Source organism: Notamacropus eugenii, chromosome 4 (genome assembly GCF_028372415.1).
Source record: "Notamacropus eugenii isolate mMacEug1 chromosome 4, mMacEug1.pri_v2, whole genome shotgun sequence".
Classification (NCBI taxonomy): Eukaryota; Metazoa; Chordata; class Mammalia; order Diprotodontia; family Macropodidae; genus Notamacropus; species Notamacropus eugenii.
The window spans coordinates 350313904-350385992 of record NC_092875.1 but is presented as its reverse complement, the minus strand read 5'-3'; the positions used below and the strand labels follow the sequence as shown (position 1 = coordinate 350385992).

General features: G+C 35.5%; 1 long non-coding RNA gene across 2 annotated transcripts; it reads right to left on the bottom strand.

The window, feature by feature from the left end:
• Positions 1-24919: 24919 nt before the first annotated feature.
• LOC140501577 (uncharacterized) lies at positions 24920-41362 on the bottom strand. Of its 2 annotated transcripts, none has more exons than XR_011966246.1 (4): positions 41149-41362; positions 34508-34704; positions 32889-32969; positions 24920-30737 (listed from the first exon to the last, which is right to left on the bottom strand). It is a non-coding gene; the product is annotated as an uncharacterized lncRNA (long non-coding RNA). The 2 variants fall into 2 exon arrangements; XR_011966247.1 differs by having other exon boundaries at positions 34607-34704.
• Positions 41363-72089: the final 30727 nt, after the last annotated feature.

Sequence of the window (72089 nt, the reverse complement as noted above, 5' to 3'; positions counted from 1 at the left end):
CTACTCAGGGTTGCCATAAACCTTCAATTTGTGAAAAAAAAATGCAATATCTGAAAAGTGCAATAAAGTAAAAGGCAATAAAATGAGGTATGCAAGTGCATACTTGTTGATTGGAAGGAGGGAAGTGTCAACAGTAAGAACTGCACTTAGCACTTCTGGGTCCAAAACCCATGTTTCTTTCCACTACATGCCTTTTTTTGGTTCCTGATTTCCTCACTTAGAGGTACCCTGAGACTTTTACTTTTGTGAAAGTATTCATCAAAAAATTCATAAAGGATTAAACTCTAGGAGGAGGCAGGAGTATCTGAACATGCTGCCAAGACTGTGTCCTCATTGGACAGTATCTCAACCCTTATATTTTGTAATTATTTTGTGTCTATATTCTATGTATCTATTTACAAGGTGCTTTCCTCAGGAGAATATAAGCACTATGAGATCAGGACTCATTTCATTTTTCTCTTTATGTCTTCAGTGCCTAGAATAGTGAGCAGTAGATAGTAGGTGCCTATTAAGAGTTTATTGAATAGAATTAGTATACCATAGCTAGAATTCCATTTTCATCAGAAAGAAAAAAAAAAAAACAGATCAAGTTGACCCTTGTATGTATATTATATGAAGACAATTCTAGTAAATAGTGGAGTTCAATTTTTATTTCATTCTTCTATAGTGCAATTTCCCCCATAAAATATACTGTTGTTCTGTTAAATGGTTGTTTTACGAATCAGAGGTTCAAAAATTATTCATCCCCCAATTAATACTAAATTATAGTTTGTATTATTTTAAAGAATCATGGATAAATAATATCATCTCATGTAAAAACACATTTTATGCAAATAATGACTATCAGAAATTGCACATATAATGAGAGAAGTAAGTAAATTTTTTCCTAAGGAAGATATGGTTCCTTTTTTGAATTATTTGTGTTAATCTTCTGTTTTTCCCAAAGAATTTGATTTTGTAAGAGCATATGTAACCATTATGTATCATTATGCATCTTATTGCTGTTACTAATATGATAGGACCCTATTATTCTTTTTTCCCTCTATGGATAATGCTAATAGCAATTATTACTATTATTTTCATGTTAAATATAGGGCTTCTTGAGGACAGAGCAATTAAAAGATTTGCTCAAATTTCCAAAATGTGGCAGTGCTTGAGCTGGGAATTGTATCTAGAGGTAATATTTCACTTTCTGTTTCCTTGTGGATACTGGTCTCTGGACAGATCCAAGATGCAAAGTGATTATTAACTGACTATTTTTTTTTCTAATTTATTTATTTAGTTTTAGTTTTCAACATTAATTTCCTCAAGATTTTGAGTTCCAGATTTTCTCCCCATCTCTCCCCTCCATCCCCCCAAGACAGCATGCATTCTGCTTACTCCATCCCCCCAATCTATCCTTCCTTCTATCACATCTCTCCCCTCTTTTATCCCCATCCCCTCTATTTTCTTGGAGGGAAAGATAGGTTTCTATACCCCTTTGCCTGTACATCTTATTTCCCAGTTACATGTAAAAACAATTTTTTAACATTCCTGTTTATAACATTGTGTTCCAACTTCTTTCCCTTCCTTCCTCCTCACCTATCCCCACTGAGAAGGCAAGCAATTTTATATATGTTATACATGTGTAGTTATGCAAAAGACTTCCATAAAAGTCATGTTGTGAAAGACTAACTATATTTCCCTCTGTCCTATCCTGCTCCTCATTTATTCTATTCTCTTTTGACCTTGTCTCTCCCCAAAAGTGCTTGGTTCTAATTATCCCTTACTCCCATTTGCTCTCCCTTCTATCATTCCCCAAACTCCATTTATCCCCTTCTCCCCTACACTTGCCTGTAGTGTAAGATAGATTTTCATGCCAAACTGAGTATGCATGTTATTCTTTCCTTAAGCCAAATGTGATGAGAGTAAACTTCACTTTTTCCCTCTCACCTCCCCCCTTTTCCCCTCCATTGAAAAAGCTTTCTCTTGCCTCTTTTATGAGAGATAATTTGTCCCATTCCATTTCTCCCTTTCTCCTCCCAATATATTTCTCTCTCATCTCTTAATTTTATTTTTTTGATATCATTTCTTCCTATTCAACTCACCCTATGTCTTCTGTCTGTATGTATATAATCCCTCCAACTACCCTAGTACTGAGAAAAGTCTCAAGAATTATAAATATTATCTTTCCATGGAGCAATGTAAACAGTTCAACTTTAGTAAGTCCTTTATGATTTCTCTTTCCTGTTTACCTTTTCAAATTTCTCTTGATTCTTATGTTTGAAAATCAAATTTTCTTTTCAGCTGTGGTCTTTTCATCAAGAATGCTTGAAAGTCCTCTATTTCATTGAATGATCATTTTCCCCTGAAGTATTATATTCAGTTTTTCTGGGGAGGTGATTCTTTGTTTTAATCCTAGTTCATTTGACTTATGGAATATCATATTCCAAGTCCTACGATCCCTTAATGTAGAAACTGCTAGATCTTTTGTTATCCTGATTATATTTCCACAATACTCAAATTACTTCTTCCTGACTGCCTGCAATATTTTCTCCTTGACCTGAGAGCTCTGGAATTTGGCTACAATATTCCCAGGAATTTTCCTTTGGGGATCTCTCTCAGGAGACAATCAGTGGATTCTTTCAATATTTATTTTACCCTCTGGTTGTAGAATATCAGGGCAGTTTTCCTTGATAATTTCATGAAAGATAATGTTGAGACTCTTTTTTTAATCATGGCTTTCAGGTATTCCCATAACTTTAAAATTGTCTCTCCTGGATCTATTTTCAAGGTCAGTTGTTTTTCCAATGAGATATTTCACCTTGTCTGCTATTTTTTCATTCCTTTGGCTTTGTTTTATAGTTTCTAGATTTTTTATAAAGTTATTAACTTCCATCCGCTCCTTTCTAATCTTTAAGGAATTATTGTCTTCAATGAGCTTTTGGACCTCCTTTTCCATGTGGCTAATTCTGCTTTTTAGTGCATTCTTCTCTTCATTGACTTTTTGGATCTCTTTTGTCATTTTGGTTAGTCTATTTTTAACAGTGTTATTTTCATCAGCATTTTTGTGGGTCTCCTTTAGCAAGCAGTTGACTCATTTCTCATAATTTTCTTCATCATTCTCATTCCTCTTCCCAGTTTTTGCTCTATTTCTCTTATTTGATTTTCAAAATCCTTTTTGAGCTCTTTCATGGCCTGAGACTAATTCATATTTTTCTTGGAGGCTTTGGATGGAGGAGCTCTGATTTTGTTGTCTTTTGTTTGTATGTTTTGATCTTCCTTGTCACCAAAGTAAGATTCTATTGTCAGATTCTATTTTTGTTTTTTGGTCATTTTTCCAGCCATTTACTGGACTTCTGTGCTCTGTCAAGGTAGATCTCTGCTTCCAGTGGGGGTGTAGGAAGTGTACTCTAAGCTGCTCAATTCCTCCACAAACTGTGGGCCTAGAACTCTAGAAACTCGTGTTGCCTCTGTCCCTGCTGCTGCTGTGGCTGCTGCAGGTTCCTCTGCTCCCTTCCCCCTTTGCTGCCCTGAGGCTTGGGCTGGACCCCTCCACTCTTCTGCACTGCTCCCATAATGTTTTCCACTGAGCTTCCAATTTGTCCTTGGTGTTTTGGGGTGCTAAAGTCTGGAAACTATCACAGGTGAGAAAGATTCAGTCTCCCCATGGCCTGCTCAGGACCTGTCTGTGCTAGAATGGCCCATGCTGGACTGTGACCTGCCCCCACTGTGTAGATAGACACTTTCAAGCTGTCTTGAGCTGGAGATTTACTTCACTCTGTCATTCTGTGAGTTTTGCAGCTCCAGAATTTTTTAGAGTCATTTTTTTTACAAGTATTTGGCTAGACTTCAGGGCAGTGCTCTAGAAAGTGGATGCTGTTACTCTGTTATCTTGGCTCCACCCCCTATTAATTGATTGATATCAAACAAAATCAAAAACCAAAACTGCATGTACTGCAGAGGAGAAAGAGGGAAAAAAATTAAAATAAAAACCAGCATAGATATGTACATGCATTTATTCTAATTCAAATATTTAAAATTAGAAAAATTATTTTAAAATCATTAAACATTCTTCATCAGGGAGTGAAAACTTTATTAATACCTTATTTTATAATTAATTAACTTATTTCTACAACTAATTCTGCTCAGTGCTTCAATATTCTAATGAGGATTAGAATTTTTTCAAACAAAAAAATATTCATGATATATTAAATGTTATTACTTTGAACTGGCAGTAATGTGCCTTCAACATTTAATTTACAGATAGTAAATAAAGGGATGAGATTTAAGTGCTACTAGAATATCTTTGCCCCCCTTTAACCTACTTAACCTTTGGTACTGTTTACTTCTTAATATGGCCTCTGATCTGAATGTTAAAGGTTGTGGAAGAGCAACCAGATCATCATAAGTCTGCATTAATAAAGATGGGAGATGTGATCCTTCTCTTATGAAACATTTGCATTCATCATCAGCCCTGTTGTGTGTGGGTATGTGTATGCATGCATGTGCACATGTGTATTTCTATGTGTGTATGTGTATGTCCTCTGCAGGCCAAAGTACTCCATTAACTTCTTACTTCATTACAAGGTAGGTTAAAACGTATGATGAAGGTGATGTCTGCTTTCCAATGTTGTGACCTTCATGCTTTATGATTTATTAGAGTAATATATGCATTAGTATATATAATAGGGAAATATCATACAAACATAACATCTTTAATCAAAATCATCTTCAGAGCTTAATCTACGAGTCCAAAGAAATAGACTTTATATAGTCACATTAGACTATTGATGCTCATGTAGGTACATGTCACTTGGGATAAGGTGTTGTTGAGATTTTGTTATGATAAGGGCTGATGGGGAATGAGTGCCTTTGTTCCTGGAGATTGGGGCAAGATTTTCTTTTTTTTTTTCTCTTCTCTTGAAATTAGTGTTTTCTTTCCTTCCTTCTTGCCCTCTCTTCCCCAGACCTTTCACAACATTCCATCAATGCCTCCTGCTGATGTAATTCAATGCAAGTAACTTTACATATTGTTCACAGATATATGGAGAGGGGGAAGGAAGGGGAGAGAACAACTGGGAAAATGGCCCTGGTCCAATTTTTAATTGGTTGAATATGCATTTTTAAGTATTTGTTTATGCTATTTTAATAGATTACAAAAGTCTTGTAAACCTTTGGTGAGAAAGACTGCTGATAAATTTCATACGTGGCCTGGATCTGAAACTTGGCACACAGATACAGTGGCCCACAGAGATTATTAGGATCTTAAAAAAAGTTTTGCTCTTAAGAACAGAGTTTTCTCTTTCCAGGGTACAACACAATTGCTAATTACTTGTGAGGCCTTTGCACTGTAACCTCAAGGCTTAAATTAAGCCTTAGTTTGAGATGTTTGTATATTTATAAATAGTATTTGGCATATTTCTGACATCAGTTTCTCATTTGTCTTATAAAATAATGATGTTATATGTAATGAGAGAGACTCAAAGATAATCCTGAATGGCCCTTGGAGTCATATGCTTCTTTGATATAAAGAAAAAAAAGGAATTTTAATTAGGACCTTTAAATAAACATATTAAGATAACCAATCCTTATACTTCATCACTTGATTAACCCTGATTGCACCTTGCTTTAATTTCTTATGGGAGAAAAAACTAACAAAGTTGATTTGAGTAAAGAGACTTAGCTCTTTCCATTTGCAAGCAATGGGCAATAAATGTGTGAAATTCCTGGGTCTCTTTTATTGCTGCAATTTTTGTCATTTTGCAATGGATGCCCATTTTGTTATACACATTATCACTGGCCCACTTCTAGTATAACTAGAAAGCCCATTCCCTTCTCCTAAGACTGATACTCTTCCATTTACCGTCATGACTAAGCTATTAGCAAATCTATCCAAGTAACTTGTGGCTTTGTTGAAAGATGACTTTTAACATTTCTCAAGTCCTCTCTTACTTGACACAGTTTTAACATTTCATTTCTCAATAAAAGTTGTCATGACCTCCTTCCTCAATTATTTCCTTTCTTCTGTTCCCTTGTTTCTTAGAAAGACTACAGCTCTGGGCTGGGTACATGACAGCCATTACTACTCAGCATTAGATTATAATGCCACTAGTTTGGGACTGCTTTTGACTTCATTATAAAACCTGACAGGAAAATAAGATGGATTACAAGACAACCAGCTGAGCTAAAGTTGAGATACCTCCTGAGCATCCAAGGAAATAGTGATCCCTCTACTCTCCCCCCAACAATTAAAAAACAAAGAAAAAGGTAATAACCTATGCATTATCATTTAATTTTGAATTTCTCAGTGGTGGTTAGAAAATTAGTTCCTTGACAAAATCAGTATTTTTTTTTTAAGCCAGCAGAAAATGTCGCAATGGTGTGGGTTTTCAGGCATTAAAATAGGCAGGTTTGAATATTGATCCTTTCAAGCTCCATTAGCTATATGCTGAGCATGGCTGACATCACAGATTGATGTCTCTTTAAACTGGATCTCAGACTGAATCACTTGGGAAATCCAGTTATTGACTTTGGATGTTTGTACCATGTTTCCATAGAACGCTTTCTTCTATGGCTTCCTGGGCTTTCTTGTGATCAGCCTCTCTGTCTCTCTCTGTCTGTCAGTTTCTATCTCTTTCTGTCTGTCTCTGTGTCTTTCTGTATTTGTCTCTGTCTCTCTCTGTCTCTCTTTGTGTTTCTCTCTCTCTGTCTCTCTCTCTCTTTCTCTGTCTCTCTGTCTCTCTGTCCTTCTCTCTCTCTCTGTCCTCTCTCTCTCTCTCTCTCTTTCTCTCTCTCCTCTTTCTCCCCATCCCATACTTATTATTCTATCATATGTTAGCAGCAATTTCATAAAATGAGTTTTTTTTTTTACTTGGTTAAAACTGTTATTCTCAGGTAAGGTATAGGCTTGCATATTTTTCATTGTCCTGCTAGTTCTACCTATAGAAACAATAGCAATCACTTCCTTAACTATTTATCAGTAACAACACCTCACATTTTGTGTAGACTTTTGGAATTTACAAAGCACTTTCCTTATAAAAAATGGCCCAGTGCCATTGCTGTTATCTTGACTAAAAAAATTCCCCAGGTAGTGTTAAGATGTAGAAATTATATCATTTCCTTATCAAAGCTGTAGGAACTTTCAATTTACGTTGGGACTGTTTTAAACTGATTCTTAAAGAACATTGGGGAAAATGCTCCCCATAAAATGATTGACTTTGTTGCAGGGTTGAATGTGAAGAAGTGTTCGCACAATTGTTTGAAAAAATGTGAATTTGTGTATGTGTGCATATACAAGCTAGTGAGGGGCATTGCCTGCTCTTGATGAGAAAGAATGCAAATGTTGGCAGCATTGATCAGGGCTCATCTCTGCCTCAACCTCATGCCCTCTGCTCTGTCAATACATTGGAAACATAATTTGTATCAGCAGTTGTTTCTTTAATTAAGATCTCTCCCAAATCTTTCTCATTGATTCGTGCCATTAACTTATTGACTGCATTTGCTTTGTCTGAGAAGGTACTTTTTGTTAAGGCCACATCACAGGACATGATGCTGGAGTACAGGAAAACCTCTGGAGCCATGTGGTTTAGCAATAACATGGTAAGGCAGGTTTCTGAAGTATGACAAACATATCCTGTGTGCAAATGGGCAAACAGTGTCCATTAAAAATATTTAAGTAGTGTCTAGAGTTCAAATTGGAACTGATGATCACTAAGTATACAGCCCAATATAAAATTGTCATATCAGTTAAATGAATGAGGGTGAGGGAAAAAGATTCCATTTTTTTGAGTTGAATAAAATCAACTGGGAAATAGAGAATTTGGCTTTTGAAAACACTGTGTTTTTCGGATAAATGTTCAATTGTAGAATTTGAGATAGAGTTAGTATGTTTCATTTAAAAAAACTTTGAACTAATTTTTAAGTGTTAAACATCTGAGAAAACTGCTGCAGGAATTGGTGGAGATAAGAAATTTAGTTAAACTCTATTCTTTGTCTCCATGAAACTTACAGTTAATGTAACATAAAACCTACACTTTGATAATCTAATTTTTTCATTAATATGGATATATGATGTCATTACTGTAGGTACTCACTCCAAAGATGCATAATTCAAATTATCCACTCTTCATTGTGTGTAGTTCTCTGTATCTTGAATTTTGAGTGCTCTGGAAAAGTTCATTATCTTGGCAGTTTACTTTTTAGAGATATACACATACATGGTGAGGTTGATGTTTGGGAGGCTCTGAAAGACAGTGTGGGAAATAAGAGTTATTAGACCGCCTACCAAACTGACAGTCTATAGAGCCACTGTGCTGACTTCATTGCTGTATGCCTTTCAAAGTGCCATGCCAAGAAACTGCATTGCTTCCACTTAAATTGTCTTAAGAAGATTCTGAAGATCACCTGGCAAGAAGAGGTACCAGACACTAAGGTCTCTATCAAGCAAAACTGCCAAGCATTCAAATCCTACTGCAGAGAATGCAACTCTAATGGACTGGCCATATTGTTTGAATGCCAGATGTTTGCCTAAAAATATTTTATAGAGAATGCAGGTAAGACAAACACTCACATGGAAGTCAGAATAATCAATACAAGGACACTCTCAACATCTCTCAGAAGAACTTTGGAATCAATTATGAAACACTGACAAACACCAGGAGACACTGGCACAGGACCATGTAGCATGCCATGCCTGCTTCAAAAAGATTCTGTGCTCTGTAAGCAAGGTAGAATTGTAGTAGCTCAAAAGAAATGGGAGACGCACAAATTTAGAGACAAGTCCATTCTAAATGTTCATATAGATAAGCTGTGCCTGACCTGTGGTAGAGCCTTCTGAGCTTGCATTGGTCTGATCAGCCATAGATGGACACACTGTACATTGACACTAACATAGTAATGTCATTTTGATCCTCTTTGATCACAAAGGAGGACAACCAATATCCATATTTTCCCACACGTTCTCCATGAAAGATCCCTTCAATAAGTTAATATTACCTGGTACATCTATCACTCATATTCCCTATATGGTTGGCCCATTTCATTTTCCTAAGCATATACCTTCTGGATTTTACCTTCTTTTTTTTTTTTTTTTGCAAGTCATCACTTGCAAAATGCACTGCACAATATGTTATGTTTCCATGCACTTTATAATAAACCACAACTTATTTGCAGTTACCAGATGTCTCACATACCTTGAGGCAACTTTGTATAATGAAAGGAAAATTATCTGAATTTAAGAAAACCTAAGTTCAAATCCTGCCTCAGACACTTATTAACTATGGGACTCTGAAAAAGTCATTAACCCTGTGTGCCACAATTTTCTCATCCAGAAAAAATGAGGATAATGTGTATCTACCCAGTAGAGTTCTCAAGAGGACACAAAAAGATAATATATATGAAGTAGTTTCTAAACCTTAAAGCATCACAAAATGTTAACTATTAACTCTGTCCATTAACCTTTGAATCACATATAATTCTGATTGTTTGATGAATGTGTAGTTTCATGAATGAATCATCTTGTACTGTTGCCCAAATAGTATCAGTGCTAAAGAGTTGTGCAGTATTCTGGCCACCAGGAACTGTGTTTCCATTGGCCCCATGTGTTCCTAAACTTGAGCTTCTTTTCTGTGGACTCGATATTTTCTTGTGGGAGAAAATGTCCCCAGTTTTTTGGGAGATTTCTGTTTTGCACTAATTATTTATGCTATACCCTTATTAAATATCCAATTTTCTGAAAGCTAATTGTGGGTAGCTGACTGATATTAAATAACAATCAATGTAAGGTAGCAAAAGGATGATTAATTTTATTAGAAAAACCACCTAATCTCTCAAGGTTACCCCCTAAAACCCTGAAGAAAGAAATTAACTGAGCTCCGAAGGCCTAGCATGCCAGTGAAAGGTGGTTGGGGCCATATAGCCTCTGCTTAAAGATCTCTGAAGTGAGGAAATCTTCTACCTCTCAAGGCAGTCAACTCCCCTAATTGCTAGAAATGTCTTTTTTCTCTGACATCACAACTAAATTTTCTCAATGTAGTTTCAACCTATTTCTCTTGGTTCTGCCCTTTGGTGCCAAACAGAACAAGGTTAATCCCTCCTCTTTAATCCCCCTAGCCCAGGGGCAGGGAACCTGCATCCTGGAGGCCACATGGCCTTCTAGGTCCTCCAGTGCAGCCCTTTGGGTTCAGTCAAAGGACCTCACTTGAGGACCTAGAGAGCTACATGTAACCTTGAGGCTGCAGGTTCTCCACTCTTACTCTACTCATTCAAATACTTGAATACACTTGGTATGTCTCCCCAGTGAGACTTCTTTTCTTGATAGTAAATATCCCCATTTTCTTTAACCAAAACTCATGTGACTTAGACTCAAAGCAGTTAGATGGTGCAATGGATAGAGTGTGGGGCTTTGAGTCAGGAAGACAAATTCAAATCCTGCTTCAAGTTACTTAGCCTCTGTTTGCCTCAGTTTCCTCACCTATAAAATGGGATTAATGACACCTCATACCTTGCAAGATTACTGTGAGGCTCATATATTTATAAAGCTGAGCAGGATGCCCCAAGAGATCTGACAGGAATGAAGAGACTGCCATTTCCTCCTTCCTGTAAAATCTCTCTCTTTTAATTCAGCCCAGTTCACATTAACTTTTTGGTGGCCACATTTCTGTGACATATTCAGCTCAAATTCATTAAAATCCTTAGATTTTCTTCAGACTAAACTGCTGCCTAATCAGGTTTCCTCATCCTATAGTTGTGAAGGTTATTTTTTGAACCCAAGTGTAAGACTTTATATTCATTCTTAATGAATTTCATTCTATCAGTTACCACAAAATGCTTGGCCTGTCAAGATCTTTTTGGGTCCTGACTGTAATCCAGGATAATATCTATCTGTACTAGATTTCTATCATCTGAAAATTAGATAAACATAGCATTTATATATTTAATTTATTGATAAAAACAATTTGAACAGTGAAGAGCCAAGAACAGTTTCCTGGACCCTCTACTGAGTACTTGCAGCTACTCTGAGGGTAAACCTCTAATAATACTAAATGATGCAAAACATATAATGCTGGAAGAAAATTCAGGAACAAAATCTGCCCTTGAGAAATAGCAAATACTAGCTATGTGACCCTGAGAAATCACTGAACCTCTGTTTGCCTTAGTTTTCTCATTCGTAAAATGAGGATGATAATAACATTTGCTTCCTAAAATTTTTGTGAGGATAAAATGTGATAACATTAGCAAAGTGCTTAGTATAGTGTTTGACATGTACTAGGCAACAGACTTTTTTAGACTTAGCTGTTTACTATTATTAATGTTCTTTATTATTTTCATTACTACAAATATGATTGCTACAACGACTACTACTACAGCTCTTCAAGTTCATGCATTTAAATGCCCCTGAATTCTTTGAATTTTATCTTTCTAGTCTGTCTTTTTCCAAAAGAGTGTGTTCAAAGATTCTATTCATTGTTTTGTTGAAAATCTGACTATTACAAACCATATCTGCAAAAAGACTGTTAGACTAGGCTTTTTTTATGAGATCATCTGTATCTCATTCATTTACACCTCAAATCCTGGTACAGAGGGAAGGTTGTTTACTTGCAGAGAAGGGGAGCAAGTATTATAAAAGCACTTGAGATCATGTCACCCAAGGAATTGTTAAAGGAACTGAAAATATGTAGCATGTGAAATGAGAAAACATATAGGTATGTGCTGTGGGAACCTCTTGACAAAATTGAGGTCAATTAAACAATCATTCATTGAGCACCTACTATGTGAGAGGCATGTTAGAGATGAGAATGAGCATACACAGTCTTGCAATATTTGAGGAACTATCAAAAGAAAAATAATTTAAACTTTTTCTTTGTTGTTCCTGAGAACATAAAAAGGAACAAAAGGTATAATTGTATAAGGAAGATTTTGAACTGCTCCTTGATCCTCCTTGAGTTGGAGATGGAATTAGATGACTTCTTGGCACCCTTCTAACCTTAAGATTCTATGATTCTGTAACTAAAATCAGCATTTTGGGCTCCTTTAGTGAATATTATGAATTGGCACAAGGAATGAATCACTATTATTATCACCAAAAGCATTTGTAAGAATTTCCTTCTTCTTAGTTAGTGATTCACAACCCTGGTATGTTTTGATGATATCATGGAACTGTGGAATGCTGGCAAAATACGATAATAGACAAATTTGCCATGCAATTATTACAGGAATTTTAGTTTGGTGAAAAGGGTTTCACAATGAAGAATAAAAACAGTGATGAAACATACTTTAGAGCAATGAGATTTTTGGCACTGAGTCTGTGATCTTATTTTTAAAATATACTTCAACAAATATATTTCCATGTACTTAATTTCCTATGCCTTTTATTTTATTCATTTTAAGACATTTTCCCCTGAGAAATGGTCCACAGGCTATGCGACGTTGCCAAAGGGTTCTGGGATACAAGACAGGTTAAGAATCACTACTATATCCTAAATCACTACTGATTAGAGAAAGGCAAATTAAAAAACTTTGAAGTATCACCTCACACCTATCATAAAAGATAATGCTGGAAAAATATGTACACTAATGAATTATTGGTAGAGTAGTGAACTAACCCAACCATTCTGGAGACCCAAATGACTATAAAACCTTGCATAATCATTGAGGCAGAAATATCTCTAGTAGGTCTGTTTCTCAAAGAAACCAAAGAAAAAAGGAAATGGAAGTAAAAGTACAAAAATATTAATAGCAGCTTTTTTTTGTGGTGGCAAAGAACTGGAAATTGAGGGGATGCTCATAAATTGGGGAATAGTTGAGTAAGTTGCAGTATATGATTTTGATGCAGTACTTTGTGCTAAGGGAAGAGAAGAAGGTGATTTCAGAAAAAAAAAAATAACATGGCAAGACCTATAGGAACTGAAGCAAAGTGAAGTGAGAAGAACAAGATCATTACGCACAGTAGCAACATCATAATGACGATCAACTGTGAAAGACTTTGCTGCTCTGATCAATACCATGATCCAAGACAATTAGAAAGGATTCATTGTGAAAAAAATGTAATCCATATTCAGAGAAAGAACTGATTAACTCTGAGTGCAAAGTGAAGCGTAGTTTTCTTAATTTATTTATTTTTTTGGCTTTTGAAATATATGGCTAATACAGAAATATGTTTTGCATGATTTCACTTGTATAATTGGTATCATATTGTTTGCCTTCTCCGTGGATAGGGAAGGAAGTGGAAAGCAGGGATAAAATTTGGAATTCAAAATTTAAAAAAGAAAAAAATATCAAACATTAAATACACACACATATACATATAGATATATATATAATGAAAATCAGATTAAAAAATTAAAGAATCATAACCTTAGAGTATTACAATTCCAAAAGTATTGGGAATATGGCCATCTTGGTTAAAAGTATATCTTAGAGGAGGGGGGAGGAAGATTAGTACTTCCCTTCTAGTACATTTTATTATAACCTATTTATAAAAGTATAACAATAAGAGTTACTCTTAATATTCATGATTTTCTAAATTACAAATCAGTCTGTGCCTTCTCCTGAATTCCTAAGTATATGTGTTGATATCCTTATAAAAAGCTAAATTAGATGCAAGTGGTGATCATTTGGTGGTTCTATTTTGGGGTTTTTCCATTAGAAAATATGAGAAATACATGTCCTTCTACCATCTCTATTTGATTTCCTTATTCACAAGGGCTTCTAAAAAGGTCCACAGCATGCTGGAAGAACAAATCTTTCCATGCTCCATAACCATGAAGCTCCTCTTCAAGCATGACTCTTCCTCTTCCTCAGGGAGCTGTCACTATTTGTAATTTTCCCTCTTCACTGTGAAGTCTTTTCTCAATTTGATATAAATGTTTTGTAATGACTACTTTGTGATGGTTTGTGTTTTCTAAGAATTCTACAGTTCCATGCTATTATGAAAACTATTAAATATTTGTATAATAATTCTATCCATGTATAAAATAGTGAACAGTGAATCTATCTTTCTATGGTGCACACAATATCAACGGTGTCTTTTGATTACATTATGATGGTATTCTAGGATTCTTCAAACCTAAATTTTGACCTCCTTTCAATTCATTTCACTTAAATCACAGACTTAAAGAATTCAAATTCTGAGTATATACAGGACATTAAAAATGAATTAGGCAACTTATAGACTTGAGAGATTCATTAAACTATTATAACTTGATCAGAACTCATTTGTGAGAAAAAAACATCTCTCTTGCAAATTTTCTCTTCATTTTTATATTTCTTAGTCTCTAGTTTTTCTTTTGATGAGTTTCCACAATTTCCTTAAACACTTTGTGGGGTTAATATGTTTCTGTTACTCTTTGCCATTCCTCTTATTTTTGTGTGTGTCTCTATCTCTGCCTTTCTTTCTGTTTTTTTCTTTCTTTCTGCCTATCTACCTGACTGACACTCTGTCTTTGCCTTTTCTTCCCCTTCCCTGACTTTTGAGCATGGACACGTCCTCACACACATGCACACACACAATACATACACATGCACACATGCACAAAAGATCATAAATTACAACTGTTGCATACTCTAGTTATATGGTAAAGCATATGCTGACAGTTTGAGTTATCTCCGGTATTCCTTCTTTGTCTACTTTGCATCATAAATTACAATAATTTTTAAAAGAATTTATTTCTTTCAAATATAGCAGTAATGACACATCTCATTTTCATTTGCTGCACATATGGCATTAATGTTTCTGTGCATCAAGAGCTCATATAAAGGGTCTGTTTTTGTGTCTTAGGCACCACAAAACACAAATCTGTACTTATTTTAGATGTTAGGCCATGTAGCTTTTTCATGTAATTACCTGAAATAAATAAGAAGGCATCTCAGAGCATATAGACCAAATAAGGAAGCTATCCAGTTTAATCCATTTTCCACATTATCCCCCTACCCTCTGGTAAGGAAAAGGTAAGGAAAGGAAAGGAAAGGAAAGGAAAGGAAAGGAAAGGGAAGGGAAGGGAAGGAAAGGGAAGGGAAGGGAAGGGAAGGGAAGGGAAGGGAAGGGAAGGGAAGGGAAGGAAAGGAAAGGAAAGGAAAGGAGGAAAATATTTGTGAAATTAAAAAATAAAAGACTAGAAGTGACTTTTTTTAAGTATGTGAACAATTTTGAAAACCTGACATCTCCATGTATATTAAAGCTGACCCTGTATAAATTTAAATAACTTGATGATCACTTTTGTAGCTTTTTTCCTAACAATATAGTATACCCAAGAGGCTTACTTCGTCATACATTCCAATGAAATTACAGTTAAGAACGGAAGAGCATATTTCACCAAGGTTAAAGTCCAGCAAACTTTTAGTTCTGATTTGCAAAATCAGTTCCAATCTCATTGAGTTTACAACTTGTTTTTGAAAGATGAATTTCTCTTTTTTGAGAATAGTGGCTCACAAGAAAACTCAAGGGATTTAGGGGATGTCATACAGCAGTTTCCTAGGATTATTTTAGAATGCACAAACGTATCAATAAAATATGAGTTTTAAAATAAAATGAAAAAGTTTTTGGCAAATAATTTCAAACTTGAATTTCACAAAACTCACTCCCTGTGCATGCGTGCACACACACACACATATTATTTATCCATTTATCAATTTATGTCTGTCAGGGAAAGATTTATTCTTTGAATAAATTTATATTTAATTCATCTTAAATTTGTCACAACTGCTAAAAACAGAAAAAGTAAAACTCTACTGGTTGTATCAGTAAGTACCCTGAAATACATGGGTGTGGGCCTGCTATCACATGTTGTTTGATCTGCTTCTCTAAAAGAAAAGGAAACTTTTGAGGGATTAACAATCTCGTTTAATCAAGCACATATGTCATTCACCTAGTTCAGGGGAAAAAAGTCAGCACTCTGAACTTCAGAGAAAATACAGAGAAATCAAAGATCAATAGATATGGCTTCCAACTATCTGACTATAATCAATACATGTGTCACAAATCAACAGACAAGTCCAACTGTCTGTCCATAGTTACCAGAGAGGTATGTACCAACATCTGGGCTTTCAAAGCCAGGGGACTCCTTAGTAGCTTCCCAGAGTCTCATCTGGCCAAACGAACACTTTTTAGTCAGTAAGCCCCAAAGCAAAACCTCACCCTCAGAGTATTTATACCTTCTTAAAAATTTTTCAGTGAAGAGATGCATTGTTTAGTAACATCAAATTCCTGCATCAACTGTCTCTGAACATGTTCATCTCTTATTACTTTTTAAACTCATTGCCTCTCTGATTGGAGGCGAGAGACATAGTTCATCTTTTTTCTCTTAGTTTATCAGTGTATTGATCAGAATTCCAAAGTCTTTGAAAGTCATTTTTCTCTAGAATGTTATTGTGTAAATTGTCATCCTAATCACATTGCTAGGAGTACAGACTTCACCATGGTCACAAAAGGAGGAGCAGCTTCCTTCCCCTGGGCACAAGCTTGACACAGTGGCCAAGAAATTATCTGCCAGTGAAGCACAGGGTTTAGATCCTTAACCTTGCCCTCTTCAGTAAGACCCTCTCCAGGATCCCAGTGTCAATTCTGGTCAGTGACTTTTGAACCTAAGGTACAGAAAAATATTTTCCTTTGCCTGAGTCACAAGATTGATATTCTCAGCCCTGGCTCAGAAGAGTGCTAGAGGTCCTGCCTTGGAAGATGTTAAGTCAGTGACTCGAGCTAAAGAAAAGTACCAATTAGTAAGTAAAAGTAATTGTTTTCTCTTTTACCCAGGAACCCTGAGTGTCTTCCCTGCTCAGTTTGATTTTTTTTTTATTAAAGGGATCATCCCTTGAGAAACTACTAAAAGAAGCCTATTCACTGAATGGGTGTATCCCACTCAAAGTGAGAATGCTATAATGCTATAAGACCTAAGCCTGAAAGAGTTTGGGTCTCACATTGCATCTTGGGCCATCTCCAGGCTGCCTGGTGAATATCAGACCATTGGACCCAAATGGCTCAGGAGAAGAAAGTGAGGTTGGTTACCTTGCACAACCCTACCTCATTAAAATCGAAGTTAACTGCAAGTCATGTCATCATCTTGATGTCATGGTCTTCTTGGAGATGGAAGGACAAACACAACAACAAGAACCAGAGGGCATACCAACCCTTGAGAACCAGTGCCTCTTTAGAAAATTAACAAAAAGTGTGGGCCTTCCTACAAATATTCCCAGGCCCATTAATGGGTGGGGAAGATCTTCCCTAATCACATTTAAATAATTAACAATACAAATAACTGTACAATTTCTAGTTAAAGAAACTCTTGTTTCCATACTTTACCCCTAGTAAAGACTCTTGGTTGATAAAGGCAAGATTCAATCAGAGGCACTTGATTCTACTAAAAGAAAAATAGCAAAAGATTCTACTTTGCTTGCCATTACACTACTCAATCAATTGAACAGCAGTCATTTATTAAGTACTTATTCTGTGCTGGGCATTGTTCTAAAGACTAGGAATACAAAAAAAAAAAAAGCAAAACAAACAAATTGAGAGGAACAAGTTTTGTCCTCAAATGAGCTGATTTTCCAGTCAGGGAGATAACATGGAAGTAAACAGTTATATAAACCATGCATACAAAATAGATTCAAGGTTATCTTAGAAGGGAAGTCATTTGCAGCTGGGAGAACTACAAAAGGTTTCTCAGAGAAGCTGATGTTTGCATAGGCTTGAAGAAAGTCAGGGATTCAAAGAGCTGTTTTGAGGATGAAACATTCTTCATATGGGAGACAGACAGCATAAAACTTGGGTACACAAGATGAAAAGATTGACTTTCGTAAGGAACAGAAAACATTAAAGTATGGGATAGTAGAATGAGAGGAGTAGAGTAGAATAATGTGCAAGAAAACTGGACAAGTAAGTAGAGATCAGGTTATGAAGACCTTTAAATGCCAAATAGAAAGTTAATATTTGATCTCAAAATTAATATGGGACCATTGGAATTTATTGAGTAGGAGATGGCATGATCTGACACATAGTATTCTTTAAAAAAAAATATTAGGGAATTTATGTGGAAGATGGATTAAAGTGGAGAATGATTTGACTCAGAAAAATCAGTTCTAACATCATTTCAGTAATTCAGTTAAGGAAAGATGGGACCCTGAATGAAGTTGTTGTCTGTGTAAGTGGAGAGTATGGGACATCTATGAGATATTTTGGGTGTCAAAATGTGATTTGGAAAGTGATTGGATGCATGGATTAAGAGTAAGGAATCAAGTATAACATCAAATTCACAAACCTGGAAAGCTGGGAGGATGCTTGTGCCATCAGATCATGTGGAATCTTTGTTGGAAAGTCTATATGTCATTGCAAATTCTCTATGTGAGTCTTGAACCTCCCTGAAGTCAATAATCATTTCCATACCAAAGGCACTCAGATCCACTCAAGCAGACCTAGCCTTTCTCCTGACCTTCAATTTGGCATCACCTAATGCCTATTATGTATATTGAACTAGATGTCCTAAAGACATCTCAAATTCAGACTATCGAACATTGAACATATTTCTCCCCCAAACCCTTTTCTCTTTATTGTCTTATTACTGTCAAGGGGAACACCACCGTCCCAGTCACTTAGGCTCACAATCTCAGTTTCATGACCTACTACTCACTTACATTTACCCCTGATATTCAATCCCTTGTTAAATCTTGTCATTTCTGCTTTTACAACTTTCATATACTCTCCCTTCTCTGACCTCACACAAGCACCATCCTGATGTAGCACCCATCTTCTCACACCTAGACTACTGCTCTACCTTTCTTGTCTCTCCTATCCATCCTCTACTCAATTGACAAAACTGCAACTCTGAACATGACACGTCCCTTTTGGTAAAATAAAGTATCTCCCTGTTACATCCAGGATCAATTATAAAAGCCTGTTTGACTGTTAATGTCCCTCATGACCTGGCCCTTTATTTCTTCTCTAGTCTTCTGACAATTTACTACCTTGCTCATGGGTCCAGTATCATTGACCTTCTTACTGTTCCCTCTTCCTACTCTTTACCTTTTTATTGCATTTTCCCCATACAGGGATATTCTTCATCATTATTTGCACCCCTGAATTCCTTCAATATTCCCTTAAAATACCAATTTCTGAAAGAGGTCTTTCCCACTTCCCCCCTGAATATTAGCTCCCTCCTCTGAGATTGCTTCTCATTTATACTTGTATATACTTAGCATGTACATCAATTATTCATGTTGTCTCCACCATTAGAATGCTAGTGCTTTGAGGGCAGGAATAAAGTTTTACTTTTTTTCCCTTTCTTTGTATCTCCAATGCCTACTTAGCATTATGTTTAGCATGTATTAATCACTTAAGAATTATTGATTGGTTAATTCTTGCCCAAATACATACACAATCCAGGGGAGCATGCTGAAGCTTAGATCTGATGGAGTAAAGGAATAATTCAGAATTCTTTCTTTCACAGGTTACTCATTAAATTCCCCTCAGACTTGGTTTTGCTTTCCTGCTGGCCTCCTCAGAGAGTTTACAAAGCAGCTGTTCCTCAATGTGTCTAGTTTTACCTCAGCTAACAATGTAGATCCTTCTTTACCTATTTCAGGATTATTGCTAGGACTAAGATTCTAAACAGGAAATCCAAAATCCTCTCATGCTCTGAAATTCGCAAAATCTTTCTTCAGTTAAGAAGGTGAGAAGGAGATATAGGTTGAAACTGATGTTAGGGTTTTTCTCCTCTCCACCCTGTCCCAGGCCCCAGACTATTCCTTTTTAGGGCTTGGCTAAAATGACTCTCCATTCTGTTGCCAGACATTCAAGTCTCCAGGTTACATGAAAAACTCATAAGGAATAGTTGGATCTCAACCAATCAAGCAATCTTACTCTATTTCAGCCAGTGACTTACAAGGATCTATAAATTGATCAAGAATTTTTCCCACTTGCTCTAAAGTCTTTGACTTATTGAATCAACAAAAATGTTCTCATTTGCTTAAGGTATAAATTAAGAAGCATCTGCTTATTTACTTGAAGTGGGGTGAGAAGATTGACTCATTAGTTCTATGTAAGTATATAGTGTCCATATATATATATACATACACTCTTATGTTCATACACACATATCAACATGGTATAGTGCAAAGAACATTAACTCTGGATTCAGAGTCCATGAGTTTAAATGTCACCTCTGCTTTTTATTTTCTATGTGACTCTGGACAAATTTCTTAATTTTTCTAAGTCCCAATTTTCTCTTCTCTTAAATGAGAAAATTGAACTACATGGCTTTGAAAAATATTTTCCAGTTTTAAATCTATCTTTACACATATAGATAGAGAAATAGATAGATAAGAGGGGATAGATCCATTGCTTTTGCCTAATCATTGAAAATAGGTTCCATATTATAAAGCTCTGCAAAGAATTTGGTAACTATGCCTTCATGGGGAAACATAAAAAGTCTTTTAGAATTCTCGTTTCATTCATAGCTCTATAATTCTTTGGTATCTTAAGAGGAAAATGATTTATTAAAACTAAGTTCATGATCTAATGAAACCTTGACATTCTTTATAAGGCTAACATTTCTAGGTGTAATGAAGGTTTTTTGTAATTTGCTCTCATCTCTTTCTTTTTCATTTTTATTTTGTCCAAAAGAAGCCAAAAGTAGTAGAGAGCTAACTATTTTTGTCTATACATGCTAGAGCAATCAGGCCATTTTTGTCACCAAAGCATTTAAATTACTTGATATTTTCTGGACAATCTGGCTGATTAAACTTTTTCTCTGTAGAATCATATGTGGAGTTCTACAAACATGATCTTAATCCATAAATGCCAAATTTAAATAAAATTAGTATAGTATATTTTAAATCCTGGATTGTCTGTAAATTTATATACTTTAGGAATAGGAATAGAAGTACTGTACTATTATGGTAAAATATTGTATTTTTAAAGGTGAAAATAAGAAATCTTGAGTAATGTAGGATAAGAAAGACCCATATTCATCAATCTGTATCCCTGTATGCCCCAGCCCTTCTATTCCCTTCTTGAGTGTGAACATTTTTATCTCTACCCCTCCCACTTCCCAACATTTCCTTCCTACTAGAGCTAGTAATCATATTTAATCATGACTAGTCACGCAACTAAGAAGTTGCATTAATGAATCCCTAATTGTAGTAGTGGCCCTCCATTCAAATATTACTATGATGCCTTCTTACAATGTACAGTCAACTTGAGATTCTCAAAGGCTATGCCAACCCAGCACAAAGTCTGACAGGTCCTACTAACCTATGATGTTTTTAACCTAGTTAAACTCAGAGAGGTTCATCACCATAAGCTTATATGATAACCATCCAGTTTTCATTTATTCTTTTTTGGTGGGGGAAACACTCAGAACGTCTTCCAGTTATGTTCTGGGGAATATCACTCTGCCCCAGTGGAGGGACTATCCATGCAGAATAATGTATGAATTCTTGGGGCAGTTAGGTGGCACAGTGAATAGAGCACCAGCCCTGAAGTCAGGAGGACCTGAGTTCAAATGTGACCTCAGACACCTGACACTTACTAGCTGTATGAACTTGGGTGAGTCACTTACCCAGAATCGCCTTGCCTTCCTCCCTCAAAAAAAAGAATTCTTGAAGTCTTGAAATGTAGTGATGGCAACATCACTTATATAAATGCAGTAGGGACTGCAATCCTATGAGAAGTTTCATACCTTCCACTTCAAATTCCTTTAGCTAGAATGATATATTCTGCTGTCTACAAAACAGTTCAACCAAACTGTGTGTAATTGTCCCAGCAACAAGTATGATCTGCTATAATGTGATGGTGTTTAATAAGTGCTCATTGATTTATGAATAAGACTTGATCTCTTCCTTCAAGAAGTTTGTAATCTGTCTTCTACATATCAAATGTATGAGTGTATGTATATGCATGTGTGCATATATATAGGTGTGTGTATGTATATGCATATATATATAGATATAGATATAGATATATGTATATATACACACATATGCAGTTGGAGCCACTTACTTTCAGGGGATAACTGTTATGGCTATTTAAAAAGTAAATAATAAAGTATTTATTACATTTATACTATGTATCTATGTTTGAGGAGGATATAAACTCTTTTGGAAAAAAAATCTGAGAAGCCAGTGAAACTCTATATCAAGTCTAACAAGTGGTCTTCCAGTCTTTATTTTAAGGCCTCAGGTAAGGGGATCCACTGCCTCCAAAAGCATCCAATTTCACTTTTAAACAATTCTAATAGTGAAGAAGTTTACCTTACTTTGATGCTAAATATTCCTCCTAAACAAACTCTTAACTGTGCCCTTTAAAATCAGCAGAACAATTTCAATCTCTTGTTCACATGACAGTCTTTCAAATAATGAAAGATAGATATCTTATCTACCCAAAGTGTTCTCGTCCCCATGATAAATATCACATCTTCCTTCCATCAATCTTCATAGTGCATGGTCTCAAAAGCTAAAATACTTCTCACTGTCCTCTAGAACTCTTTGACTCTCAAATAATTTCTCATTAAATGTAACACCCAGAACTAAATGTTACACTTTGAATGTGTTCTGGGCAGGGAACCAAACAGCAGGACTATTACCTCCTTAGTTCTGGACATGCTACATCTCTTAATGCAGTCTAACCTCAGATTTACATTTTTGGCTGCCATATCATACTCTTGACTAATATTCAGTCTTTCCAAATATTTGTCAGGCAAACTACTGCCTAGTCCACCTCCCACTGATTTGTGCTTGAGAAAGACTTTAAATTTAGTCCTGTTAAATTCTATATTATCCAAGTTGGGTCAATGTTATGTCCTCTCAGAATCTTTTTGAATATTAAATGTCTTCCACTCTATTAGCTATCTACTCCATCATTGTGGACAAATTTGATAAGCATTGCATCTATGTTGTTTCAAGTCATTAGGAGAGATATTAAACAGCACAGGGCCAAGCCAGGATCCCTGGGGAACTTCAATGGACACCTATTTTGAAATTAACATCAAACAATTAATGAAAATTCTTTGGGTTCAGGCACATAATTAATGTTGACTTCATAGAACTACAGTCATCTAGACTACATCTCTCCATGCTATCCATAAGAATAGTATAATAAATGTTGCTAAATGCTTTGCTATAAAGTTGATGAAATAAATTTATTGCACCGAAGTCTCTATTAGTTTGGAAGCCCTATCAAAAGAAATAGCTGACACAGGAGGCCCTTTGTGGAGGCCATTTCACACCCAGCATGGAAACCCTTTCTTCACTAGTTACTTATATGTTCTGAGGGTCAAATCACCCTCTGAATGATCCCGCAGTTTTTCAAGTCAATTTTACGTACACTCATCTCAAAGCAGTAGAGTAACAAGAGAAAACTAAAATGTCATTGTTATATTTCAAAAGTTTTGCAATACTTTCTTCTCTCAGATCTGGTGCTTTTTTTTTGGATGAATTTTCCAGCCCAATGAAAATCCAATCTGAAGGATGCAAGAAAGTGGTTGTAAATTATAATTCCATATTGTTCAAATTTTGGCTTTCTTTCTTGTACCATGTGTCATCCTGGACAAATTATTTGCCCTTTCTGGTCTTTTGTTTCTTTATCTTTAAATAAAGAGGATGGAAGAGATGATTTCTCAGGTACCTTGCAGCTCTAATCCTCCAATCCTATGTTTAGGTTAATAGCACTTATTTTTTTTTGCTATTACTGTTCAAATCTTTGTTTTGTTCTACAAAGATTTGTGAATCCAAAGACATATTTGCCTGAATGAAGAGACATTGAACTGTATAATATACCTTGGGGGTCTGCACACAGCTTGATTTTGCCACCAGGCCCTTGAGTTTGAGAGCTCTGATGTGGGAAATCTACAATCATATTCACCATTTGTGGCTTTGCCACCAGAGTAAACAATCGTGTAGAAAGTCAATCACTTGCTGCATGAATGCACCCTTTGATTCAACCTAAGGCAACTGCATACATGGTTGGATCACGTGTGAAGCAGCACTGACAGCTTCGAGGAAATATTCACTGCAATTCCTTGTTCAGGAACACAAAATGGTGCCTGCGGTACAAGTGGTGTTTCTTTCTTTCTTTCTTTTTTTTTTTTTTACTATGCATGGCATGGCTAAAATGTTCACAGGGACAATGTCTCTAATTGCAGAGTGAATTTTCTAAGGATTACAAAACATTTTTGACTAAAATTTTAAGAACTGCATGCGTTTTGAATGGCCCAGACTCTTATCATAACTTTCCATTTAGATTTAATTAGATGCAAGCTAATTTGAATAGATTCATGGCCATTCATTTCATCTCTGCTGCTTTGTGTTCAGGTTATTATAGTTGATAGTACATTATTTTGTTGACTTCAGTGTAGCTTCCATAGCATTTGTTTATCCAATTACACACATAGTTGATTCTCTGGTTGCCTGACTACTTAGACTTCAAAATGGTAATTTTTTAAAACTATATCATTCTCTCCATCAGTTATCTAGATGACATAGATTGATTTTTTGTTTGTTTGTTTGGAAGGCATCATTTCCAAATAATCTCTCTCTCTATGTAATATAGAGGTGATAAATTTATATTTTGACAATAAATTATTTGTTAATTGGAAGCTAAAGGAAGGCTTTTGGTTGTGTCTTCCATGATGTTCATTTTTTGAATTTACTCATTCACCCTTCAGTGTTTCATGAATATATCCCTTGAATTACAAAAGTACAGTTTACATCTAGATTTGTATTCAGGTCATCAATTCCTGAACATGGTCTGATGCCTAAGGAATAGAATTGGAATAAAAATATTTCACATTTAGAGTGCATCAAAAATCTCATGGTTCCATTTTCTTTAAAGCAAAGCTCAGTCTTGGGAAGTTTTAGTTGCTTTTAGCAGAAGGAGACTTCTTTTTTCTGAGATAAAAGGTTAAAAATGGCTTGTAAATCAGACACTAAAGATTTCTTGGACTTCAAAGAGATCTTACAAATAAACATTTTAATAAGTTAATTGTAAATGAATTACAAACATATGGCTGAAATTGTCCTTAAAACACACTTTTTTTTAAACAAGAGAAAATATCCTTGGTAAAATGCATTTTAGATTTTATTGAAACCAAAGTAATTGAATATAGTAGGAGATGTTCAGTGAATTTAAATCATAACCAGTTTCATACAACAAAGGACTAACTAGCCACTATAGCATAATATCATTTAAAATTTATTTTCAGCACTAAGAAAATATGATCCTGGTAAGCAATAGAAGTGTTAGATCAATTTCTGAAAGGATATGACCCATCACCTCTCTTGCTCAGCTATATCAAATGGTTGTTCTTATTATTCTTATTGTTTTATTTTATTTCTTATGTATCAAATGTTTTGCTCTGGAATTTTTTTACTTATATTGTGGTTTTATAAAATAAAAACATCACAGTATATGCCAGTCTCATTAATACATCTTTGTTTAAAATAACTGAAAATAATTAATGATCATGATACTAGTTGTGCAATTAGTCTATCACATAGCCACCATCTTAGTTCAGTCCTTCCTCACTTAGACCACTGTGACAACATCCCAGTTGGTCTCACTGCTTCAAGTTTTGCCCTTCTCTAATCTATCCTCTACATAATTCCCAATGTGATTTTCCTAAAGTGCAAGTCTACATATTACACTCTCATACTCAATGAACTCCAGTGGTTTCCTATCACCATTGAAATCAAATATAAAATACTCCCTTTGACATTTAAAGCCCTTCACAATCTGGCCCCAAACACTTGTTTAGCCCAGATGATCCCTCTGCTCTCCACACAAGACATTCCATCTCTCTAATCTATGATTTTTCTTGGTTCTCTTCTATATCTGGGATTCAATCACTGCTCACCTATGCCTTTTTGAATTCTTATTTTCCTTCAATTTTTATCTCAAATGCTACTTGATCCCCATGGCTATTATAACTCATCAAAAATTATCTTGTATTTATTCCATATATGTATGTGTGTTTTTACCCATACTTATATACATTTTTGTGTGTATATGTGTGTGTATGTGTGTGTATATGTATAAATTATATATACACATATAACATAATTTGAGTATATGACATACAATTAGAAGTGGAATACATAAGAATATAAAATACTTGAAGCTGGAAACTGCTTCATTTTTTATCTTTGTATAGCCAGCACAGAGCCAGGTGCTGGAGGTTGATTAGATTTGTCATGGCAAGGCAACTAACACAGTCCAGAGGACAATTCTAGCCACTATGGAGATACTCAAAAGAAAATAAAGCAATAATTTCTGTTTCACATTAACTTAGAATCTAATCAGAAAGAAAGATGTCATGCATCAGAAAAACATTAAAAATTAAATCTATAGTATAAATTAAAATACTTTAATACAACTTTATAAATAATGTAAATTAATACAAATTCAAGGTGTCTATATTTCCCACAAATTCTGGTGAGAGAAATGGAATAATCAGGTCATTTTCAGAATATCCAGATAAAGAAGGATGGAGGTAAGTTTTAAGTGAGATTTCAAAAAGCAAAAAATAAATCACTTTGGAGACCTGTCAGAAGGGCATTAAAACTGTGTGAGAAATATTATGAGTTAATAATCATAATGATGAAGACTGAACAAATCCTCAAAGGCAGTTTGGCCACTTGCTTCATTTTATAAGATGAAATTCAGACTTAATATGATTTCTTTCAGGACAATCTAAATTTGAATTCATGTCCTCAGATTTCAGATTTCAGATTCACTGATTTTTCCACACTGTTGCAACTGCCTGAGAATTTAAGAGTGAGCAAGTGATGTCCAGGTTACTAAAAGCAAAACTGTAGATAGAAATTCAATTCAATGAGAGAACACATTCCTTATTATCTACAATATTTATCTTTGCATTAGGCACCCACACTAGAATGATGAACAATCATGGCTCATCCAGTTGGTCAGAATACTCCAGGAAGTAGGAATATAACAAATACACAAATAAGTATAAAGTCGAATATGAGAGGCGCAAAGGAGACATCAATAACAAAGTGGTCTAGGAAATTTGAAAAGGAGAACATTGTTAATTGGGAGGAATCAGAGAAGGCTTCTCAGAGGAGGTAGCATTTGATTCAACCTTTTCAGGAATAAAAGGTGGAAAAAAGGTAAAAATCAGGAGTCAGTGAAGCACAGGAAACATCATAGCTGATCTGCATAAAAGAAGTCTGTGGCAACTGATGAAACAAGGTCAGTAAGTCCTAGAGTTTGATTGGAAACCAGAGTATATTAAAAAAAGAAAAAAGTAGCATAACATTTCTGAAAAGATATGTTGAACTCATCACAAGGACCTTAAATTCAAGGTTAAAAAATTTGGATGTTGCTCTATAAGCAGTGAAGAAACACTAAAGGTTTATGAGCGAAAGGCAAGGTTGCATTTGACACCATCCATCCAAATTTTTCTATGCCAAAGAAGAAAGATGCTGGGGAGCAGGCAGAAGTAATTTCTATAACCCTATCAATTATTTTTCCCAAGAAAGTGGAGTCAATGGACCATTGGGTGAAAGATTAATTAAGGAGTTTTGGAAATCATCTAGAGCTATGATGTTGATGCTAGAAGAGGTTTCTGGGAAATAGAGGCCATCAGGCTGCAAAATCACCCTGACTCAAACTTTAAATAGCTATGGAAACCTCCTTGGGAGATGAAAATATTGTTGGATCCCTGAGAAATTGGGTAAGTGGTCAATGATTCCTGGGCAAACTTCCATCAACCAAGAAAATAGAACTTTATGATATTATCGCATTTGAGCCTCAAAACCTTGGGAGACAGGTGCTACTATTACGTCTGTCTTATAGGTGAAGAAACAAATATACAAAGCTTAAATATCTTGACTAAGTGTCTGAGGCTGGATTTGAACTCCAGGTTCAACACTCTATTCACTATGCCACCTTGCTGTTTCATTCATTGCTTGTCTATGTTGGAATGAGTTTTATTCTTTTTTTTTACAACACACTAATATTCCATTACATCCATCTACCATAAAATGTTTATTCCTCATCAATGGGGATCTATTGAGTTTCCAGTTCTTTGCAACCTCAAAAAGTGCTGGTATAAATATTTTGGACTATATCAGGATTTTTTTTTCTTACATTGGCCACTTTAGAGTATAAATCTAGTGCTAAAGTCTCTGGGTCAAAGGTATGAATATTTTAGACATTTTACTTGCTAACTCCAGATTGCATTCCAAATGATTGTATCATTGAACCTTATGTTTTCATACCAAATCTCTAGATACACAGCTTGGGGAATAACATGAGCACAGTCTCAGAAATGTCATTTATAATTGTGTGCTGAGTAGAATACAGTGCCAAAGGGTTAAAGGTAGAAAGGTTCAAGTAATCTTAGAATCTCAGAATAGGAAGATGCTGTAAAAGACATTTAGTCTTACATGATGCCTGAACCTTTTTGCAATATGTGCAAAAAGGAATCTTCAAGTTTAGTCAGATTTCCTGAAATAAATCCACTTCTCAGTTGCTAAGGACAGTTTTTATTTTGGGAACACTTTGGCTTCCCACATACATTGGTCTAAACACTTGACCCTGCTTCTCCCTTAAGGTCACATAGCTTTAAGCCATAATGTATAGGTTACAATGATGTTAGAGCCAATTTCTTCTTTGAGCCTTAAATAGAAAAATTGACGTTTTTCTACTTAAAGCCCATGTATTTTCCCTCCTCTTCTTATCTCTGGGCCACCTCTGACTCGTGACTCATATGTTGACTAATGTTGTAGGGGCATAAGAGAACCCTTAATAAAATCCTCTATCACAGCTTCCAGTGTCATAATGATTGAAGTTGGGGAGGTGGGGAATCACTGGGAGAAGCACTGACATTCAGAATTTCATAGCATCTGTGCAGGAGTACTGGGTGAGGGGGTATCAAAAGGTGCAAATATAGAAGAGAAAGAAAATGGATGAAAACAAACAAACAAAAGTACTTTTAATGAACAACTCTTAACGAAGAGGTGGTGAGGACAACTGAGGGTTGAAGCTGGGGCAGAGAAATAATAGAAGGAAAAATAAGTGGAGCTATTGCTATAGCATCTTCAGACCCAGAGATGTCAGTCAAATTCTGATGCCCTTGGAACCAAGCTGTAAAGCATCAGCAAATTCTAACCTGGTCCCATAAAATTCTATAGAACTCTGAATCCTGTTTTTACCAGGAGTCTGTGAGTTCTGAAAGGCCCATGTTTTCTTACAAGATTGGTAGAAACTGGCATAGTTCAGGACAGAATTTAATTATGATCCTTCCAGACCTTTATGAATATGTTATTCCCAGTCATAGGTGAGGCAGAAAATGGGCTCCTACTTGACTCCCTCTTGTTAATTATAGGGTTTTGTAAAGGTAATTTAAAAGGGGAGAGCTTTCCCATTCATTAATAGGCCTGAAGCCTGAGTCACATGAATCTGAGTCACATGGAGCCTGTGGTGGGAGGAGTTTGTTGAATGGGTGGAACAGGAAGAGGCAGAGCTAGAGCAGAGCTAAGAGGAAGTTAGTTATGAGAGCCATCAGAGCTAGGTAGGTTGCAAGCAGATGGCTGGTGTGAGTGAATTTATGATTATTTGTGATTTGTTTAATGGAGACGGTTTGTGGGAAGCCTGGCAAGGGGAAGACTTGGGATGGTGTTATCCTCTGCATTGTTACTGTGTATAGACTTTTGTTACTATGATGGATTTGGCTTTATGGTGTCTGAATAGATGTTTTGGTTCTGTCTTCCACATGGAGAGTCTTGTATTTTATGATTGATAATTGCATGGGTATATTCATGGTCATTGTAGGCACTGTGAGTATTGCATTGGTGTTATAGGTTTTGATATAGTAATGAGGGACAGGATGCTATAACAGAAAGATTCCTGGGCTGAAAGTCAGAGAGACCTTGATTCAAATTCTACTTCTGAGTTTTTCTAGTGTTTTAACCCAGATTGTTGTTCTTGCTGTTCAGTTGCTTTCAGTTGGATCTAACTCTTTGTGACCCCATTTGGGACACTGAAGTGGTTTGCCATTTCCTTCTGCAGCTTATTTTATAGATGAAGAAACTGAAGCAAGCAAGATTAAGTGGCTTGCCCAGGGTCACATTGCTAGTAAGGGAGGTCAGATATGAACTGAGGATGATAAGTCTTCCAGACTTCAGGCACAGCACTCTGTCCATTGTACCACCTAGCTGCCCCACAACCAACTACTTAATTACTCATATGTCTGAGGTAATTCCCAAGTATTTGGCTATTAACTCCATAAACAGGTTGCCAAGTTCATCATTTGAGGGGATTCCCCCACACTATACTTACAAAATCAGATTCTTTGATAATTATATCAATTGCATTTTGCTACCTGATTTGTGATTTATAATGTCAGGAAACTAGAGTATTGCATTGATGAGTGGGGAGAGGGGCATTGTGGCTTGCAAATAATGATTAACCAAATCAACTCACAATGAATCTGAAGGAAAGAAGCAAATATTTCCTTGAATTGTCATCCTATAAGTATACCTGGTTGCAAGTGAACAACATGATGCAAAATTATGTCCAAAAAGAGGTTGTGCACTCTCAACAACTTGTTTACACAACGAATCAGTTTGTTATTCTTCTCTGTGGCTCATGGGTTGTTTTGATTCATTCTTCTCAATTCCAGATTCTCCTTTTATTTGTCTAGTTTGGCACCCAGGAAGAGTAGGGAGTGTCTATATCCAGTGTGAATTGCTTGATATATCCTGCTATATCTTCAATATATGTCCTGATTCAGGTCATTCAAAGGCCTTAACTGAAAAATCAAAGAGAATTTCCATCAAAATAAGTGTGACCCATGCTTGTACTGAGATCAATTCATTTTCTACAAAGAAGGAAAGAAACAAACTACTATATGTCTTCTATATGTGTCTACTATATGTCAGGCACTGGGCTAAGTGTTTTATACATATTTTCTCGTTTTATTCTCACAATCCTAGGAAGTAGGCATCATTACTATCCCTACTTTATAGAGGAAATTAAGGTTGACAGAGGTTAAGTGATTAAACAGATCTCTGAAGTTCTGGAGTCTCCTGGATAAACTAAGGTTCAGTGGTTTATACTTGTTCACACAGTACATGCCAGACAACTCTTCCTCACTCTGAAACCAGCACTCTTTTCAATAGGGGTAACAAATACAGGGTGCAAAATGAGTCTAGGAATCCCAAGAGGACAGTAAAACTTTTAAATAATTAGAAAAACTAAGAAATTATAAATGTTTAATGAAACAGATGATGAAATTTTTTATCTTGTAAAATTTAGGTATTTTTGAGTTTTTCAAGAGGAGTTATCCTGTAGTCAACTAGTGATCTTGATCTAGAAAGAGATGACTGAAGTAAGTTGGATGTCATCAGAATAAATGGTAGTTGAAACTAGCTGCATGAAAAAGGAACTCAAGGGAATGAGTTCATGATAATGGATCTCATATCTCACCTGTGGATGTGGAGAAGATGGAGAGGTAGGGATTAGTTGATACTACAATCAGATGGAGTCCTAAGAGCTTGGAGGGCAGTATCAAAGAAGATTTGTTAATAACTTAGTGTTAAAATGGCAGATATTTGTGCTTGGGCCTGTATCATTTTAATGACTTGCATAAAGACATAGATTGTGTGTCCAAAAAATTTACAGATGAATCAAAACTAGAACGGGCAGCTAAGACACTAGATGACAAACTTAGAGTCTCAAATGTTCTTCACAGGCTGGATAATTAGGTTTGATCTAATAAGACGAAATGCAATAGGAATAGATATAAAGTCTTTCAATCAGGGACAAAAAAACCCTCAGCACTAATATAAGAAAAAGGAGGTATCAATACACAGAAGTTGTTCTGAATGGAATTTGATAGTTTTAGTAGTCAATGTGAGTCAATAGTGTGATGTGACAGCCAAAAAATCTCATGCAATCTTGGGCTACATCAAGATGCCATAGCCTCCATGAACAGGAGGTAATATTCCTTTATACTCAGCCCTTATCAGAGCCCATCTGTAATTTTATGTTCAATTCTGGGCACTATAGTTTAAGAGTATTGATAAGTTGGAGAATTTCCAGAGGTAAAAAAAAAAATAGGATAGTGAAGGACCTTGTGGTCATGACACATGGAAAGAAATGGGCTTGTTTAACCCATAGAAAAGAAGACTTATTGGTGACATGATAGCTGGGAATAGTGAGTGAATAACCGTCTTATGGAGTGGGAATAAGATTTGAATCATTTCCATTTATCCCCTGAGAGAAGAAGCAGGCACATTTGGTAGAACAGGGAGGTGAATTCAAGTTTGAAGTAAGGGATAAAATAAATTGCCCAGCAATTAGAGCTGTCCAAAAGTGGAATCGGAGGGTTAATGGGTTTTACTGCCTTGAAAGCCTCATTCAGAGGCTAGACAACTACTTGTCAGGTGTGTCATACTGGCAAGTTCTTTGTGTGTGAGTGACAGTACGTGGTCACTGAGGTCCCTTCTAATGTTCACATTCTGTGGTTGTGAGTGCCAAGGGGGAAAATGAGAGGGTCCAACACAAGTTTTTAGGTATCCTAACAGTTAACAGAAAGGAAGAAGTGAGAGACACAACTAGAATAAAGAATTGTGAGAAAGATACAAGAAGAAAATAGAGACTAATAACTAACATTTTAGAGAGTATTAATATTGATATTCCTCCCCATAAACCTGAAGCATAAGTTCAAAGTTTCATTAGTGACATTTTACAGATGAGGATATAAGGGTGAGGGGTGTGGGGGGGTATTAATAAAGAGAATTAGAAAAGGATTTATAGTACGGTGGCATTTGGGTTGAACTTTCAAGGATGACTAGAAATTGAATTCACAGAGTTAGCAACAAGTCTGATCACTATAAGGGAAAGACCATGAGTAAAGCACAGAAGAAAGTGGAAGCTTTTCTGCAAGAGCAGGACATACTTGATTTTGGTATGTAGATCAATTGATTAACCAACCAGCATTTATCAAAGTGTTTACCAGGTGATGAGACTTAAGCAAATCCTGGGGATAAAAAGAAAAAGTTAAATAGTTCCTTTCTTCAAAGCACTTACATTCTAATGTGGGAGACAAATAGATAAATGAGTACATACAAGATAAATATACTAGTCTAAAAGTTGTTGTGTTTGCCCTTCATTTTCGAAGAAGACCGTGATGTCAGGGAAATGATGACATGACTTGCAGTTGACTTTGATTTGAGTGAGGGAGGGTTGAGCAAGGTCACCAATCTCACTTTCTCCTCCAGAGTCTTCTAAATCCAGTGACCAGATGACTGGAGGTGGCCCAGGAGGCAATAGGACCCTGACCCTTTTAGGCTAAGGCCTTTTCAGGTACTCACTTAAAGTGAGGTAAGGCCCACTCAGTGAATAGACCTCACCACTTTCACAATTGAGTCAAGGGATGGCTCCTTTAACTGAAAAAAAATTAAACTTGGAAGGGAAGACCCTCAGGGTTGCTGTTTCAAAGAGAAGCAGTTACCCCTGACATTCACTCTAAATTTACTCAAAGCCAGGAGGGCCCAAAATACAGCCATTAAGTGGAACTTCTTTCCAAGGGGAGGCACCAGAAGGTGGAGGACTGGGAAAGATTCTTCTAGGAGAACATGGAATGTAGGCCTAATCTTTTAGAAAGGCAGAAATTTTAAAGTAGCATAAGTGAGAAAGACATACAGCCATAAAGTTTAGTCTGAGTTTAAAGTGGAAGGACAGAAGGGATGACTAGAAGATTTAATTCAATTCAACAAGCACTTGTTAATCGTGTCATGAGTACTGGAGATAAAGACTAAAATCAAAGTCTGCTTTCAAGGAGCTTACTTTCTCTCAAATGACACTCTTCCCCAAAACAGAATGTAGCCAAGCACATGGCCATAAAGATTCACTTTTCTTCACAGGAGGGATATCTCATTAGAGAATGGAGCTAAGAATGCGATAGTGATAAAGCCTACCAGAATCAGTTTTCTAAGTAAGACAGCATTTTTGAACATCTTCTGTAAAAATTATAGGAGGAGAAAAGACTAGGGAGCTCTTCGAACAAATATGTTCATCCTTCAGTGCCAAAGAAGAATAAATAACACTTAACTAATATGCTGGCTACTTGTAATAGAATAAAAGCATGTATATACATATATTTTATAACACATTATACATATGCACATATAATGTATAGTTTAAGTTATGAACCCCATTTAACTTTTGGCGGGTAAGGCAATCAGGATTAAGTGACTTGCCCAAGGTCACACAGCTAGTCAGTGTCAAGTGTCTGGAGTCATATTTGAATTCAGGTCCTCCTAACTATAAGACCAGCGCTCTAGCTGCCCTTCTTAACTTTCAATTTAAAGCTGAGAAGGAATTAGCCTGAAAATTTCTGGCTGCCTACAAGGAGAGTCAGGGAGTCAAATACTTGTAATAAGACAATGCCTCAAAGAATTAAGAATAAGAATAGTTTACATGGTTGTTGGTTTAGGAAATCAGGAACAAATTAGTATGACTCAGAGCCAAAGAATGACTGATTGAAGGCAGGGAATGGATCAGTGAAATCTGTACCTTAAATAATACATTGGGGGAAAGAACATTCCTACTTTAGCAGAAATATATGGATTCCAGTTATTTCTTTTTGAAAATAAATTTAAATTCTGATAAAACCTTTCTTCACATTTCTCACTCTTCTCCTGTTTTCATTGTTGCTGCCATCAATGTACACATATGTTAAACATCCATTCCAGGCAGAGTTTTACTCCTCACTAAAAGGAGAAAATGAAATACAGGAATAGTTATGAATTTTTAATGAAATTATTGCAAAGCAAATTTCAATTATCACACACAATTCTAATGATTGCTTAGCAAATTCAAGCCATATTGAATTGCCCTTTCTTTCCTAGGCCTCTTAATTCTAATAATTTGACATAATGTGAAAGGTTTCATATGTCTTTATTAATGATATGTGCTTAGTGGTTTATCTTATTCATAAATGAGAATGCACTTGTTATATTAATCCTGTTTGCATAAATGTGATTTATACTGTATCTGTCTACCAGAATACCTAGAAACTCCTCCTTTCTTGCTAAACTGTGGTAAAAAGACAGAAGAGAGGGGAAATGCAAAGAGGGGAAAAAGGAAACTGACAGCGGCAGGTTGTGGTAGATAATGAGTACTTGTCTTCTGGTATAAACAACTTTGCCAAAAGACAATCTTGAGAAAAGGAAGGAAGGAAGGAAGGGAGGAAGGAAGGAGGGAGGGAGGGAAGAAGGGAGGAAGAAAAAGGAAGGGAGGAAAGAAGTAAACGAGCCTGTACTAAGTGCCTCTTCTGTGCCAGGCATTGTAGAAAGTGCTTTACAGATATTAGCTCATTTCAGCCTCACAACAAACTTGGAAAGTACATGTTATTATTTTCTCCAATTTGCAGTTGAGGAGAGACAGAAATAGGTTAAGTGACTTGCACAGATGTCACACAGCTAGTAAGTACCTGAGATATTAGGTTTGGACTCAGGACTTCTGACTAGGCTGATTGCTGTATCTACTGTACTACCTCATTGCTTATGTAATGTAATAAATTGTAAAGGATCAGCAAGAAATAATATATTGGCATTCTTTAATCAGTCTCCATCTTTTCATTAAACTTATATTCAAACCTTTCTAGTAATAATATTAATTTCAAAGTTACTCACCCTTTAAAACTCAAGCACCTCAAATATGGGGACTGTCTCAGCTGGCCTCTCCTAGTTTATCTAGCTTAGGGCAGTGTTCAGTAAGTATTAACAATCCCTTGTCCATTGAAAAAGTTTAAGTGTTGTCATTTCTCTTTAACCCTTCTCCTTGCAAGATAAACACATGCATTGAATCCTCCCTTTTAACGAAGAAAAAAAATTTAAGCATAACTAACCAAATGACCAGGTCTATCTATCTATCTATCTATCTATCTATCTATCTATCTATCTATCTATCTATCTATCTATCTATATATATCTCTATCTCTCTATCTCTCTGTCTATCTATCTGTCTGTCTGTGTATCTATCATCTATCTGTCCATGCACACACACACATATATACATATATGTATGTATACATATTATATATATGTCATGATATTACATATCTGTCATCCTCTGGGAGAGATATAACCATTACAATTAATCAGTTCCTTTGCTTTTTAGTGTTTTCATTTGTTATTCTTGTAACCATTGTGCTTGTATACATATATAATATATGTATATGTACTTATATATGCACATGATTCTGCTTGTAATGATTTGCATGACTTGATTAAAGTCCTCTCATCATTTCTCTGAATTCCTCAAAGATGATATTTTGTTGTTCAGTCATTTTTTAAGATGTGTCCAAGTCATCATGACCCCACCAAAGGTTTTCTTATCAAAGATACTGGGGTGGTTTGCCAGTTTCTTCTATAGCTCATTTTACAGAAACTGAGGGTTAAGTGACTTGTCCAGGGTTACAAAACTAGTAAGTGTATGAGGCAAGATTTGAATTCAGAAAGATGAGTCTCCCAGATTCCAGGAAGGTCCAGCTCTCTATGCACTATGGTGCCACCTAGCTGCCCAATTCATATTAGCTTAGTGGATTGAGAGTAGACCCTTTAACCTTGGTGACCAGAGTTCAGGTCCTATTGTCATACTAACCATATTACCCTGGGTAAGTGTCATATAGTCTTGGTGCTCTAGGCCAGTGGTATCAAACTCAAATAGAAATGGTAGCTACTAATCCATACATAAGGATCCCCCAAGGCCACATAATGACTAAGTTCAAAGATGAATTATATATGTTTGTTGTATTTAGCCATTGTTGTCATTAAATATTTCCCAATTTTACTTTAATCTAGTTTTTCCAGACTTAGGAGTGCTGTGGCCTACATGTTGCCTGCTGGCAGCATTGACAGTTCTGCTCTAGGCAATTGTGTGTGTAAGTTGTAGACAAAGTGCTTACCTGCATTGATAGAGAAACTGTCCCCATCTGGAAGTTTCTTGTATTAATTAGAGGCCAAGTCCAATCCCTGTCTGCATCCCTTACAACACAATACTATTCTATCACCTCCACATACTATAACATGTAGTCACTCTTCAATTCAAGGATACTCAACTTGTTTTTTTTCACTTTTGTCTTTGACCTCCTTGGAGTGCTTGTCTTCTAAGTAGGATAAGTGGACCAACAGTAAAGTGAAATTCCTTTTAAAAATTATAAACTGTTTTGCACAGTTTAGAGCCAGAGGTGGGAAACCTGTGGTCCTGAGGCCACATGTGGCCCTCTCGGTCCTCAAGCAAAGCCCTTTCACTGATTCCAAAGTTCATAGAACAAATCCCCTTAATAAAAGCATTTGTTCAGTAAAGCTTGGGCTCCGTCAAAAGGCCACACTGAAGGATGTAAACAGTCACATATGGCCTCAAGACCACAATTTCCCTACCACTGTTTTAGGCCAGTTCACCCCTGTACTAGATTTCCTGATAGCCCTTCCACTACTGGCTTTATCATCTTTGTGGCTTCAAAGGATATAAGGTCAAACCTCAGAGTTGTTTTAAATTTACATTTCTCCTATTATTCATGATCTGTAGTAACATTTGATGTGATTATTTATAGATTTATAGTCTTCTTTTGAGAGCTACTTGCTCAGACTTTTAGCCATTTATTTATTGGACAACGTCAACTTATTTTTGAAATATACCCTCTCCTCATTATGCATTGATGGGCATCCCTTTGATTTCTAGTTCTTGAGGACCACAAAGAGAGCTGCTATAAATATTGTTTTACATGTGGAACCCTTTCTCATTTTTATGATCTCTTTGGGATATAGTTCTAAAAACAATATTGCTGCATCAAAGGGTATACACATTTTTGTAGCCCTTTGGGAATAGTTCCAAATTGCTCTCCAGAATTGTTGGATCAGCTCACAGCTCCACCAACAATGAATTAGTGTTCCAACTCTTTTCCAACATTTATCATCTTCCTATTTTGTCATGATAGGTGTGATGTGGTACTTCAGAGTTGTTTTGATTTGCAACTCTCTAATCAATAGTGATTTAGAGCAATTTTTCATGTGACTATAGATAGCTTTAATTACTTCCTCTGATAACTCCCTGTTCTTATCCTTTGACCATTTATCAGTTGGGAATTGAAGGAGGATTGTTGATAGATAAAGTCCTGCACATGTTCATTTTTTGCGGATAACATTGGGCTGTCTCTACCAAGTCCTGATGAAACACTATAGGACTGTCTTCCCCCATAAATCATTTCCTACGTATCCTTAATATAGCTTTGCTGAACAGTCTGTTTGTTGACTAGTCTGTTTGTTGTCTCCCCCGTTAGAATGTGAGCTCCTTTAGGACAAGGACTTTCTTTTATCTCTCTTTGCATCCCCAGAGTTTAGCCTGGAACATACTAAGTGCTTAGTAGATGCCTCTTGACTGATTACATAAATTAAATCCATAATTACTCAAAAGAGTAATGTGGGGTCCAGGACTCTGGGAGACTCATCTTTCTGAATTCAAATCTGGCCTCATACATTTACTAGTTTTGTGACCCTGGACAAGTCACTTAACCCTCAGCTTTTGTAAAATGAGCTATAGAAGGAACTGGCAAACCACTCTAGTATATTTGTCAAGAAAACCTTTACTGGGGTCATGAATTTAGTGGGGTCTAACTCTATGCCAAGTGAATAAAGATTTCTATTGTGCAGATGATGATGTGCAGTTCAATAAACAGACCACAAAATTAGTGCATGAATTATTATACTTTGGAAAGGCACAACAAATGGAAAATAAGCTGGACTCAGATATGAACAGGAAATTGAAGGTGTCTTGAGGAAACTTCACACTGTTTTAACTATTCTGCTGCATCATCAAAAAATATTCAAATGATGTGACTGCTATGGCTGTGGCTCATGGTATACCATGATCTCTGATGCATCAAGTTGGAGTCATTTCAGGAATGGGGAGGAACATGCTAGGCATGGATAGATTGCAAAACCTTGTAAAGAAACAATTGAGTCAGAGAAGTAATTCTATCAAAGAAGTAAATGATTGGGGGAAGAAAATTATCAACTAGTTATATAGCCGGAGTGAAAAATAGCCCATGGATATGTGGGGAGAATGCTCTCCTATACATTCCTTGACATTGTTTGAGAGATGTATAGGAAGTCTCTCCACCAGCCACGATGGATGCTAACACCCCCGCCCCCACCAGCACCACCATGGAATATTTCTGCATGATCCTAGACAAAATTAGAAGAGGATAGGAAAGTGTTGGTGAATCTTAGCCTATGTAGTCATGGGAGAGAATTCCTAAATCAGTGAAGTGCCAATCAAATAAAATATTGAAGTATCCAGATGTGCAGACACTATCCTTAGGTTTCAAATTTTTCTGATGAAAAGTTTTAAGTTTAATCACGTGTCATATATGGTACTCTGGAAGCTTTACAACATAGTTTTTTATTGAGTTCATTAGCAAATACCCATGGCTTCCTGAAACACTCTATCCTGGAGAGTGGTTTTCTTTGCAGCAATTTGTCAGAAATCATGACATTTAATCATGATACTCAGTAGTTCAAATCAAAACCATATTTCTTTTAATTTTCACCACTGTGTGAAACACTGTATTTTCATCCAAAACACTTGCTAGTTTTTCCCACTATGTTACAAGAGAACGAAGAAGTCAATGTATTGTATTTTAAAAGTCTTTCGTTGAGTTTCATGGCTGGTGCATTACAAATTGAATTAAATATTATAAAAATGCTTTGAATTATATTTTCTGCATATTTTCCCCATTAACTGAGTGATCTCCCACAACCAACTTACGTTTTCATCCTTTGTTTTAGTAGTCTTTTATAATATTATCAGGGTCAGTGGTAAAATACTAAGATGAGACTTGCTGGACTCATAAATGCCATGAAAATAATATTCCAAGGTTTTCTTTTCCCTCTGCATTACAAGAGCAATATTCTGTTGCTTCTTTATAAGAGGATTTCAGTGCTTCCCGTTTGCCATTACAACTTGCATAAATCATAAATCTTAACAAAAAATCCAAAATATTTCTTAGATAAACATGCCAAAATTTGTAAGTATAAAACATAATGCCAAATGGCAGTATGATTGACTCTGGCACAGAGCAGTCACTTAAAAACATGCACGTTCATTGATTGATTAGGAAGATTTTCCTGACCTCAAGCTTTAATTTACCTCTTTGAAACTTCCACTAATTATTCCTTGCTCTGCTCTCTGCAGACTAACACAATGAGGTTAACCCCTCTTCCTCAGGACTGCCTTTCAAATACTTAAATACAGGGATCACGTTCCCCTTGGGTCTTCTCTTCAGGCTGAACATCCCTAGATCCTTCCACTAATACTTTCATGACTTAAAGAGGAGGCCCTTCATCATGGTGATTAGCCTTTTCTGGATTCCCTGAAGCTTCTCCGTGTCCTCTTAAAACTGTGGCTTCCTAAACTGAGCACAATACTTTAGATATGATCTGATCAGGGCCAAGTTCAAAAGGACTATTACTGTCTTATTCCTGTAAGTATTTTCTATTTTTAATGTAGCCCAAGATTGAATTGGTTTATTGTTGTTGTTAAGGTGGTGTTTTTAACTGTAACATCCTTCTGAGATATGGCACTTAGAAATCACTAAAACCTCCAGAGGTTCTCCAGGCAAATGTCTGACTACACATTTATCCTCATTCTGTACTTGTAGAATTGAGTTTTTGAAACAGGTATAATCATTTGTATATAATCCTATTGACCATCATCTTCTTAAATTCAGTAAATAAATGCCCTGAAAAGATATTTTTGAATTTGACTGTTATCTTTTTTGTTGGGTATCCAGCAGTATGCTGGTAAATGTTAAAAAGAAAACAACTTTCTGGGAGGGATGTATTCATGAAATGTTCTAAACTTTAATTTTCATTATTAACATTTTCTCCATCATTTTCTTAAGTTTAGACAATTAAAATTATCCATCAAGCTTTGATTTGTAGAATTAGTCTATTTCTGAAGTATGAATGCTCACAATGAAAATTTAACCATTAGTTTTTAAAATCAGTCTGATCTTGCTCCAGCATTCCCTTTAGATATTCTTCTAATGAATGTCACTGACAAATGTTTTAACAGTATAGGCACAAGCATAGATACCTGAGACATTCTACTAGAGACCATCTACCAGTTAGAATTGAGTCATTGACACTTACCTTTCAAATCGAGCCATTCAATCAATTCCAAAATCTATCACTTATTTCACATCTTTCCATCACCTCTACAAGAAAAGTGTTAGATATTTTACCCAACGTTTTGCTACAGTCTAAGTAAGCTACATCAACAAAATAATCACAATTTACCAGTTTAGTAAATTAAAAAAAAAACCTGAGGCTAATCTGGTTGAGATATTCTTAATAAAGGCACCTTCATTCCTTGGAATCATTGCTTCATTTTCCAGTTATTCATTAACCATCCCTTTAGTTACCCATTCTAGAATTTTTCCAGAACTGAAATTTAACTTACCAGATTAAGGTTTACACATTCTGTTTCCTTCTCTTGCCTGGAAAGTGTCACATTTTCCCTCTTGTAATCTTGTATTTTTTTTTCCATTCTCCATATCTTTCAAATATTCTTGACATTTTCTCAGCAATCACTGTGACAATTCCTTAAATACCTAAATATGTAGTTCATCTAGACCAGGTAACTTGAGCTCATTACTTGTCAGTGGATGATTCTTATTGTTTCCTATTTGTTTTTATTATCAGCTCCCTATCAGGAAAACATGTAATTTTCAATGCAAAGATTCTCCTTTCTGAGAAAACAGAAGCAAGTAAATAAATAAATAAAAAGTTCATCTGTCCTCTTCAGTTATCATCCCATTCACCCTAAGCAAATTTTCTGTCCTTCCTTCAATCTTCCTTTTTACCTCAATATAGTTAAAAACAAAGCAAAAACATTTTTCCCCTTTATGTCTTTAGATCCCCTCATTTTCCTAATCACATTCTGACTTTTAGTACTCCTGCCACTATATATCTTTTCTCCTGGCCTTGCTGCCAACTTTTGTACATATCTCTTAAAGAAGTAAGTTGGTTGATGAGTTTCTGTTTATCCACATTAGTCTCTTCAAGCAACACATATTTTTCTTCCTCACTAGAATTTTTCATTGGGTAGCTTCAAAACTTTATTTTTTGAATATTTAATAATGAGAGAGAGATCTGATTTCACAGAACTTGCAATTTAATAACATAAGATTTTAATAATATACAATAATATTTATTCTATATTAGTTATTGAATAATTGCACCTTTAATTATTGCACTCCAAACTGATTACTCTGGATAGCAGTCTGCATTTGACAAACGTAATTAAGGCATGCTTAAATCCTTAGTAAAACCATCCATTTGCATCTTTTTTCTGCTCTTTTATTCACTTGCTTTTAATTAACTTTCCCCTAGGCTTGCAAGTCTGTTTCAAAAATTATTAAAAAGCAGCATTACACAATATTGACATTTCCCAAAAATTTCCTAGCTTTGTTTTGCAATTATAAGCTACATTGTAATTAATATCTTTACTAAATTCTAATGATTTAAACTTGACCATGTAAGGTACTCTTCAGTCAAAGATCAGATCTTATACTCTTTCAGGATAGTAACATGATTAATGACATGAATGAAAATTTCATATTTTATAACATCTTTCAAAAATGGAAATTAAATATGAAGTGTGAGCAAATGATACCTTTATATAACAACAATATTTATTATAAAAATCATATAATAATATAGTAAAGTAAATAATATTATTATAAATGATAATTCTTATCAAATTTTCTAATTTATTAGTAAGCATTCCAGGGAGAAATAAATACTCACTTCCAGAAAAAGAATTCATTTTCTTCTCTATTTTCATTGATTATCTCATTGGAGGTTTCATTATCCTTTCTTAGCATGGCAAATCATAATATTCTCCCCTTCTAGACTAATCAATGACCTTTGTTTATCCAAGGATCACTTCTCCAAGACTTTCTCTTGCCATCACTTTTTTTTTTCTTATGAAAAGTTGTTTCCTTTCAAGGTAGAACTGTTTTCTTTCTCAACTAAGAAGATCAGAATATAGGCCTCCAACTTGCTATACCTACTTTCTAACTAGGTATGAATTTGACTAAAGGGGAGATTCATGAGTTGAGGGGCCAAGAATGTTCAAATGTATAAGCTAATAAGTTAGATAACTTTATGCCCAAAGAAGCATACATTTGCTGCCTTGCCATACTCAAAGTACTGATGAATGGAATGCTTTCTATGAATACTTCCTACCTCCTGTGTTATGCGCATGATGCTTGCTATCCTATATCTGAAAAGATGATGCTGGAATATTTGTCGTATTAAAAATGAATGCTTTTCTATTGTTGTGCTTCGCACAATGAGAGTTAGGCATCAAGCAGTTTTACCAACTGAATAAACAAAATAAATCATTCTCCTTCACAAAGTGCATAGCAGGCAAAGAGCCTCAATGGTTGAGAAGCTAGCAAATGCTAATCATGTAGCTGAGCCTTTTTGCTTCAGCATTGAAAGTTATAATCATAATTCAGGCTTGGGGTAGTGGCCAGGGGATAATCAATCTCTTGTTAAAAAGCTCCACCTGGCATGCCACTGCAGATACTTTGTGTGACTAAGAGATTTCTGCAAGGAGCAAAGGAATTTGGTTTTCTATCTCTCGACCTTCCCCCACTCCCCCTATATCCTAAGAGGAATTTTTTTTTACTTGAAATTCATCAGTCCATCTGATACCAGAATCTATGAAACCTCTGAAGTGTTAACCGCTTCCTTTTGGAAGAAGACTTTAACTGGGTTGGGGGAGGGAGTAAGTATGGAGCATGATGGGCAGAAAAGGTGGGGGGTGGTACTTTAAAAATAGTGGTGAGTTGGGATAAAGGGGAAAAAGGTTGATGGTTTAAATCTCCACGGGCCTTGGAACCAAGCCTGTTCCAGTCAGATTGTGGCCCTGCTAACAAATCCAATACCAGTTAATCTGATCATCTCCTCTCTAGTTTTCATGCTGTGTTTTCTTCAGAGTCCCTTCTCCTAGTTCCAGCCTGTGACAGTGTGATAAGACACAAGAAATTTAGTCATCATTGCTGCTGTAAAGAAGCTCAGGGAAGGGATTATGATATTCCATAACCCTTACATTAGACACGGACAGGGGCAGCCACTGCTGGGATTACAGACCTGAACGCTACTATTCTTTTCCCCACCCCTCTTCCTCTTGGTGTTCCCCAACCCCTGTTTTATTTATATATTTATTTCTTAAGGGAAGGCTTTAAAAAAGATTAGCCCAGAAATAGTCATCATCACAATCATCCTTCTAAATCTGGTTTTGCAGAACTCAGAAGTTGGGCAGCTCAAAAGATTGTTACACTTCTAACCAACATGGGTGAGATAACTGTCAAGTAAGTTATCAGAAACACTCATCTACTATTCAGTCATTATTAGGAAATTCAAACAGTGTAAGCTGAACAAATCAACATGGAATACAGAGAGGGTGCCACAGGGAGCAGTGATTTAGGAAAAATAGAATTTGTTGCCGAGGACAGCCAGCAATTCTGCTGCTTTCTATCGCACACGGAAGCAGAAATATTTTGCCAGGAGGCCATTCCTGACAACGGACGCTGCATTCTGACTTAAGTGAATTCAGAACATGAGAGTTGGACCAGATATGGAAATGCCTCTCTACAAGTCTCTTATTAGGAGTCCTTTGCTCTGCAAGGCCTGCAGCTAAAGCAGTGTGTTCAAAATGGTCTTTAGAGCCAGAGCTCAGCTTATAAACCAAAGAGTTTCAGCAACAAGAAGAGACAGAAACAGATAAAGAAGAAAGAGAGCAAAGAAAGGAAAAGATACAAACCAAAAATACGCATTTTTTAAAATATGTAGCAAATTTAATAAAATATAGACCAGGACAACTTAGAGAAACTTGAGATTGTTTAGTCAATTTCACATTTTCTCCTGAGATTCACATAAAGTGCACAAGGAAGATTTAGACTTACAGAAAACTCATGTCTCTTCATGCAACCAGTGGAATAAGTGAACAAGAAACTCTATACAGAAACACAAGTATCAAGGAAATTAGGAAATAGGTTGGATAATATACAGGGTGATCCAAAAGTTTTAATGTGGTTTCAAACTATTAAAGTTTGAAACTTAATGATAGTAGGCATAAACATAAAGAATGAAGATGTGTATTAATTTAAAAAAATTGGTACTCCTTTACTGATATAATTAGGCAACAATAATTAATTAAAATCATATTATTCTAAGCACTGTACTAGGCATAGTGGGTGCAAAGACATGCAAGAATTTGTCCTTGCTTAAGGAGAAGTCAACATTCTATCAAACAGGTTTCCCTAATCTACATCTACATGAAGTAGGGAGTAGTTTAATTTAACTCTTTTGACTAGGTTCAATAGGAATCTCTCAGGAGACCAGACTAGTCAGTGAAAACTTGATGAATTTTTTTGTTTCATTTAAAAATATATGCCCCACCCCATTTTTTTTCTTTTTCCAACTGACATACAACATATTGGCTTTATTAGACAAATTAGTCAAAATAATGACTGTAGTCATTCAGGAATACAAATTAACACAATGTCCTTCTTGCCTTGTAAACAACCATGAAAATGACCACCTTGTTCATTATCCAAATATTTTAATCTTTTTTTAAAAGTTTTTTTTCATTCCTTAGAATTTTTTTCACAGAAGCTACTGGTTTTTAGACATTAGCAGAATCATTTTTTCCTTCCCCAAGGCAAAATCACAAATGACAAAACAGAATATCAACCTTGAAACCCAGAAATGGCAAAATTTATGAGCGCTCTCTCTGTTTGTCTGAAGCATTAAGTTGAATCTTAATTGGCTTGGTTTTTTTGTTTCTCATGGTTTGTTTTCTTCTGTCTGAGTGAAATTTATCACAGAACCAAGGATTATATCTGGAATAACGTTGCATATTCAAATATCCTTATATGTATGTGTGTATGTGTGTATGTGTGTGTGGCATGTGTGTAGGTTCTGTTGAAGACCAAATATCAAATGTCAATGTCAGAGACCACTTCCCATTTTCTAAAAGTAAAAGAAAATTTTAAAAGCTCTCAAACTTTTAAATCATCACCACTGAAATTCCAGGCAAGAACTGTGATGGGAAAGAAGGACACTCTTTTGCTCCTGGGTATCAGGAAGGACATTAATGATATCGTGACACTAATCAGCAAATTCAGAGTCACAGTCTTGTCCACATGAATGCATACCAAATATGTTTTGATTGCACATAGTGCATAAAACAGTTTTAAGCATTATAATAAGGCATAAGAAAGCTTTCTTATACAAGTATACTAAGTTTAGACAAGTAATTGTTAATTTCATGCAATGTGAATCTGCATGAACACACAGTGGGTTCTGAGTCATTTACATTCTTGACATTCAGTAATATTACAATGAGCCTTTATATTCTAGAGTCAAAATTCCTGAAAAAAAATGCTTTGCTTTTCAGGAAAAGTGAGTTGTCTGGTCTTGGCTTAGTGAAATATTGATAAGGCTCTTATTTGCAATGATTTTCTGTCTTTGATGATTTTCTCAGTTTATAGTCAGTTCACATTTCCCTGTGATCTGCACATATCCAAAGTCAAATGAAATTAGGCCAAAGAAGTTTCATTGAAGCCTACAGTGACAGAAGTGTCCCTAGATATAGCAGTCTGTTTTTTTCATTGCTGCTTTCCTGTCCATTATAAATATTTCAATAGGTCACTAAAGAAGTGAAGAATACATTTTTTTTATGGTAGCTTTGGTTTCTCTTCATTTAGAATTGCCCAACTTGGGTAATCTACATAAAATAAACCTTTTGACTCTCAACATAAGCTATCTTTCCAAAGATGTAACTATATGTCTTTGTAGATTACTCAAAATTTTCGTAAATCATACACTCATGCAGATTCAATTTGAAAGAGGACCTTGCAATCGAATTGACACAAATAATAAAATGGTAATTTTCCAAGCTTTAAAATGCATGTTTAAAATTTTAGTTTAAATTTTATATGGCAAAATTTATGCTAAAAACATATATTAGAAATAAGGAGAAGTTGTATTTGCACAGTGTAATTTAGGAAAAATAAAGTCCAACATTGTAGAATACTGAAATATGAAGTGATATAACTTCATGGAGTTTGAAGAAACTAGGTTTCTATAGGAACCAACAAAATTTGGAAATATAAGTATATAATAATAACTCACACTGATAACATTTCCTCAGTGCCACCCCATTTTAACCAGTTTGCAGATGAGGAAATTGAAGCTGAGAGCTGTAGTGAATAGCTCAGAACTACAAAACTAATAATTGACAAAATAGAGCTGACATCTTAAGACTACAAACCCACAATTTTTTTCATTATACATCTCTAAAGAGACATCAGTGCCTTTCTAATAGATCATCCCTACACCATTTTCTACATCCTGATAATAAAAATTCAAATAAAAACTGAAATTTTAAAAATCAGAATTCCAGTTGGTTACACAATTACACTATATAGTTTCTAAGTTTCTCTACAATAATTTTTAAGAATTTTCTTGGGGCCTTTCCCATTAAGTCCTAGACAGGTCTGCTGATGCTGATTGGACAGGGATTTCAGTCAATAATGTAATCAAGACATATTTATTAAACACCTCCTCAATGCTAGATGCTGCTGATGCAAAGAAAAAACAAGTAAACAATCCTATCATCAAGGAACTTACATTCTATCTGGGGAGACAACATGTACACATATAAATGTGGGCCAAATAAAGATAAAACAATTTCAAGTGAGATGTGATAGGAGTTAGTGTGGTGAGGATAGGTCTGATGTAGCAGTTAAAACTTTAAGGTGAACTCAGGAAGAATGAAGGATTTAAGAAGCAGAAGATGACGATCTCTATGGCTTCAGAAATGGAGCTAAAGGGGAATCACATCCTAAGTTTTCTGATCATTGTAACTTTAGAAATAATCAGTTAGTTCTAAGAGAAAGAGACCTGGTCCTCATACAGAGCTGTGGAACTAGGTTATACCAGAGTCAGAGGACAGCCTGGGGTCAAAATCATTGATATCTATTATGAAGTAAAACTTGCTGCTGGGAGTCGGTGCTCAGGTTACCACAGAGTTGGAAGCCAGGGGGAGTGACGGTAGTTTGAGAGCTCAAAGCCTGGGATTATAGTCTCATTAACTCACGTAGCCTATCATGAACTACTAAACTACAGTTACTATCTGATCAAGTAAAGAATGTTATTAAAAATAATCTCAATCCTCTGATTAGCCCAGAAACAAAGTAATCCATAGAAAGATCCCTTTAATGTTCTATTATCATGCCATAGTATCGAGAAATCATAGCCCTAGAACTGGAAAAGACCTCAGAAAGCATCTAGACCAACCCCACATTTTACAGATGAAGAAACTGAGTCCTGGGGAGTTAAAGTGGCTTGCCCAAAGTCAAAAGGATAAGTATCAGAGGAAGGACATGAACCCATAGCCTGATTTTGTAACAAGTGCTCTTTGCAGAGGGTTATATGATTAGAAGGGAATACAGTCTTCAAGTCCCAGAGATGTGATATGGCCTGCTTCTTTCCTTGTAATCCAGGTTACTGGTTTCATCACACAATGTCCTTCATCCACTCTCACACTCCCCACTTCACCCTGCTCCATCCACACTCACACACACACACACACACACACACACATTTTATGGCACATTATATGACACATGACAGACTCTTCAAACTGTAAGTTCATGTTAAATTCTGAAATTAGTTGATAGAGATAAATGAATCTACATTTCCCTGAAAATAAAGGAAATATCCTTGTATTGGGGAGTCTTCGCTTAAGCCATAATGGTGGACTGCGTGGCCTTCCAATGTCTTGTCTGAACTTTTGAACCAAGGTGGGATAAAACACAACAAAATGTCAAAATCTAACCTGGATTTTCACTTCATTTTTCATTCCAGTCACTGATGTCCTTTCTGTTGAACCCAAGGTGATGTATCAGGGACAGTCAATTTCTTCAAGAAGACTATGGTATTTCTAAAGCTCATTTGAAACCATGATATGTTTTGTATATTTTACCTCAAGGTTGAGGGTAGAGTAGGGGAAAGACCACCAGCCTAGGGAGAAGAGTTTAGGTTTTTGCAAATACTTAAGAAATCATTTGCTATGTTTACATGGAGCCTAATTCCACTGTGTTAACTCCTCCAAGATCTGTAACACTGATGTCTGTGAATACTTGGTTTTAGTTATTATCTAATACATTACTGCCTAATCAAAAGCCTTCATAGGTACTAAATTGCATTACCTTAAAGTCCCTGGAAAGTCCTATAACTATTGGTTTTCTCATTGGGTGGTTTTCTACTGGAGACACGGATCCCCAAAAGGTTTTGGTGGGACAGTGGAAAGCTATCAGTCACAACCTGATGCGGCAGCAGTGCAATTTCATTTCAAAAATTACTCTCTGGTTCCTAATGACAGTTTGCAGATCTAGATTCCAAGATTGGTAGTAGTGATTTTCTTAGTGAGGCATGGGTCACAAAAGCACATGGAATACTAACAAACCCAGGGTCCACACAGCACTTTGCACAAATGCTGCTGTAGATACGTGGCCATTAGTACAGGTAACTAGGATCCAGTTTTTATATAACTTCCATACATTTCCATAATCATTGCTATATGCCCGATAGTTGCTTGCTTTGTTTTTCATTCCCATTTTATAACAGCATGCCTAAACCCCATCAATATTCAAGTTAGCACTCTGAAATGAAACTATAAATTTCAATTTGGAGAAAATAAGCCCTTATTTGGGTTCATAAGTTTTAAATAACACATTACCATTGGCTACATTAAGTTTGCATTTCTAATGTTATTTTATGCATTTGACAATAGATGTTCCACTCTGCTCAGGAGCGGAGAGTAAATGCATGTGAAATGTAAGTCTGCTTAAAATGTAGGAATTTATTAGAGCTGTCAGTCAGCACTGACATGAGAGGTAAATTATTTCTGAAGATATTTTAGACTTTTTTATATGCTCCCTATTGTCTTCAGATTCTGAAGTTTCAGAAATTGACATTAAAATCATTTCAAAACATTTTCTTCTCACTTTCTGGCCCTGAAACTGAAGTCATCAAATATACAGCCAGCTTATAAATATTTTGGGAAAATAGCTCCATTCCAGACTGAAGGCAGCACCTATATAACCTTTGCGGAGGCTTAAGTTGAGGTTTCACTTACATTATTAGTTGGTTCTGATAAACTTCACACTCCAGATTGGCTTTCTCATTTCTAAAGGAAGAATGGGGTAGGTGGTTTCTACAATCAATTGGCCTATGAAGTTGACTTATCTGTATCTGCTGGATGGGCTAGGAGAATCGTTCCTCTAATTGGCCAGGTGTATCTTATGAAAGTCAAATAAAGAATTGAATAAAGTGACTATTATTTAATCATCTCTGAAGAAGACATTATTTATAGCAAAGGAATAAGGGAACGTGAAGCATAACCTTTCCTCTGTTTGTATATTTTCCATCCTAAGTAGTATGAACATCCCTACGCAGATAAACTAGCAAAAGCAGAACACTTGAAAGATTTTTCTCATTTCATAAAATCATATGTAATTTTTATTTTCAGAGTAAAGTTACAGTGGTTGCTTAACAAAACTACTCTTTACATATTTTGAAGTTTCTCAGTTTTTGCAAATTGAATGTTTTATTCTCAACTCGATTCCATTTCATATCAAAACCATTTGTAGCATACACGTGTAGATTATTGTGTGAATAAACCTATAATGACATGACACATAATGACTACCTGGATACACGCAAGCTCATTTGTGTACACTTATCCATCAGGTTAAAAACAAACAAAAAAAAAAAACCAGATATGTTTTTGCAACTGACTGCCTCTTTTAGATAATTTGGTCATTTAAATTGCACTGAATCAGCATGACATAGTTAAAAGAAAATTAGCCCCAGGCTAGAAATCAGAAAGACATGAATTCAAATCTTGATTCAAGTACTTATTAGCTGTGTAATCTGGCTAAGTCAATGAACCATTTCTAGCCTTAGCTTCTTCAATTGTACGATGGGGATAATAATAATAATATCTCACAGGAAAGGGGAAGAGAAAGAAGAGATGAAAGAGGCAAAAAGATAGGAGTTAGGAGAACGGGGAGAGGTGAGAGGAAAGAGAGAGCTCCACACCTGCTCGGATTCTCTTGCTTTATTCTTCACACTTCTACCTTGATCATGTAAGACAAAGGTTCCCAAACTTATTTGGCCCACTGCCGCCTTAAAAATTACTCAGCAACCCCTTGAAATTTGCTTTAATAATATTTTGAAATTTGAGTTTTTTGAAAAAAAAGTACATTTTTTAATCGGCACATCCTAAAATCAATAATTTATTGTAAATTTATGGAGTTTTCCTGCATTGAAATTTTGCTGATGCAATATTCCAATATGTAACAATATAGTTTCATATTGTAAACAAGTCATAACACATGCCTATTTCTGCCAATGCATGCTGAACTTCCCAGTAATGTGTGACATGTCACCTGCCAACACTTGCTTGTTAAGACCTGTAGGCAGGCTACTGATTGGTTATAACTTGCATTTTGTGTGTTTATTTGGAAAATAATAACTTTAACTCTATTACACAACAGGTGGAATATGTATGAACAGTTTTTCAGAATTTTCTTATCCTTTTTCTTTCCCTGTGCTTCCACTGCCCTCTTATTTCTATGCAATGCCTCCCCCTGTAATTGCATCTGAGCCTTCCACCACCCTCCCGGATCATTCCAGTACCCCCAGGGTGTAGTATTGCCCACACTGGAAACCTATGGTACCAAAAAAATGTGATAAAAAAATAGTCTCTTCTAAAACCTTCTCTGGCCTATTGTCTTTTTGTACTTTCTAGAAGGCTTACAAAGTATATCATCTATATTTTTAATATAAGTACAACAGACTTTTTAAGCTTAATCTACATTCTTGATAGTTTCTCCATCACTTTCTTAAGTCTAGTCAATCAACAAGACAGTACACTAAGCCCTGATTTGTAGAGTTTGCTGATTTCCAGTGTGTAAATGCTCATATTGAAAATTTAACAATTGATTTTCTGAGCTAGTATGAGCTGGTTCTAGCATACAACCCCTGACTCCTTTCTACAATGAGTGAATGGAGGAATCTTTAATGGAAAGATTCTCTAATATAATAAACAAATTAACCTTGAAGATTTCACCAAATAAAGGTAAAACTGCAAAAGATCTGAAAAGTCGTCCATTCTAGTCCCCACGTAGTGGGTAGAAAGAGTAGGGAAGTTTTGGGATCAAGTTCTGTGTCTGACATATGCTGCTGTTTCTATGATCTGGGCAAAGTTGCCCCAGACAACTCTCTATGACTAACTTGACTAACAGGTACCAAAATGTATAAGGGAATTATTTTTTAAATAGTATTTTATTTTTCTACTTACTCATAAAGACAATTTTAAGCATTCATTTCAATAAAATTTTGAGTTTCAAATTTTCTGTCTCCATCCCTTCCTCCTCCCTGAGATGGTAAGCAATTTGGTATAGGTTCTATATGTGCAATCAGGTAAAACCCAGTTTTCAAAGGGAAAAAAAAATCATGAAAACAATGAAGTGAAAATAGCATACTTGGATTTTTATTCAGACTCCATCAGTTATTTCTCTGGATGTGAACAGCATTTTTCATCATGGTGCTTTTGGAATTTTCTTGGCTCAATGTATTGCTGAGAAGAGCTAAGTCAATCATAATTGATCATCACACAATGTTGCTGCTACTGTGTATAATATTCTCCTGGTTCTGCTCATTTCGCTTTTCATTAGCTCATGTGTAAGTCTTTCCTGGTTTTTCTGAAATCTGCCTACTTGTCATTTCTTATGACATACTAATATTCCATTATATTCACATACCACAACTTGGTCAGCCATTCCCCAGTTGATGGGCATCCCTTCAATTTCTAGTTCTTTGTCACTGCAAAAAGAGCTGCTACAAATATTTTTTTTTGTATGTGTAGGTCATTTTTGAGGGGATTCCTTTAACAAAATCTATACATAGCTATATTTTGGAGGGAACAAGGCAAACAAATAGTAAACTCAGGTCAAGAGCAATTCAATAAGATCACGTAGGTGGTTAGTTGACAAAATAGGATATGGATTCTTTCCTCTTGCCTACCAGAACAATGTTCTTTGTAACTTATGCTGCTTATGTTGCATTTGACAAGGCTTCTCAGTTCTTTAGTTCAAAGGAATGACTAGTGTAGGAATTTCAGGTAACATACAAAGTTAAAAAAAATTAATTCATGGGACTCTATTAGCTCTTAAATTATATCACACACCTACCAACTACTCTGATGTGCAAGAGTTTGAGGTATCTGTGATATATAACATAAAACTAAATGTAAAATATATTAGAAAAATCTAGATATTAACATTGTCTTAACTAAAAATTGTAGATTTTGCAAGAACATTTATCAGATCTTCAATCCATAAAACTTTCACCTTTAAATTTGTGATACACATACACATATACATATATATATCACACACATATCTGCATCACTGCAATTATGATAGTTTTAAAATTTTGAGCATATAAGTTTTCTTATTAAGAAAAAAATGAACCTACCAGAAAAATTAAGAATTTCTTATTTTGTGCAAAAAGTTATATTATTTCCCCTGAAGCAATATCTATGGAAGAATAATGCAGTTTCTTCTTAAATAAAATCTGCAAGTTGTGGTATTAATTTGTCTATCTCAGTTTTAGCTTATACTTTGGTTCTTAGTTCTTTATTACCCATGTAAAGAAAGATATGAGTACTGAAATACTGACTTCTTAAAATAAACCAGAGTTCTCACAGGAAATTGAGTTATAAAATAAAGTCATGGAGTTTTATATTAAGAGAGTGATTTTCCCAGTTTATTTTCATTTTCATTATAACATTTTTACTTATCAATCTCCAAAATATCTTCAAGTAATATATATCCATAATCTGTAGACTGCCTAGATTTCACAGGCATACAACACAAGGTTGGCACAATGAATTTATAGACCTTCAGTTTGGTCAGCAGTCTAATACTTCTTCTCTTCCACGCTTTCCTTCAAAGCCTTCCAAACAATGAACTACCTCGGGCAATGCATGTGTCAATCCAATCATCTATGTGTACATCTCTGGAGAGTATACTGTTAAGGTAAATAAATTTGTCCGTAGCATTCAGTATTTCTCTACTTGTTGGAACTGATGGTTCCACATATTGATGGTTTGGTGCTGTCTGGTGGAATAACTTTGCTTTTTTACTGTCAATTTTTAGACCAAAATTAGCACAGGCAGCAGAGAATTGATCCATATTTTGTTCCTCGCCATCATCAGAGGTTACATTGATTGCACAATCATCTGCAAACAGAAAATCATGTACCAACTCTCCCCCCAGCTTAGTCTTGGCTTGTAGCCTTTTCAAGTTAAATAATTACCATCAGAGTGGTGGCTGACCTCGATGCCATTTTTTTCTTTGTTGAAGGAGTCTAACAACATTGCTGGAAACATCATGCTAAAGAGCATGGGAGCAAACATATTTCCCTCTTTTACTCCATTGGTGACTGGGAAAGCATGAGAGTATCACCTATTATCCAGAATCTGTGCAAGTATGTCATCATGAAAATAGCATACAATACTAATGAATTTCTCTAGGCAACCAAATTTTGCCATGATTTTCCACAAACACTCATAACTGACAGAATCAAAGACCTCAGTCATATTGACAAACACTGTGTATACACCTCTGTTTTGGTCCTGGCTTTTCTCCTTATCAAGGAGCACATACCATATCACCTGTTCCTTGACCTTTTGTGAAGCCTTACTCCCTCTCAGGTAGATGGGGTCAGGTGTATGTGGGAGGGAGGAGATTGAGGGAGCCTCTGATGACAAGGTATGCCAGGCCCAGCTGTGCTGATGAAACTTGGTCCTAGGTAAGAAGGAACTAGAACACACCTGGTAAGTGCAGAAGCAGTGGGGCAGGGATGCTGTTGGCTGTGTGGGTTCTTACATGAAAGTTGAGTTCCTGGTCTAGGTTCCAGGCCAGAGGGGAGAACTGAATGCTGTTGCCACTGGAGCGTTCTCAGGGTGTAGGAACATTTCCAGCATGGTGTACTAGGGGCCCTGGCTGTGGCTTTGAGAGGGAAAGTAATGCAGATGTTAGACCCAGGACAAAGTTCAAAAATAACAGTAAGAAGGACCTGAAGCCAAAGGCAGTACTCTCCACACACCAGGATTAGAGGTGATTATAATAATAAGATGCTAATTTAAAAATAAGTTAGCAGGTAAAGCAGAAAGTAAAACAAATATATAAAACAAATGGGAATAGAGAAGACAAGTTCATCTTTAGAGGAGGATACTGAAGCAAAAAAATAAGTCCAGCCCCAAAGAGTAAAGTCAAATGGTCACTTGCCCCAAAATAATTCATATAAGAACTCAAAAAATACTTCAAAAATCAAATAAGACAAACTGGGGGGGGAGTAAGAACAATTAAAAAAAACAAGGAGATTATGAAAAGATAGTCAACCAACTGGAAAAGAAGATTCAGAATCTTAAGAAAATATCTCCTTGAAAATTAGAATTTAGCATGGGGAAGCCAGTGTAGTTATAAGCAACCATGAAGTAATAAAACAAAATATGAAGAATGAAAATGTGAAGCATCTTATAAGGAAAACAATTTATCTGGAGAACAGATCAAGAAGGGAAACAAGAATAATTGGACTACCTAAGTGTTATGATTTAAAAAAAAATCCGGATACAATAGTACAAGAAATAACTAAAGAAAACTGTCCTGAAGTGTTAGAACAAGAGGGAGAAATAAAAATAGAAACATCCACTAATCATTACCTGAAAGATCCACTGTGGAAAACTTAACAGGAATATCATAGTCAAATTTCAAAGCCCTCAGGTTAAGGATAAAATATTACATAAAACAAGAAAAAAAATTCAAATGTGCTGGACCCACAATTAGAATTACATAAGACCTAGCAGTGGTTACACTTAAAGATCACAGATCTTGCAACATCATATATCAAAGGGAAATATAACTGAGATTATGCCTGAAAATTATCATATCCAACAAAGTTATGTATAATTCTGAATGGAAAACAAAGTACATTCAATGAATTAACAGCCTTTCAGGATTTTATTCCAAAAAGACCAGAACTAAATAGAAAATCTGACATACAAGATCCAAGAGAAATATGAGGTAAACATCAAAGATTAATTGCAATAGACTCAATAAGGAAAAATTGTTTACTTTTTATATGGGGAAATTTAAACTGCATGTCTGATTGTCATTAGCAATTGGTGAGTTGGAAAGAAAGAATGGGGATAGAGCTGAGTATGATGTGATTCTGAAGAGCAAAATTATGTAGGAAAAGTCAAAAACTGTAATTATTGCATATAAATGAGGTGTAAGAAGGAGAACTGATACAGAGGAATTAGATGGGGAAGAAGGGTAGGTAGTTCTGGAATCTTACTTTCATCAAAAATGGGTGAAAGGGGAATGTTCTCAACATTCACTTCGACAAGAATTTGAATTCAGAATTTTCTCCCCATCTCTCCCCACTCCCTAAGACAGCATCCACCCCATCCACCCCTTCCTCCAGTCTGTCCTCCCTTCTGTTATCCCCACTTTCTTCCATTCCCCTTCCTTCTATTTTCCTGTAGCACAAAATTAATTTCTATGCCTCATTGCCTGTGCATCTGGAGTCAGACCACTCTTCCCTCTCATCCAAGTGAAAGAGCTTTCTTACTGACCTTTGAAGTTGCCTTTGGTTTTTGTGGGTTGACAAATCTGGAAATGGCAGAAATCCATGATTCTGCACCCTGAAGACTGCTCCAGTCCTGTCCATGCTGCACAGCCCACACCGGGCTGTGCTACGCTCCAAGTTGGTGTGATGGACCTTTCCTGTCGACCTTCCAAGCTGTCTTGGCCTGAAAATCTGTTTCACTCTGTCATTTTGTGGTTTCTGTTGCTCTAGAATTTGTTTAGAGTAATTTTTTACAGGTATTTTATGGGCTATGAGGGGAAGAGCTAGAGCAGGTCGGTCCCTCTATGCCACCATCTTGTCTCCACCACCCCCTCACAATTTTGATTATTTTAAATTAAATTTTTTCTGTATAAATACTGTAAAATAAATAAATTCTGTATAAATAAGCCTAGGCAGCCAAGAATAGAGGGAAGGCAGACAAGTTGAGGAGGAGGGAACTTTAATAGACAATCTCTCAGGTAGAATGTAATTAGGTAGGAATATTGTTGTGGTGTTGGCAAAAATGAGCTGGTGGATTTAGAAATTTATGAAAAGACTTGGACTTATGAAGGAAGATGATATGTACCTGCAGAAAGACAGGTGACAAGTGGAAATAAGCATAATGTGGTTACACATATATATGCATTTGAGAGCATATATGCATATATTTGTATGTTTAGTCATATCAAAGTAATTATATATATGTATATGTGCATATATGTGTGTATTTATACGTGGTGTGTGTCTGTGCATGTGTGCGTGTCTGTGCTTCATTATAGCCTACTAGGGAGAAAGAAAAAAAAAGTGAAAAGTATGCAGCAAAAGACAAAAGAAAATATACAGGGAACAAAGAAAAGATGGACAACTGAAAATAATGTGTGCTATTTATTACACGGGTTTTCTGGAAATGGAAATTTATTCTTTTTTATTGAACACTCTCCTATATTATATTTTGTACATGGCATTGGGTTTTTTCTTTTCTTATTTTGTATTTGTTTAAAATAAAATTCAAATATAAAGAAAAAAGAAAAGAGAAAAAAGTAAAAAGCATAAACAATACAAAGACACTCTCAAGGTCTCTCTGAAGAACTTTGGAATCCATTACATCATATGAAAGATACGAACAAAGGACTGGCCAGCATTACGTGCCTTCATCAAAGAAGGTCCTGTGCTCTATTAGCAAAGGAGCATTGCATTTGCTCAAAAGAAATGTGAAATGTGCAAATTTTGAGACATCTCCTCTTCAAATAGTCATAGAGATTGTTGGTGAGCAACTTGTGGTAGAGCCTTTTGAACTCATCTCGACTCCAACATCATGCTATATTGCAGTTATTATTAGAGTTGGTAAAAGTAGATAAAAGAATAAAATAATACTTTTATTCAAGAACCTTATATGCTGTCAGAGAACACAAAACCACATTTAAAATAAATACAAAGTAATTTCTTGAAGGGAAGGTATTTTCTAACAGGGAGATCAGGAAAACTTTCATGTAGTCGCTACTTGAATTGAGGTTTGCAAATTCTAAGAGGAAGAAATGTAGAGGAAATGCATAGCAGTTATGGAGGACAGATGATGCAAGAGAGTAAAGATGGATGATGTCTATGAGGAGCAGCCAGAATGCCAGTTTGACATGAATGCAATATGTGTCAAGGGACATAATGTAGAAAAAGTTTGGAAAGGACGATTGCAGTCCAATTGTGAAGAATTTTAAGTGCCACTCGGGATTTTATACTCATGCTAATTATGATCCATTGGAAGTTCTCTCAGAAATAGCATCAATCTACATGTTGAAGCAGGGGTTTGCTGGTAAATGTTTAGCAACTCATTCTCCAGAGGCAGAAAATGTACAGAGGGCACATTTTTAAGTGCATTAGTAACATAATTTTCATTATTTTCTTAAGCCAAAACAATAAAAAAGATAATAAAACATCAAGCGCTGATTTGTAGTATCTGCCAATTTATAGGGTGTGAATAGTCACAATAAAATTTAACAGTTGACTTTCAGGAGCCACTTAATCCAGCCCTGTTGAAGCACCCAGAACTTTCAGGACAGCTAGGCTTAGATGAACTGCCTGAGTCAGATTCATATGTCCGATATGAACAAAGTGAAGGAGAAATCATCAAAACAGACTAATGAATTTGTTTTTCTCACTCCATTTTTACCACACTTAAAAGAAGAACTCTTCTTTCTAATTCTCTTACCATGTGGTTCCGTGCTGTAGAGAAATTATAGTCTGAAATCTTATGTCACACAAGGTTTTTCCAACCACTGTGATATAGACACAACTGCACAACCAAGGTCAGTGCACAGGCAAAATGTGCTAACTTGCCAGGCATCAAAAGACTATATGTCAATAAGATAATTATTGACAAAGAGCTGCAGGAATTCACTTTTTGGTGTTGATCATTAGGGCATGATTATCATCCTACTCATTTGAACTCTATCCACATTGATGTTTCGCTTTATTTTGCTTTGTTTTTTCTCAACTTCAAGCAGGTGTTTTGTGGTTGCCCAGCCACAAACAGAGCCTTATGCTGAAATCTTTCAAGTGTGCTAGCTGTGAAAATGAATTTTGCCTATAAACTTTCCTCAGGCAATGAAATGACTAGTGCAACATGCTCACAGCAATGCTAATCTAGCTCAGGGATATGCACAACACATGAAAGAAAAAATTGTACTCATAATTTTAATTGATATATTTTTGCCCACTGCAGATTTCCTTTTTTTCTTTTCCTTTTTTTTCTTAAAGATGGTAAATAGGTTGTGTAATGAGACTAAAAACTATAATAGTTAGTAGAGAAAGAAAAAATTAAGGAGAAATTAAATAAAATATATGATTGTGAATGTTTAGTGAAGAATTTCTCTTTGGTATAAGAAATTAAATCATGAAAAAATAATACTCATACAGTATAAAAGAAAGAACTACAAAGTTTTCAAAATGTAGCTGGCTTCACAATAGTATTTATTTATCCTCTTTGGTATGGAAAATGTTCCCAGAGGCTTATAATGTCATTTTGAAAGGACCTTCCCTTCACTTTCTATTCAATCTCATAACCAAATTTTCAAAGAATCCATTTTGTTTTACAAGAGTAACACATCTTAAAATGTGTTCATTTCCTCATTTTCTTTATTTGAAAAAAATGTCCTATCAATAATGCAATATTGATTGATCAAAATATGATAAATAATAGGATGAGTAGTTTATTGAACTGGCCCATCAGTGTACAGTGTAGATATATGTGTGTGTAAACATACACACAGATGTTACTATATACACACACAAACACACATGTTGGTACATACATATCTTAGATGTTTCAATTCGCTATCATCCTCTCTCTCTTTTTTATTCTATTCAAACTTAAAATCTTTGAAAAAGCCATTTATGCCCAGCACCCCCCTTCCTCTCCTCTCACTCCATTTTAAGGTCTCTGCAATTTGGTTTGTGATTCATTCAACTAAAATTATTCCTTCCAAAGTTAAAAATGCTCTCTTCATTGTTAAATCAATGACTTTTTCTTAATATTTACCTTTCTTAACTTCTGTAGTATTTGACACTGTTGGTAATATTCTCCTCCTGCATACTCTCTCTGGGTTTGCATGATACCACTCTTTCTTGGATAACCTTCTACCTGTACAACTTCTCCTTCATAATCATTTTTTCTTGATGATCGCCCATGTCACGCTCACCCTTGTTCAAGTCCTCATCATCTTTTACCATGACCATTGCAATAATTGCCTTGTAGCAGTAGTCTCATCCTCAAGTGTCTTTTCCCTTCCAATCTACCCTCTACGTTACTGCCAAAATGATTTTCTAAAAGCTCAAGTCTTGCAATATCATCGTTTCCAACATACACATACATGCTCAGCAAACTACATTGGCTCCATATCAACTCTGGGAGTGAACATATTTTTCCACCTAAAACTGTTGACAACCTAGCCCCATTTTATATTTATAGTCTTATTAAAGATTCCCATCTATACACTCTACTGTCCAGACATCTTCTCATCAATACTTCTTATATTAAATGCCTAGAATTCTCTACTGGAATCTCTTTTTCTTCTCAATCCTTAGTTCAAGTTCTACCTCTTTCAAGTTATCTTTCCTTTTCCAGATGTTAGTTTCTCTACCTACAAGATTACTTTATATATGCTTTCTGATTCTGTATATTTTGTATAGAACTATATATGCACCTATTTCTTCCTTATTAGAATGTAAGTGCTTTGAGGGTAAGAATTACTCTAATTTTGTCTTCATATTCATAGTGCCTTGGACACCGAGGTACTCAACAATGTCTAATTGATTTACCTGACAAATCATGCACATAGATAATGAAATAGGGCCAAAATTTCAAAGGATAACAAGGTAGAATGACTTTGGGAAATTAGTTCTGTTAATAATTCCAAGCTTCTCAATGAAAAAAAAATGGCCATCTTTTTAATACTAAGGGTATTCCAACAATGTTGTCTATCTATAATTCAAAAACTACTACTACAGACTCCAAAGAACTAGTTGAAGATCACTGAGAGAGAAAAGGAGAGGTGCAACACCTTATCATTGGTGTTGCACATTATCACATTATCAATGTGATACATTATCAATGAAACACATTATCAATGAAAGATTACGTAAACGTGATATAAAAATGTATGAACAGAAAAAAATTTGGTTCAGCCATATACCAAGAATGAAAAATAATCAAAATTAACTCCAGGACTTTATCAGAATCTTCTCATTGCCAAGATGATGACAAGAAGATCTCAGCACTTTGGATCTTCCACATTAGATATTTGGGAAGTAATGAAAAAAACAAGTAACCTAAGATGGCCAAGGCTGAATGGGCTCTTTATATGCCAATAATGGGTATACCAATGTAATAGGATTAGAGATTTATTCTAATGTGGAAAGATAAAATGATATTATTAGTACACTGAAGGCTATGTATACATAGGAAATACATTGTTCTTATGCGTCATTTCCTAAGTTTCCTTACTAATATATCTTCTAATCTCCATAATTTTAACAACCTCTTGACAAAAAAAAGTTAGACAGTTAATTTCAAATATAGTCTTCCCCTAAACTTACAAATGACTTGAGTTCAAAAATTGCTTTGTAAAACATGGTGGACAATTTAGCATGTGCATTTTTTTCATAGAAAAAATGTTCTCCCTTGTGGTTAGGCTCTCAAGCCAAACTTCAGGAGCCCACTTTATCCATTGTGTTGGGGAATGAGAATTAGAAGTTGTGGTTTTACTCATGGTCCTGCAGCTGACTGTTAGAATAGCATTGGAAAACTCACTGAATCCCTCCGACCCTTAGTTTCCTATCTATAAAATACAAGAGAGATTATCTTCTGTTCCTCCATGAACTGAAAAAAGAGGGAAACTGTGGCCCCAAGCAACAGGTAGCTATGGGAAAAGAGTCTATAGAGCAGGTAGGAAAAAAAGGAAGTGAGGGGGAGGTGACTACAAAGCTAAATGGACCTGAAATATGATCATATAAATGTCTATAATGATAGGAAGTCTTATTTCCCTTCCCCTATAATTACTTGTTCCATAGTACACCACATCCCCCAACATAGTTTATCACTTCTTTCTAAGGTTCCAACCACCAGCCTTCATCCATCTGGAGCCCCAAGCCAAGGGAGCCACAATCAATGGTTTAGAATTGGGATAGAGCACACACTTACCACTTGGGTCAGTCCTGATTTTGCTACATTATGGATAATATGCTCTTCTTGTCCTAAGTTAGAATTTGGAAAGTATTTTGTTACAGAAATATTATACTTCATGGGGATTATTTTCTCAGCTTTATTAAGACAAAAAAATCACAGATCACAGAATCAAAACTCTGTAAGAGACTATAGAGATCATCTAGACCATCTAAACCTTTTTGGGGGAATGTAAGGTGGACCGCTTTTATAGGCTGGTTAAGCTTATATACTTCTGGGAAAAATATTTTTCAATGCATAATATAAACTACATAGAATTACAAAGGAAATAAAAGAGTAATGAAGATAAAAATGTATTTTTCTCCTCATTCAAGTTTGTCAATTCTCTCAAATCTATCCACAGACTATGTATAATGATGAAAATCACAAGTCTAGACAAAATCAAACAACAATAACAACTATGGGATAAAGGTAAATCCTTTTAAGAGAAATGCATCTATATTTTCAGCTATATTAAAGAAATATTTAGAAAGTACCTACTATGTGCATGGCCTTGTATAGCATCTAAAAGTGAGGTGCATTTACATTTTAAATCCTATCATAAGGAAAATATTCCTAGAATAAATAAAATTTCTTATTCTTCAAAGTATTAGATACACTTTAGCTATTCAGATTTCTCTTTCTAAGAGTATAGTGTATGACTAGAACCAGATCTTCTCATTCCTGGGCATTGATTGCACTGGGAAACTCCCTGTACTGTATCTTGAATGCATTGCTTTATACAGGATTATTTCCTGGTGTCTCCTGCACTGGTATGTATTAAACAGGTTCTTATCGGTCTCAAAATGAATGAATTAAGGGAACTTACTTGCTGCATAGTAATGTTCACACAGATAATGTCTTCCTAACCTGAAAATAATTAAAATGTATAATTTGTCCTTCAACCTTATTTAAGAATAATAAAATTCTCCTGATTTAGTCTAATGGATATTTCTTCAGGGACTGCATAGGCTCAAATGAATTAGAAATTGGAAATCTTTCAGATGGTGAAAGGAAGCAAGAAATTATCCCCAGCAATATAATTTACACATGATTGATATTCTCCCTCAGAAGGAATACCCATTCTGAGGATATCAAGATTTCTTGTGAAATACTTAACGTAACTAGATTGAGTCAGCATAGATTAATAAAACATAGTTGCTTTATGTACATTGCACAGTTTTTATGTATTCATTTTCCCTTGGTTTTGTTTTGTTGTACAAGAGTTATGATTCCTTTGATTTAGGGATTGGATTGAGTCAACATGGAATATGATTATATTTTATGTTTGTTGCACAATTGTTGTTTTTTGGACCAGAGTTATGATCTCATTGGCATGGAGACTGCCTGATAAATTCCTTTGATGAATGCAGATATGTACCCTTTCTGAAATTTATAACGTTAGAAAGTTGGCAGGGGCACTGAGAAGTTAAATAATTTCCTGAGGTTCACAGACCAAATATTTGTCAGAGACAGATCTTGAACCCAAGTCTTCCTGAGCCAAAGACCATCTCTCTATCCACAATATTACAGTTTGTCATCTGCTGTGTTCTTTACTTGAATGATGCAAGCAGACATTTTAACCAGTGAGCAAGGTAATCTCCCAACTACTTACTTTTCAGGTCCAGGCAGTGATGAGTTCAATGCTCTTTGCCTTGCATACAGCAAGCACTTAAGAAATATTTCCTGCAACTTAAATGATGCACTGTCACTTTACAAGTTAAGTTATGTCTGCCGTAGGAGATGTAACTTCCAGCAACACTTAATTTAAGAGTACTGAGAACATTAAGCTCCAGAAATATTGAAGTAAAAAAACTGTCTATACCATTCCATGTTTGTAGAAAGATCTAGTATTTTATATTCACAAATAACTTATGAATTTCCATAAGCTTACCTTTATCATCTATGAAGGAGAAGGAGGAAAGGAACACATATTTATTAGCACCTACTTTGCGTCAGGCACTTTGCTAAATACTTTAGAAATCTTATCTCATTTGATCCTCATAACAATTCTGGGAAGTAGGTGCTATTATCCCTCACCTCTTTTTTTTTTTTTTTTACAGTTGAGGAAAGTGAGGCAGACAGAGGTTAACTGACATTCACAGGGTCATAAAGTTTTCTTCAATTGTCAGCTGAAGTCCTAACTTCTGCAAGAAACTTTTCCTGATCTCTAGATGCTAGGACCCTCTCACTATTAATTATTTCTAGTTTATTAGTTTTATATCTTGTTTGTGCATTGTTTGCATGTTATGTTCCCCATTTGACTCTTAGCTCCTTTAAGAGCACAGGTTGTCTTTTGCTTTTCTCTCTGTCCCCAACATTTAGCACAGCATGCTTGTTGACTTAAGGATCATGGGAGTGGGAGGCAGTCTATCTAAAGAGTGATGAAATGGTTCAAATCAGAAAAAGAGGGTCAAAGTTTCTGTCAAAAACATCAGAAGGTCACTTTTGGCAAACCAAAGGATTTCCTGCCCTGCTCCCTATGGTCTCTCCCTGACACCCTCCCAGACTGATGTGAGCCTGAGGGATTCTCATGATGTGGCACAAGTACATTTTGTAACTGCCAACAAAATGTTTAGGATTCTAAAGTCCAAGGTATTTGCCCTGTGATCTTGCTGAAGATCTTTATCACTTGATCAAAAAAGCTGTTGATGTTCAAAAGCATTTTGAGAGAAACACAAAGGATAAGGATTCTAAATTCCATCTAAAGAAGAGCCCAATTCACTGAGTGGTTCAGTACTACAAGAGCAAGGGTACTCCCATTCAGCTGGAAACATAAATCATCCATAGTCCCTGCTCTGGTTGCATAAATTTTGACTTATGTACTAAAATAATAAAGTCCCATTTAATTGAAAAATAAAAGAATGTCAATGGACTCAGATTCGTGAACAGCCATTACACTTCCATTCTGGGAGAGATAAGGATATTCTGTCTCAAACTAACAAACAAAAGCTACCAAAAATTTTTTAAAGTATTTATAAGAGTATTATCATTGTGCCAAAAGGTTTAAAATAAAATTTAAAATTAAAAAATTAAAAATAAGTTTAAAAACTCTTACTAATTGAGACCAAGTTTTTAATATAGATGGACACAATTGTCCTTTTAGCTTTTCTTAGCTATTGGAATAACACTAAATATGAATGAACTACTCACTTTGTGACTACTCCTAGGATACATCTAGATTCAATCTATATTTTCTCCCGCCAAATGATCCTCAGAATCCACCTACATTCCCTAGGATGTTTTCAGCATTTTAGAATGAGTGGAAAAAGATCTGAATTACGTTAAGTGGAAAAATTTCAGTATCATATAAGTTTCTGAAATATAGAGATTGATATTAGAAGCCCCCAATTGCTTTCGTAGTGGAGGTAAGGAGTAAGATAAATCAAAGCAGCTGCTGGATGACAATATTTTTGATACTACCTAGCTCATGGCTAGTCAAAAAAACATCTTCAGTTTTAGGAAGTCTTTGATGGTAACTGCCACTTTGCTGACAGCATGTATTCATGTATGCATGTATGTATGTAAATTGCATTGTGCAATATATGATTATATATCTTACATTTGGAAAATATAGTTCTGTTCATATATACAATGGTTCACAAGAAGATAATTCCATTTTTTTCTTTATCGTGATGTAATACAAATGTCTTGTGTAAGTGATGTATAAATGGACAGCAATCGACAGCATGAAAGGAAGCATTCACATAAATGAGGTGAAAGACTAATTGAAGTGTTGGTATTACAATTAAAAATGTTGATGTCCCCCAGTAATAATCTAACTTTCATTAGAAGCTGAAAGATCATGAAGGAGAGTGGATTTCATAGCATCTACTATCTGTGAGAGGCAGTGTGATAAGAAGCCTAGAGTAAGGAAGACATGGATTTTTATTTCTTCACAGACATTTACTATTAATCTGACCCTAGACAAGTCAATTGAGCTTCTCTGAGTCTTAGCTTCATCAAGTTTAGAAATTAGGGCATTGAATTTAATTATATCTAAGCTCTCTTCCAAATCTATGATCAATCATGCTCTATTACAGGTTTCTGTTGCTTTAAAGATTCTAGTCATAGACTATTTATTCTATCATTTTATCTATATATTCCCATTAACAAAATGGTTGCAGATTTTTCTGGTGGAAGATTTTGTGACTTTGGGAATGGTAGTTAACTCTGTTTGCCTCAGTTTCCCCATATGCAAAAAAAGTTGGAAAAAAGAAATGTAAAACCACTCCAGTATATTTGCCAAGAAAATTCTAAGTGGGATCATGCAGTCAGAAGCAACAGAAATGAATGACCAACAAAATTTTGTTCTAGGTGCTCAACTGCAACCTTTCTACATTAGCAAGGTGACTAACTCAATAGATACTGAAGAATATCTGGCACCCTACAGTTCACTGACAGTTAATAAGTCCCAACATACAATAGGGACAAATGGTTTAGAAAGAGATGCACCATGCATATATCTATATACTTTATCTAGCTCTCAAAAAGTCTTAAACTGATCTGAAAATCTGAGTTATTTATTGATTGTTATTATTATCATGATCATCATTGTCCTAATCTGAAACCTTACTTGATATTACATTTCAAGAGTAGTAAATTAGTAGAGTAATATATTTAGAGTCATTAAGATCAGGGTTTCAATTGCATCTCAAAAGTTTTCTAGATATGGGATTGAGGATAAGTTTTTGAGTCTCAGTTTCATTGTCTGTAAAACAGGGATAATAGCATTGTCTATTTCACCGGATTGTTGTAAGGATTAATCACTAAGAAACCACGTATTAATCAGATACTATATGGCAGACAATATTCTAGTTGTTGGGAAGAAAAAGGCAAAAATGAAACATTTTCTATCATTAAGGAATTTATTGTATTATCCACAGAGAAATGTGTGTGTGACAGAGAAAGAGACAGACAGACAGACAGATAGACAGAGAGAGAGAGAGGAAGGGAGGGAGGGAGTGAAGGAGGGAGAGAGGTGCAAGATCATCATGAAAAATGAATCAATAGCATGATAAAGGAGACAGAAAAAATGCTGAAGAAAATAACACTTTAAAAAAACAGACTAGGCAAAATAGGAAAGAGATAAAAAAAAAAAACAATGAGGAAAAGAATGTCTTAAAAAACAGAATTGGTCAAATGGAAAATGAGGCTCCCTGGAGAAAATTATGCCTTAAATATTGGAATGGAACAAATGGAAGCTAATGACTATAAGAGAAATGAAGAAACAAAAATCAAAACCAAAACAATGAAAAAATAGAAGACAATATGAAATATCTCATTGGAAAAACTACTGAAATGGGAAATGGATGCAGGAAAGATAATTTTAAAATGATTAGACTACTTGACAACCATGACAAAAAAAAATGCATAGGCATTGTCTTTCAAGAAATTATCAAGGAAAACTGCCCTGATATTCTAGAACCAGAGGGTAAAACACAAAATGAAAGAATTCACCAATCACCTCATCAAAGAGATCTCAAAAAGAAAATGGTCAGGCATTTTATACCCAAATTCTTGAGTTTCTGGTCAAAAAGAAAATAGTGTAAGCAGACAGAAAGAAACAATTCAAGTGTTATGAAACCAAAGTCCGGATCACACAAGATTTAGCAGTCTCTACAGTAAAGGATCTGAGGATTTGGAATATGATATTCTGGAAGGCAAGGGAGTTAGGTTTATAACAAAGAATCATCTACTCACCAAAACTGATTATAATACTTCAGGGAAAAAATTAAATTGTCAATGATTCAGAGGACTTCCAAGCAATCTTGATGAAAAGATCAGAGCTGAATAGAAAATTTGGCTTTCAAATACAAGACTCAAGAGAAGCATTAAAAGATAAACAGAAAAGGGAAATCATAAGGGACTTAATAAGGTAAAACTGTTTACATTCCTACATGGGAAGATGATATTTGTAAGTCATAAGACATTTTTCATTATTTGCATAGTTAGAAGTAGTGTACATAGACAGAGGGCACAGGTGTGAGTTGCATATGAAGGGATGATATCTAAAAAATAAATTTAAGTGATGAAATATGAATATACTGGGAGAAAGGGAGAGATATATTTGGGGTAAATTATCTCATATAAAAGAAGCAACAATAAGCTCTTACAGTGGAACGGAGAGGAGGGACATGAGGGGGAGTGAATTAACCTTACTCTTAGCAGAATTGGTTCAAAAAGGGAATAATAGACATGCTCAATTGAGGATAGAAAGTTATCTTACCCTACAGGAAAGCAGGAGGAGAAGGGGATAGGAGAATGGAGTGTGTGATAAAATGAAGGGCAGATTAGGAGAGGGGGTAGTCAGAATCAAAACTTTTGAGAAAGGGAAATGTGAAAGGAGAGAAAGAATGGAATAGGACATGCAATAAGATGGAAGGAAATACAGTTAGCTATGTATGTGTGAAAAAAAGTTGTAACAAGTCTCTCCAATAAAAGACTCATTTCTCAAACATGTAAGAGAACTGAGTCAGATATATAAAATATAAGAGCCATTCCTTAATTGGCAAATGATCAAAAGACATAATCAGTTTTCAGATGAAGTAATGAAAGCTATCCATTGCCATATAAAAAGTACTCTTACTACTGATTGAGAAATGCAAATTAAAATAATTATTAAGTACCTATTAGACTGACTATCAAATCAGAAAAGGTAAATGACAAATGTTGGAGGAGATGTAGGGGAAAATGAGACATAAATGCACTGTTACTGGAGTTATAAACTGATTCTACCATTCTGTAGAGCAATTTAGAACTCTGCCCAAAGAGCTAAGAAATCCATGCATACCATTTGACCTAGCAATGCTACTACTAGGTCTGTATCTCAAAAGAAATAAAAAACAAAAAAGAAAATGATCTATAATTACAAAAGTATTTATAGTTGTTCATTACAGTGGTTCATTTCTAGGGCAAAGAAAAGAAATTGAGGGGATGTCCATCAATTAAGGAACAATTGAACAAGTTATGGTATGTTGGAATGAAATTATGTTGCAATATTATGGTATTATAGGAAATGATGAGTGGGATGCTCTCAGAAAAACTTATAAAGACTCACATGAGCTGATGCAAAGTGAAATGTATTGTGCGCAGAGTAACAACATCATTGTAAGATGATCAAGCTGTGAATAACAATTATTCTCATCAATAAAATGATCCAAGACAACTCTGAAGGACTTATGATGAAAAATGCTTTCCATCTCGAGGGAAAAAAACTGATAGTGTCTGAATACCAACTGAAGTATATTTTAAAAAATCTGAAGTCCCTTCTTTATGGTGCTCAAGTATGTTGAGTCATCACTGAATTATCAGTAACAATTATTAGCAATTAGGTCTCCTCTCCTGGAGGACCTAAGATACTTATGTTGTATCTACACATTCTGTCTTCAAGTATAACACCTTGGACTTGAATAGAGACCATATGTTCTTATAACACTGGTTTTTGCTTGTCATGCATTTTTTCCATTTTTCCATTTTAAATTTGTTAATAATACTTTTGCTTCTTTGGAAAAACTTTCCCTCAGGGACACTTTTTTTGTAAAACACTATTTGTAATTTCTACTTTGAAACTGAAGGTTGGATATATTTTCTTTTCTAATTTCTTATATTGTGAATTTGATTTTTCTTTAGAACCATTCTAGAGTCATTGTTAGTGTCTTTATTGTTATCGTTGTTTCATGTCCTCTTGGGATTCCATAGGATTATGGGTTACATCGGGTATTGTTTTATTTCCTACTCTCTTGCAATATGTGTTATGAGTTTTGTAATCAACTTGAGGATTTGGTACTCATCTTCCTTCTACTCTTAAAAACCTCTGTTGATTTATCAGTTTCTGTCTGGATTGTTATGAGCATTATATCTCATGAAATATTGTACGTTTAAGCCTTTTTCTCTTATATTCTACTCTCATGCACTCCTCTTTCTTTGCTGGTGGGCAAAATCTAGGGGTAGACTGCAAGGCTTCCTCAACTTTATTCCATGTGAATTTTATTTTTTATCAGCTTTGTTTCTGATCTACACAGCTTCTGGAGGAATAATAGTATAGCCATCTAGCGTTAGTGTCTTTTTCTTCAGGCCTGACATGGTTACTCATGATGGAGCCTTGTCTCCATTATTCCTTTCCTTCTTTGATTGAATCAACTGACACTTTATTACAGTGTTAATGGAGATGAGATTAGGTGTTCCAGGCAGGTTATGTGCAGTATCATGGGATCACTAATTAGGGACTTCCCTAGATATAAGGAAGTATGCTCTTTGCCTTTCCTTGTCCACATAGATATGTAGAATCAATGTCTGTTATTAGTGTCAGGATGAAAGATGGTCAGGAATTGAGTTATGTATTATGAGCTCACAGTATAGCATTAGGCATAAACCTTGAGATTGTGCATCCCTACTGGAATAAGGAGATGGGAGAGGATGGTGCTGAAGGACTTTAATATTTAGAATTTTCTGGTGTTAATGTATAACACATATTTTTTTAGGGTTATATTTTTGTTCTATTGATTCAGCTGCAATTTCTCAGTATCTTACCTAGGATTATTTTTTGGAAGAGATTTTGAAAGATAGAGTGAGGAAGTGGAGTCAATACGGTAGGGTAAAAGCAGGGACTTGATATAGCTTGCAAACCCAGGCACATACCTGTAAAAAAGGCCCTAAACAAATTCTAGAGCTGTAGTACTCAGAGAATGCCAATGTGAAGCAAATCAGCAGCCCCAAACAGCCTGGAAGGTCTATTTCTCTGGCTAGGAGCAGAACACAGTACAGCATGGGCTGGCCAGGCACTGACAGGACCTAAGCAAGCATTAGGGGGAATGAATCTCTGGCACCCGTGACAGTTTCTACACTTCAAGACTCCAAAATGCCAAGAACAACTTGGAAAGTCAGTGGAAAAAAAGCTGTCAGAACTGTGGGAGAGAGTAGAGTGATCTAGTCCCAACCCTGGGGTGATGGAGGGGGTGGAGAAGCCTGTGGGAGTCACAGCAGTAGCAACAGCAGGGGCAGTGGCAGCAGCTGTGTCTGGATCTCTAGGCCTATAGATTGTGGGACGATTGAGCATCTGATACCTCCCACTCCTACTGAAAGCAGAGAACCACCTTAACAAAGAGCTCAAAAGTCAAGTAAATGTCTGGGGAAATAAGCAAAAAACAGAAAAATAATCAAACTATAAAATCTTATTTTAGTGACAAAGAAAATCAAAATATAGAAACAGAAGAAGACAAAAAAGTCAAAGTTCCTACATCCAAAGCCTCCAAGAAAAATATGAATGGGTCTCAGGTCATGGAAGAGCTAAAAAAGAATTTTGAAGATCAAGTAAGAGAAGCAGAGGAAATATTGGGAAGAGAAATGAAAGTGATGCAAGAAAATCATGAAAAACGAGTCAGCTGCTTGCTAAAGGGGACCCAAAAAAACACTGAAGAAAGTAAATAGACCAACTCAAGTGACAAAAGAGATCAAAAAGCCAATGAGGAGAAAAATGCTTTAAAAAGCAGACTGGGCAAAATGGCAAAGGAGATCCAAAAGTTCATTGAAGAAAATAATTACTTAAAGATTAGAATGGAGCAGATGGAAGTCAATGACTTTGTGAGAAATC